The sequence below is a fragment of the Equus caballus genome, chromosome 5 (genome assembly GCF_041296265.1).
Source record: "Equus caballus isolate H_3958 breed thoroughbred chromosome 5, TB-T2T, whole genome shotgun sequence".
NCBI lineage: Eukaryota > Metazoa > Chordata > Mammalia > Perissodactyla > Equidae > Equus > Equus caballus.
Genome location: NC_091688.1, coordinates 42,988,466 through 43,059,506, shown reverse-complemented (window position 1 = coordinate 43,059,506; position 71,041 = coordinate 42,988,466). Strand labels below are relative to the sequence as shown.

Genomic DNA, 71,041 nt, shown 5'->3' with positions numbered 1-71,041 from the left:
CCAATTCTGAGGCACCTGAGAAGTCCCCAGGTCTTAGCCCTAGGCCCCCAAATTTCACCAGTCATTGGCCATCCCACAAGTCTGATTCCCTATCCTAAATTCTACCTGTAAGTCCCCAGACTCCCCATGGCCATCAGAGTAACTTTCCCCAGGCCACTTCCTAAGTCTCAAACTCCAAATCCACTCCCACCATCACCATAAAATGAGATCCCAGATGCTGAGGTTACCACATCCAGACCCACCCCATCAACCACCAGACCTGCCATGACATAGACTCAGCTCCAATGTATGCTCCCGTGCTTCCAGATTTCAGCCCTAGCCCTTGCAATCCCACTGCTCAGCTCCCATATTCTAGGCCTCAGCTTTCAGACTTTCAAAATCCTGAGCCCCATCCAGGTCCATACCCTCAAATACAAATCTTCATAGGGAGGCACCTTCCCTTTCCTATCTTGGTCTTCATAATTTCCAATGGACCCTAAAATTGTTGTTTATTGCTACTCTCCTCTACAACCCTCGTTCCCTCCTCCAAGAGCCTTCACATTTCAGACCCATTACCGTGACTCCCAGGCCATGATTCTTCCATCTCTTCCTTTGTCTCCAAGCCTCTTCACCCCGACTACTGCAAGCCAGCAAGTCCTTCTTGCTTTACCACCCCACTGATGCCTCCACCCCCACTATGGGACACTCCCCCCACACATCTTTGGCCTGAAGGACACCATGGAGAAGGCAGAAGGGTCCCCAGGGCAGAGAGAACACAAGGATACCAAGTGGCTTCTAAGAGTCTCCAAGCCCTCTTCAAAAATAACCTGGAGTAGTTCTTCTGTCCTTACCTGCCCCTCCTCATCTAAGAAGATTGCCAGTGTAGGCTGGTGGCTTTGTGGAAAGCAAGTACTTTCTAGCCCTCCCCCTGCCAGTGGAATCTCCCTGAATAGACTCATTCAGGTGGCCATGGAAAGGGGCTATACCACCCAGAAGAAGATGTTCTCAGTGGCTGACATTGGCATGCTGGCCCAGGAGTTGCTGGGCTGCCAGGATGAGATCCTCCGCAGAGTCCTGCATGGCCCCAACAGAGATCATGTATTCAGCACCTCATCACTGGCCACTCCAGCACAAGAATTGTTGGGTCATAGTATATGCATATGTATTCATTTTCTAGGGTTGCTATAACAAAGTACCACAAACAGGGTGGCTTAAAACAACATAAAATTATTTTCTCACAATTCTAGAGACTAGAAGTCCAAAATCAAGGTGTTAGCAGGGCCATGCTCTCTCAGAAGTCCTTGAAAGTGAATCTTTCCCTGCTTCTCCCAGCTTCTGGTAGCACAGCTCCAATCTCTGTCTTCATCCTCACATGGCTGACTTCCCTCTCTGTGTCTCTATCTTCTCTTCTTATCAGGACACCAGTCATATTGGATGCCAGCCCACCCTAATGACCTCGTGTTAACTTGATTACATCTGCAAAGACCCTGCTTCCAAATAAGGTCACATTCACAGGAACCAGAGTTTAGGACTTCAACATACCTTTTTGGGGGACACAATTCAACAGATAATAGCATATTAGCATACCAACTTTAGTAGAAGCTGTCAAACAGTTTTCCAAAGTGGTTCTACACTGTCACTAACGTTACAAAATTTTTAGTTTCTCCACATTTTTGCCAACATCCCTGACAAAAATTGGCTTTTTTCTTTTTTTTTGAGTTTTAGCCATTCTGATTATGGTGTAGCAATATTTCACTGTAGTTTTAATTTACATCTCTCTGATGAAAAATGAAGTTAAGCATATTCTCATATATGTATTCTATATCTAGATGTCCTTCTTTGTGATATGTCTGTTTTAATCTTTTGCCCATTCTTCTATTGAATTGTCTTTTTCCTATTGATTTGGAAGAGTTTTTAAACTTATTTTAACATAAATAAGCATTGTCGTTTTTTATTGCATGTCTGACAATTTTAGTATCTGATATCTTTGTGGATCTGATTCTCCTGTCTCTGGTTTCTCCTCTTATTCGTTGAATCTTGGATCTTTCTGTGCCTTATGATTTTTTTACCGTGTCTCATTCAATTTACCAGGAGCTTTAATCTGTGGGAATTCTTTGAGACCTAGGGTGAAGTTGAGTTCCTCTAGAAAGAATTTTTGCTTAGTTCTTCCAGTAGCCTCAGGGGTACCAACATGCAATCATTTTAGATTTTTCGCATCATATTAGTAGCATGCATTCAGATCACAAACTCACATGAATTCTAGCTGGACTTACAAATTCTGAAGGGCCTTTTTTCCTGACACCTACTGCTGATTTTCAATAAACAGATTCTTATTCTGTCCTCTTCTGCAGGATGGATTTAGTTCTCATTCACCCTTACACTGAGGGAGTAGCCTTTTGGGATCTGCGATGGTTAGTTTGATGTGTGTCCTTGGCCAGGCTAGAGTACCCAATTATTTAATCAAACACTAATCCATGTATTGTTGTAAAGGTATATTGTAGATGCGGTCATCAGCTACAATCAGTTGACTTAAAGTACAGGAGATGACCCTCAATAATATGGATGGGCGTCATCTAATCAGTTGAAAGCCTTAATTGCAAAAACTGAGGTTTCCTGGGGAAGAAGGAATTCTGCCTTAAGATTGTAACATAGAAATCCTGCCTGAATTTCCAGCCAGCTGACCTGCCCTACAGATTTCAGATTCAAGATTGCAACTTCAACTTTTGCCTGAGTTGCCAGCCAGCCAGGCTGCCCTGTGGATTTCGTACTTTCCAGCCCTGACAATCATGTGAACCAATCCTTAAAATAAATACTCTTCTCCCTCCCCTTACCCCACCCACCTCCCACTCCCCACCCACCCCCAGTCCTCTTTCTCTGGAGAACTCTAACTGGTACATCCATGCTGTTGGCAAAGCAGATGCTCTGGGCCTCTAGGGTTGAGCAGAAAGCCTTAGGGCAAGAGCTAGCCTTGGCACTTAACTTTCTTCCAGTTCCTGCTTTCACTTGCTTTTTAATATCCCGCAGGTTTCTTGGTTTTATACCAGTTCACTAATGCATTTCAATTTTTTTTAAATTGTAACAAGCATCTTAGTTGGTTCAATCAGAAGGGCCACTCAGAATATACAGTCTGATATACTGACAGATATGGAAGTCTATTGGATGCTGTTATAGGTGTGTCAGGGAATCTGAGACTTAAAAGACTAATCTCCCTAAATATACACCCAGAGCCTGCATATTTAACCACTAAGTATGTTTGTCTGGTTGAGAAATTAACAATCACAAAAAAAGTATGAGATGACTTCTATCAGGATGAGTAAAAAGAAAGAGGAGCACTAGGTCTGTGGTTGGAGCAGGTGGTTCCAAATGGAGCTCTGCCACCTAGTCTCAACATCCTCATTGATGATGAGTTGCTGCAGAGAGACCACGGCTGATACTATTTAATGTTTGTTAATGAGGACCTCAGGGGCTCCTGTGTATATCCAGCTTATTTTGAGAGAGTGGTAATGTTTATTGGAGAGGAAGAGTCCTATAAAGTCAACATTCAAAACATTTTATTCTTCTGGCCTTTCAAGGCAATGCTAATTCTCATTTAGAAGTTCAGTCCTCCCATTATTTAGTTAAAACAGCTTCTTTTTTTGAACCAGTTAGTTTCCTCTTTTAAAGACCCTCTGATCTCTCTCACTTCATTGGCTGTTGGAGTCAGATCAGAGCTAAAGACTTTCAGAAAAACTTACGCAGGAACTTGGTTCTTAGATAACATGGCTGCTGGAGTTTTCCAACTCAGGAGAGAGGCTCACTTAGACATTCTTTCCGAATTGTGCCAATTCTACTCCACACATCTCTTCTGAAGCAATGGCCTCTGACTCCATCTGTTTTGCCCCCACTCTCTGCTGAAAGGAAAATCAAATTCACTGACTATGGATAAAAGAGAGGTCATACACACTCACACATGCACACACACGTACACACACATACATACGCACATTCACACAGCTGAAATGTAGCTCTGTAGTCATTTTCTTTTCTTTCCTGTTTATCCATTCAAACGCTTTTATACTTTTGGCTACTCTTCTCTTGGTCTCTTCCCAGGTCCAGAGTTCTGATTTCAGATACATAACAATGTAGTAACAATAATGACACAATTTTCAAAACACCGTCATAGCTGCATTCTATTTGACTCTTCACTCCTGTGATGCAGGCAGAGTGGAAATTATTGCCATTTTATAAATGAAGAAACTGAGGCCCAGAGTGGCTAAACTTGTCTATCTAAAGTCACTCCCTAGGGCTGGAGTCAGACCCAAAGCTCAACCCTCTCTAATCACAAGCTTGATTCTCCTGGCAACCAGCCTCCACCCTAAGGAGCTTTCCAAAAGTCACCTCATTAACATAACAAAAGACGTCTCTATAGCTCTCATCAGAGGAAATTCCAAGGATTTGAGGAGCTCTGTGCCAGGAACAGGAACAAATATATATTTTTTTATAAATCACAATATCACAGAATATAACTTTACACTAACTGGCATCTGGACTGCTATGGACTGAATTGTATGCCCCCCAAATTCATATGCTGAAGCCCTAACCCCCACGGTGATGGTTTTTGGAGAGGGGGCCTTTGGGAGATAATTACATTTAGATGAGATTGTGAGAATGTCCTTATAATAAGAGATATGCTCCCTCTCTCTGTCTCTCTCTCTGTGTCTCTGTGTGTGTGTGTGTGTGTGTGTGTCTCTCTCTCACAACAAGACAGCAACTGTCTGCAAACCAGGAAGAGGTCTCTCACCAGAACCCAGCCCTGCTGGCACCCTGGTAGACTTTCAGCCTCTAGAACTGTGAGAAATAAACACCCGTGGTTTAAGTCACCCAATCTACAGTGTTTGTTATGGTAACCCCAAAGACATGATCTTTGTGGCTACTTAATAGATAATTAGCATATATTTCATAAACGAATAAATAAAAACCTTCCCTAAATTCTGCAGCCAGACCCAGGAGAAGTAGCACCAGACTATTCCCTACAAAGCTGCTCCCTCTGCTCCTGAAAAAAGCGTTTGGAAATGGTGAGTTCCTTGTTGCCAGGAATTTTAGAAGAGGCCAGATGGTCCTTTGGTGGGCTGGCAGTTAAATAGGAGGTAGAGTTAAGTATGTGGAAATGTCGTGTATATTTATATATATTTGTAGAATTGTCAGCCCTACCAAAGAGCCAGTGTGATGTGACAGAAAGAGCCCAAGATGTGCAGTCAAATAACTAGACTTGGGGACCTAGGGTTTGCAAGGCTATGTGACCTTGGACAGACTACTCACCCTGTCCCAGCCTCTGTAAAATGGGAACAGTAAAGTCCAGCTCACTGGGCCGCTGTGGAGTTCACAGCTATAGAGCCTCGTCCAGTTGGAAGAAGTCATTGTTGGTGCTTTGCAATCTCACCCTGCTTGAAGCTCTGACTCAGAGTGTCCCAGGGCCACCTATAGCCCACACCCGGTGAGCACGCGTGGACTCGCCTGCCCCCTGCTGGTAAGCAGCAGCACTGCACCCTATCCGTGTCATTTGGAGCGTCAACAAATGAGGTATAAACTGCAAGAGAAGCAAAAAGTTCATTTGGGGTCTCAAGAAATGCAATTCAGGAGACACAGATTCAAATAGAAACTTCACCATGCTCTGATTACAGGAGAGGGGCTTAGGGTTTTTACAGAAAAAAGGCAGGAAGATGAGGTGAGTTGTATGAGGGAAGAGTTTGTTGGTGCTAGATGAGGTGAGGCTAGGTTTGTACTTCATAGAATGGCTTGAAATTCAGTCATCAGGCAGAAACCTAGACTTGTCCTTCATTGATTGGTTAGCAATTCAGGCACCAACAAAGTCCAGTTTCATCAGTCTTTACAAACAGGATATTCTTGTCCTTACTGACTTCTTGGAATGTTGGCAGTTTGATCCAGTTTGGAAGATAAAGAAAACAAACGTGCAAGGCAATTCCTCTGAAATGACTGCTCCGGCTCTATTTTAATATGGCTCCACTCATGTCATCTTTCACAGGAGCCTCTCCAACCCAAAGGTTTAAGATTTCCTTCCCACTCTAGCAAGCATTTGCCTCACTCAGTCTCAGAGCTGTACAGGTAGTCTTCTGGGACAAGAACTCACTGGCTCAATCACAGTTTCCAGGAAAGAGGGGTGAAGTGTCCCTGTGTCCCTTATGGACATTAGACTAGAGGAAAGTGCACTGGCTGTGAAGTCGGACAGGCTTGAGTTTGCAGACCCTACTCTGTGCCCTGACCAGCTAGGCCACCTTGGGTTCCTAACTGGCATTTATCAAGAACCACTTGGTTCTCACCTTTCTGAAGCCACTTAATCATTTAAGAAAATATAAATATTAAGAGAAATAAAATATGTTAGCTGAGACCAACAAACAATGTCATATTACTAAAGAGATTGTCACTCCATCACTGTGGGAAACAGAACAAATTTTTCATAGCAATCTGATAGGTAGAGGTGAAGAAATTGAGGTTCAGAGAGATTAGTTAATTTATCCAGAGGCACCAGGTTTACTTTTATTTCTAATGCTATTGTTGTTTATTTTAATGGTGGTCATCACCTTAAACTAAAGGAAAAACCCATTATGCTAGAGGAAAACTGGATAGGTTCAGGGATAGGAGTGGAGGGAGAAACTAGGAATTTCCCATGGAAGAAGGTAACTCTGCTTCAAGGAACCCCCAGCAGAGACTTCTTGATCCCTTGCGGGGGTCTAACTCAACCTAAGCGCCACCGCCCAAAGGATCATCCCAGCGATTTTAACCTGAGGGCATCCTTCTGACGTTATTCGTGGTGAAATTCATCTCTCACAAAACTGTTAAGCAACTATCACACTCAGGAATCAGGCTAGACACCAAGACACAAAGACGAACAGCACACAGGTCCTAGCCCTCCCGGAGCTCAAAGTTCTAGTAGGAGAGATAAACCAACAACACCATTAGTTCATTAGCCAGGCCACAAATGTTTATTGATTCCCTGGGAGTTGGGAGTACCTCTCAAAATAAGACAGAATGTCAGCCTCCCCAAAGCTCACAACCTCACGGGTGACATAGAGAAACAAGCCAACATTCCAACACAGCGAGAAAAGCAAATCAAAAATCCCAGTGAGAAAAGCAAGAATTCTTGGGGTCTCAAATTAGGACCTCTGTCTTGGAGGATTAAAGAGGGATAAACAGAAGATGTGATGTTTGTGCTGAGTTTTTAAGAACCATTAGGTTGTCAGGCTGAGGAGCAAGGGAAGGAACGCCCAAGGAGATGGACAGGCACGTTCAAAGGCTGATCTGAGAACAGGTCTGGTGTGTGCAGGGAACAGGTGTATTGGCTGAGTCAGGAGAGAATCGCGGGAATGACGAAGGGAGTGGATGCAGCCTAGGGGTCCGAGCACGGTGAGTAAAGGGCCTGGTGTGCCAAGGCAAGAAGCTTCCATTGTATCCTATGGGTAACAAGAAACCAGCAAGGACCTAACAGGTCAGGCATGTTTTTTGTTTGTTTGATTGTTTTCTTTTGTTTTAAGATTACACCATCAGCAGTATGGAAAATGAAGAGCCAATCATGTGACTAATGAAGTACTTGGGTGAGAAATGGTGATGACATTAACTCAGGCCAAGGCGTGGGAAAGGAAGGAAGAGATTAGTCAGGAGACATTTCTGAGCTCAAAACCATAAAACTTGCAGCCAATTGCTTGTAAATAAGAGTGAATATTTATTGAAGTCTACTATGCTCTTGGTTATGTTAGGCACTTCATCTGCATTATCTCATTCAGTCCTCACAATGACCTGATAAGTTAGGTACTTGTATATCCCAATTTGCAGACCTGGAAACAGAGGCTTAGATTTGGTCCCAGTTCTGTTCAGCTCCAAACTATAAACACTGAGCCAGTAACAATACTGCCACCCACATTGGATGTGGATGAAGAAGAGCACGGAAGAGTGACATGGAGTTTTCCAGTTTGGAAAAGGCTTTTGGGGAAAGGAGGTACATTTACTGCTGGGCTTGCGAGAGCTGAGATGGCCATCGGACAGCCCGTTGCACGAGTGGATCTGAAGCTCAGAGAAGGATCTTGGCTGGATCTGTAGACTTAAGCATTTGCAATAGATGGGAGGTTAAAAGTATGGCAGTGGATGAGATAATCTGTGGAAGAGTAGAGGGAAAAGAGAAGAAGGACAAGGACAGAGCTCTGGGGAATTCTGATATTCCAAGCGGCTGGAGGAAAAGAACTTAGGGAGGAGAGTGATAAGAGGCAGCCAAAGCGGGAAGAAGAAAACCAAGAGTAACATGTGCCCCCAGGAGCTTCTGCTGGTTTGAGTTTTCTCTGCCAAGGAAAGCTTGGCGTAACCTGGATCTCAAGAGCTGCAAACCTGGGTTTCAGAATGCAACTCCAACTATCAATCAAACAAACAAAAACCACATTTGACCCGTCAGCCCCTTGATGCTTCTCTGTTACCCCCAAGATAAAATTTCAATGAAAACAGTGAAATTACACCAGTCTAGTGCTGATGTCTCAGAAATGCTACTTTTTACACTTTTATTTGTGTTCTTAGGACAGACCCCTGCAAAAGACAAGACAGTCTCCCTCAGTGCCACATTAAGTCACTGGTGTAGAATGCTGTCAAAATGTGTTTCAAAGTCCAAACAGGCTTGCATATTCACCCCTTCAGAATGCTCTGATAAGTGAGACAAGCTGGTTTCCCCTCACAGACGCCATTTTGCACTTTCCCCAGCCCTGTCGATCACCAATCACATATCTCAGCTATGGGATGGTCTAGATCAGTCATGTCCACTAGAAATACAATGTGAGCCACAAATGAGAGCCACAGAAATACAGGAGTATGCAGCTTGGTGATGAAGAAATACAACTGTCTGTGTTCACAAATGGCAGGATTGTCTATGTAAACAATCCCAAAGAATTGACAAAAAAACTCCTGGAACCAATAAGCATAGCAAAGTTGCAGGATACCAGGTTAATATGCAAAAGTCAATTGCATTCTTATATACCAGAAATGAACAATTGGAGTGTAAAATTTAAAATAATATAATTTACAATGCACCAAAATCAATAAAATTATTTAGGTATAAACTGAAATATGTGTGTATAGGATGTATATGCAGAAAACTACAAAACTCTGATGAAATAAATCAAAGGAGATCTAAATAAATGGAGAGATATTCATAGGTATCTGTTCACAGATTGGAAGACTCAACATTGTTAAAATGTCAATTCTTTTCAATTTGACCTATAGATTTAATGCAATTCCAATCAAAATTCCAGCGAGCTGTTTCATAAAGATTGCCAAACTGATTTTAAAGTTTATGCAGAAAACAAAAGACCTAGAAGAGCCAACACTATGCCAAAAGAAATGAAGGAAGTTGGAAGATTTACACTACCTGACTTCAAGACTTGTTACAAAACTACAGTGCTCAAGACTCTGTAGTATTGGCAAAAGAGTAGACACATAAATCAATAGAACAGAATAGAGAGCCCAGAAGTAGACTCACACAGATTTAGTCAACTTATCTTTAACAAGAGAATAAAGGCATCACAATGAAGAAAAGATAGTCTTTTTAGGAAATTGTGCTAGAACCATTGGACAGTTTCTATGCAAAAAAAAAAAAAGAGAGAGAGAGAGAAATGAGGGGCCAGCCCCATGGCCTAATGGTCAAGCTTGGTGCACTCCACTTTGGTGGCCCAGATTCAGTTCCTGGGCACAGACCTACACCACTCATCAGCGGTCATGCTGTTATGGTGACCCACATACAAAATGGAGGAAGATTGGCACAGATGTTAGCTCAGGGCGAATCTTCCTCAGCAAAAAACAGAAAAAGAAATGAACCTAGACACAGACCTTACATCTTTCACAAAAACAACTCAAAATGGATCATAGATGTAAATGCAAAATGCAAAACTATAAAGCTTCTAGAAGAAAACATAGGAGAAAATCTATGTGACCTTGGGTTTGGTGGTGAGTTTTTAGACAAACATCAGAAGCACAATTCATGAAAGAAAAATTGATACATTGAACTTCATTAAAATTAAAAACTTCTGCTCTGTGAACGACAATGACAAGAGAATGAAAAGACAAGCCACACACTGGGAGATAATATTTGCAAAACACATATCTAATAAAGGACCCATATCCAAAATATGCAAAGAACTCTTAAAACTCAACAATAAAACAACAACCCAATTGAAAATGGGCAAAATATCTGAACAGCTATCTCACCAAAAAAGACATACAGATGGCAAATATGCACATGAAAAGATGCTCAACAGCATTTGTCTTTAGGGAATTACGAACTAAAACCATACTGAGATACCACTGCACATGCATTGGAATGCCTAAAAGCCAAACGAGCTGAGCTGGTGAAGAGGCGGCACAGCAGAAACTTTCATTCATTGCTAAACAGATTGGGAGCACAACGTGATGCAGCTCTTTTGGAAGACAGTTTGGCAGTTTCCTACAAAGTTAAACATAGTCTTACCATATTACCTAGCAATCATGCTTGCTTCAGATCCAACTGATCTGAAATGTATGTCCACACAAAAACTTGCATGCAAATGTTTATAGCAGGTTTATTCATAATCACCAAAAACTGGAAGGAACTAAGATGCCCCTCGATAGGTGAATCAATAAACAAACTGTGGCACATCCATACAGTGGAATATTATTCAGCAATTAGAAAGAAATGAACTATCATTCAGGAAAAAACGTGAGTGGCCTATAAGTGAATACTGATAATGGAAAGAAGCCAGTTGGAAAGAGCTACTGTGTATGATTCCAATTGTATCACCTTCTGAAAAAGCTAAAACTCTAGAGACAGTAAAAAGATCAGTGGTTGCCATGGGTTCAGGGTGTGGGGTGAGCGTTGAATAGGAAGACGACAGAGGAGTTTTTAGGGAAGTGAAACTATCCTGTATGACATTGCAGTTGTGAAACATGACTGTGCGTTTGTCAAAACCCGTTGAACCGTACAGCACCAAGAATGATCCTAAATGTATGCAATATGAAAAAATTCATTTAAGAGGTAGGAAGAATTCCAAGATAGAATGCAGAATGCTTTTTTGTTTTTTCCAGAATGCATTTTTTTTAATCTAGCTGTATTACAAATATATGAAATGATCTCACTGAAGGGAGTGGAGGGGGAGGGGCCAGTGAAGCTGGAGTGCCGTGAGAGAGGGGAGGAATAGACTCACAGGCTGGGAGACAGCAGAATTAGTGAGACTAATTAGGAGGCCATTACAGCACTTCAAGTGATGGATCATGGTAGCAAGGGAGGTGCTGAGAAGTGGCTGAATTCTGAGTATATCTTGAAGATAGAGCCAGCGGAGGAGGAGAATGACAGAAGGAAAGGAGCTCAGTGATGGCCCCAAGGTCTTTGGCCTAAGCAGCTGGAAACACGGTGGCATTGCCATCTACTGAGCTGGGGAAGACTGCAGTGGGAGCAGTTTTAGAGGAAAGATCAGGAGCTCAGCGTTGGACATGAACATTTTAGATGCCTACTAGACATCCAAGTGGAGACAAGCACACACTTAGAATTTGAACCTAGTGTTAAGAAAAGGTGTTTTAGCTGTAAACATACATTTGGGAAGTAAAAGTGATGAGTTAGAAAGAGAGATCCCAAAAGAGTGTGAACAGGAGCAGATGAGGAGACGGAGTAGGAAGTTGGACGTTTACAGAGGGAGGACTCCTCACCCTCTGAGGCTGATGCGAGGAAAGCTTTGGGGATGTGGCTGAAGGAACATTTGCAAGGTCACGGGAAGCTGAGAGAGGTCCTCCTGGATGGGCCTCCATTTTCTCTGCTCAGAGTAAGAGGGTTGGGACAGAAGCCTGGGGAAGAAAGTGAAATGTGGGGATATTTGTGAGGACAGTGGGAGCAGGAGCTGACCAAGGGCAAGTGGAGACTTGTCCCAAGGCAGCGCTGGTGACCCTTGTGAAAGGCGGGGCAGGACTCCTCACTGACCTCCAATCTTAGGACTCTGGATCCTGACGTGCCAAGAGCAGTTTTGTGGCCAGAACTACCAGGACGCCAACACCCGACACACCCCTGCAGGAAGTGCCCCAGCAGGTTTGCATCTCCAACCATTCCCCTTTCCTTCCTGTGCCTACACCAGCTGGGTGCCCCACCTCCTCACTCAGCATGTCCAGGCAGTCACCCCTGGCCAGGTGCTCAAACTCCACACCCACCAGGGCTTGCCCAGCCCCCAGGCCCTGGCTAGGAAGCCAGTTCATCTGCACCACCTACTGGGCAAGGCAGAGCAGGACTCAGCTCCCTTCTGTGACAGTTCCCTAACTACCTTCCACCCCAACAGCTGCTGGAGTCAGAGCCCACCTTTGAACCCTTGGTTCCCAGAGCATCTCAAACCTGGAAAATGCCCAGGTCATCTGTTTCCACCACACTGTTGCAGATACTGAGGACATTTGTTCATTCCACAAATATTTATTGGGCTACCATTATGCGCTAGTGTACCTGACGCCATCTCAGCAGCTAAGGATACACAGGGGAGATTCCTGCCCTCTTAAAGCTAACAGTCTAGTAAGGAAAACAGACATAAAATAAATAACCACAGAATTAAGGATACATTTCCAAATCTCTCAGTGTTGGAAAGGGGCAAGTTTCTGAATGGGGGGAGGGAGAGAGTTCCTCTCTGAACACATAGCAGTTAGACTGGGAACCGAAGGATGACTAGAAATTGACCAAGCAAAGAAACGGAGGGAGTAGGGAGAACATTCCAGACAGAGAAGCCCTGAGGTCCACAGTCCTTGACCAGTGGGGCTTGGTCTCACTCATGTTGGCTCCCCGGTGGGTGCCCTCCCTTTCTTCGTTCCCACTCATCTCCAGATGAAAACCTCATTAAGAGAAGGCAATATTGATTGTCTTTAGTTTACTCAGTGTAAGAATGTGGGTATTTTATACTTCAACTTATTTGTAATATTGCAAGTTCTTCCTCTCTTTTTCCTTTAAATACCAACCCAGAGAATTTCATTATAACTTAAATTTGGCAAAATAACAAACCAAGAGGGTTGAAGAGGTATCCTTGGTTTTACTGAAACAAGAATCGAAACCAAGATTCTCTGTGATTTTAAGCAGAAACACAGCTTCAACCTCTTCAAACACTAGGTCTATGGATCATGAAGCTCCATCCACACTCCACAAGCCACGCATCAATCAGAAAAGTCCCTACACTTGTCATATTTGGTATACTGTATAAATACAATACCACCCTTTATGTACCTGGTTCAGTAACAGGCTAGTGTGTCCAAAGTTACCTTGAAGAGTCAAGGGGCCATGTCCAGGTCAGTTGCCGCAATACCAGAAGATGCACACGTGAAACGTACACCTCATTACATGTATGCAAAAAGAGAGAGAGTAAGTAAGACAGGAGTTAAGGGATATGTTCGTCTTTCAGTGAAAAGCAAGAAGAAAAATTCCAGATTTGGGATTCATAAGAAGATTGGTGATAAATGAAACGATGACTGTGGGTGTTCAATAATGAAAATGGACTAACCGATACTAATGAAGAGTGCTGTTGGTACACCACACACACACACACACGTGTCTTGCCACAATTCCTCTCTCCCTCCAGCAGTCACAGAATTACAAGGATTGAATAATACATAGGACCTGTCAGCTTGGTTGGTGCAAGGAACAGCAGAGACTTGTGGCAAATGGATTACTGTCATTCTAGAGTTAGATTTCTGGAAAAAGCACACAGGGCAATGAAGGTGCAGGGAAATGGGTACTCAGTCTAAGTTCTCAGTTATTCGTCTGTGAAATGGGCATCACAATGCCCTCCTCATGGGGTCTTGTGAAGATCAAATGGGATGATCTATATAGGAGTGCCTGGTGCTCAGTGCGCAATACATGTGGATGTTTAGGGGATGATAAGGAACGATATGAATAAAAATGCTGAAGATGAAGAAGTGAGTGATGGCTCATAGAGGATGACAAAATCAAAATTCAAAAAGATTTCAATAGTTCTTAACTATGAGGAAACACTCCTAACACGACCCTAAATCAAGATAAACCGGAGTCCTTCACTTGGGTTGAAAAACAGTCCTGGTGAGGGCATGATGTGCAGATAGGTGGTTCAATAGCAGTTGTCGTGGAAAAACCCACTGGGCCAGCAGGGCTGACGGTGTGACCAAAAGGTAAGGCAATCTTGGATTGCATTGCTGTTATGATTGTTACAACATGAATTCAGAGCTAGACCATTTACACAGGGTTTGTACACGTACCCCCTTATAAGTGAAGCATATAATTGGATTAAGGGAAGTAATTACTCCAGTGAACTCTGAGTCAGGAGACCCCTGGGTATCTTGTCCACATCTGGTCACCGATTGTAAAAGGACTGTGAGCGATCTGGAGGACAGCCTGATGTTGTGTAGACAAAGGAACAGAAACCCAGCTCAGCAGCAGCATGCACCAGCTGTGTGACCTTAAGAAAAGGACTTCACCTCTCCAAGTGGAGCCTCAGTTTCCTCAGCTATGAGATAGGAATGACAGCTCCTGCCCTACAGAGCGGTCTTGAGGATTAAATGAAATCACATACATCCTGTGCCCAGCACAGGTCTGCACAGAGGGAAGACCTCTGAAGGTTATTAGGCAGTCAGCCTTCTCAGTTATCCACGTATGGGCGTCCATGCTGTGGGTCAGCTGTAACCTGGTTTGATCCCAGGTCAGTTTCCTTTTTATCCCTCCATCTTCACACCCTGGGCCCCTTCCCTCTCCTCCTCCACCAACCCCATATGATGAGCCAGTGGGAGCCCAGCAGGGACAGACTAGACAAACCAACCATACTTGCCACCTGCTCCAAGACAAGTCAATAGACAACCACAGTACCTGTTTCCCAGACTTCGGGATTCCATGTCTAAAATGTTTACTGAGCACCTGCTGTGTACCAGAAGCAGGTGCAGACAGGAATGGGTCAGCGTGCTCCCCACTCTCATGGCCCTTATATTCTAGTGGGAAAGTTAGACAATAAAACATGTATACACATACACACACACACACACACACAGAAACACATAAATAATAATTACACATGAACAGAGCACCAAAGAAGAACAGAATAGAGGAATGCTAATTTGTGGGCCTCAAGACATGGACTCTTAGAAGAAGGGACATGTGAGCTGAGCACCAGAGGATGAGTAAGAAGTTCCCCAGCTCCCCTCCCATGCAGGCAGCTGCATCACTCGTGGGGACCAAAGGGCTCTTGTCCACCCTGAGAGGGAACCCCCAGCTCCCTACTCATGGAGAAGCACTTCTTACTCCAGCCCACTGCAGAAAATCCCCCAAAGCTCCCTGCCACACTTCCCAGGAGCTCCCACCCCCGCCCCCCCCCCCCCACCACTCCTCCCAACTAATAACACCTTCCCGCTTCAGAGCCGGCTCTTCTAATTAAGGCCCTGTTCTTAGTCAGCCCTGCCTGGTAGAACCTGCTGGGCCAGAAACACACCTGTCTCGCTTCTGGATGGCTCTAAGCTTCTGGAACACGTATACCTTCCCCATGGCCACCCCACCCTTGGCTTTCTGCCCCCTCCTCCCAGTCCCTGGCATTCCTGGCAGCCCTAGGGCAGAGTAGGGCTCGGTCAGGGCGCCCACTGGTGGGAGTCTGCAGTGCTGAGGCTCAGACGCCCTTTTCTCAATAATTCTGCACACTGACATGTTCTTGATGTTGGTGAAAGCTAAAGAGAAATAGCAAAGGCAGGGACAGACACAGAAGCAGAAGGACAGAAGGAGAGAAAAGCAGCAGCATTGAGGACTAGACAGGGAGGCAATGTGAGAGAAAGAATGAAAGGGAGGGAAACAGGCAAAGAGGTGAGAGGGAGACAGAGACAGAGACAAAGAGACGCTAGAGAAAAAGAAACAATGTGTGGGAAGAAAGAAGCCAGAGAGACAGAGGAAGAGCCAGGGAGCACAGGGAGAGGGTGGGCAGGGACCTTGGGGAGAAACCTTTTCCTGATGGGCAAGCTAGGAGGGAGCAGCCACAGGAGCCCACAACACGGTTCCCCCCAGACTGCAGCCACCAGCAAGAAGGTCACAGAAGCCTCCAAGGATAGTGGGGGACCCTTGGTGCTGGAGAATGTCTTCCTCCAAATCTCGCACTGATGGGGAGGCCACCAGAGGACTGGATAAATGTGTGGCCTGGAATTAAGATGGAATTAACCTGTGAGAAATCTGACATGCTATGATAGCGGGAGGGTTTCAGGCAGCATGAAGACACTGGGACTTTCCACTCTATGACAAACGTCCCAAGACCAGCCAGGGGAAGAGCTGCCACCCTCCCAGGCTGGGAACGCTGCCTCTACTCAACTGCCCTGCCCGGGCGTGGCTGTTACCCTTCCCTTCCACAGACATGAGGTGGCCCCTCAGTGTGCCAGGCCTCGCGCTGGACCCTGGAGATACAGAGACTAGGGAGATGCAGGTGCAGCCTCTGGAGTCCAGGTTTGGTGGGGGGAGGGCAGCAATGATGAACCACCGAGAAGCCCAGGTGAAATCCACAGGCACATGGCGGAGGGAGATGTCCTTTGCTGGTATGGAGAAGCAGGAAGCCTTCTAAAAGCTAGCTTTCATACGTATCTTAAAACCTGGTGGAACTGGAGAGATCAAGAGGAGAGCGGGACAGTGTGGGCAAAGGCTCCAAGCCCAGGAGGTGAGCCTGTATATTGCCCATGTGGGCTCATTCTGTGGAAAAAAGTAGGTTGGAATGACGTTCTGGAAAGCCCTAATTGCCGTGCTAAGGTGTTTTACTTTACTCTGTCAGAAAGGAGGGGACATAAAATGATTTTGACCTGAGGGGTGATAGTGACAAATAAACGGCAAGCAATAGGATATATTGGAGTATATGAGGAAGCCATTTGGTGTAAACCTAATTCGGCCTGACCTTGTTTTTCCAAAAGGGGCTGACCTGGCCGTAGAGCATGCCTTGTATATCTGCTTAAGCATTTGCTATGTCCCAAGGACTGGAACAAATGGCCTTCAGATAAAGATGCAACTTCCCCCCACATTGGCATTTCCTTAAGGATAAGCATCTCTCCTATGCTGGGAACTGATTGGTGTGCTCATCTGTGACCACCCAGGTCAAGACAGCAGACCTGCCACCCTGCTGTGTCCTCCAAGACAGCAAACCTGCTACCTGCTGTGTCCATCAATCACTGTGCCGACAGAGCGGTCTCGTGACTATTGTAAAAGCAACATTTCAATCACATGTGAGACATGCTCTTTGAGGGTATATAACCACTCTGTACACCCCACTTCTTTGGTGCCCTTCCTTCCTCCAGGAAGAAAGGCCCTGGGCTATATGGTCTTCACATTTGGCTCATCATAAACTCACCCAAATTTTCATTTATAGATTGGTTGTGGATTATTTTCATCGACAATAGGAACAGCGCCTTGCTCAACATCTCTGTTTCTTCCTTTATTTAACTCACTGGGGGAACTTGAACAGGTCATCTGTCCCCTTTGAGTTGAGTTTTCTGTAAAATAGGGGGTTTTAACCAGATTGGTATTCTATTCTGGAACCAAAGAAAAGTTCATTTGGTGGCTTTTTTTTTTCTGTCCAGCTTACAATTGTGGAAAATAACTGACAAGATGAGCTCTCAAGTCCCTCCCACTCACCAGTCCAGGGGGCCATGAAAGACGTGTCCCTCCTTCACCGTGGGCTCTTTCAGACCTGCCCAACCTGCGGCACATCTGGCTCCTCCCTGCTCGTCACAAGGTCTGGGCTCTGCCTGCGCTCACCAGCCTGTGCCAAACACCCCCGGGGCAGCTGAGGCTGGTGCCCACAAAGGCACAGCCTGCCTGCCCTAGTCAAACCGGAGTAATAGATAGCAACAATCACAATAATAGCAACAACAATAACAATACCTCCCCTAACTTTAATGGAACCATTATTTATGCCAGCCATGAGATCTAAAGACTCTAACACGTTTAATTCACTTAATCCTCACAACACCCCTCTGAGGGGGGTGTTAGCATGAACCCCACTTTAAATGATCAAGGGGGAGCTGGGAAGAATTTCTCTATACTCAGGACTCAGAAGAGGCGAACTGCATGGAATGGGCTGCCTCAGCATTAGCCTTAAAAAAGCATTTGCCAGCTGAGTGCTCTGATTTTACTTAGATTGTATCATTAAGATGAATAAAAGTAAACAATTTTGAGAAGACAATAATCCAGACCATGCAATCATGTTGATTTGAGGAAACGTGGATGAGTGCTGACGTAGGTGAAGGAGTCCACAGGACTTGGCCGGAGAGGGGAGCATGGAAGGAGACCCTGAAGCCTGGAAATATGGTTTGAATCAGGGCAAGGAGACCCTCTGCTTCGCAGGATTATAAGGAAGGCCAAGAAATCTGAAGGACGTCTTTTTTCATTAGACTATTTCTCAGCATCTCACGTCCACCTCTTTAGCTACTTCCTGCGTGAGGGGCTATTAAGCTCACTTGGGTGTTGTAAGAGAAGGGGAAATACATGAGCAAGTTGGGACGGTTCCTCTGGGAAGAATGTGCCCAGCCCCCATCCCACAGAAAGGACCAGGTTCATCCTCCCACAGAGTGACATCCATCCCAGGTGGCTGTCCTCTCAGAGCCGCCTCCCCCTCGCTGTGTAGTCAGGAAGGGCTGCTGAGTCCCCCTGGGCCTACTTGACCCTCTGGGAAAACCATTCCTTCCCCTGCTCACATTCCAGGTAGCTTGAGGGTAAGTGATATATGGACAGAGTGAATCCAATCAGATCAGAGACAGTCTTTGAAAAGCACAAAGGGTATAAAAATGTGAGGCTGTTAAAATCTGCCTTGTTGTAAAAGATGTAAAACACTCTAAAAGCAAAGATACAAGATGAACACCAAAGGTATAGGGGAAAAAAGTCATTGTGTCTGGCTCCTTCTATGTCGTCTTCCCCTTCCTCCTCCTCCTTTTGTTTCCAGATCAGGAAAACAAGAGACAGCTCGTGTGCTTCCAGTCAACAGCAGTATGTTGTCTCCCCATCTGAAAGGGTGGGCTTCCCTCTAGGCACAGGAGCCAGGCGGGGAGGGCTGCAGAGCTCCACGCTCTGGGTCCATGCTCAGCCCTGCACAGGGAGCAGGCACCGGGCAGCTTGTGTGGACAGTCCCTGCCCTCCAGGAGCTCTGGAAGGACAGGGACATGGACCCTAGAGACGCAGCAGCCATTACAGACAAGCAAGAAGAGCCAGCTCTGACCCCAGACTGGAAGGAGACAGGAACAGAGAAAATGCTGGTGGGATGGGGAACTGTCCAGGAAGGCATCGCAGAGAAGGGGTGACGGAGCAAACTGCTAAGGGACTTGATTTACTTATTCATTTATTCATCCATTTTTTCAACAAACATCTGTCGCATCTACAGGCTTCCAGACACTGCTGAGGAACTGAGGACACCGAGAGGAGTAAAACTGGACAATCTCACACCCAGCGGAGAGAACAGACATGTCTATAAAAAACTGAGCCCTGAACTCAGGGCTGCGTCAAATTATGACAAGTCAACATGTGGGCAGAGAGGAGGGGCTGGGCATTGACCTGGCTCATGGGTGAGGTTGGGGGCTGCCGGGCAGACAGCAGGGGAAGGCACACCAGGCAGAGGGGCTTGTGCAAAGGAAATGAGAAGTCAAACAAGGACCAGCCTGGAGTCTCACCGGGCTGAGGAGGTGGGTGCCCAGGGGAGAGGAAGATGAGGAGAGAGGAAGGCTGGGCCCAGACTCAGAGGGCTGGGAATGCCCAGCTATGGGGTTTGGAGGATGCTGGAGGATGCCAGCAGGAGAGGATCATACTAACCCAAGACAGGAGGAACTTGATGGGGCTGGCAGGGAGAGGACACAGGGTGTTGAGCCAGAATGGAGGGTGAGGACAGGGGTGGCGGGGGGAGTAGCCTCGGAAGGAGCAAGGGTTCCCTCAGTGTTTGAAATGAGGCCATGTCTTAATGATGTTGTACAAAGCCTTCCCAGGAGACAGAGTATTGGTAACATCACTGTGCCCCACCAGCAGGTAGTTGGGACTCAGGTACCCCTTGACCACGGCACACTGGATCAGATTCTGGGCTGCCTCCAGAGCTGCAGCATTTGGTGGCTTTTCTGCAAAACACATTTACTCCATCAATCATTAGGGTTTCAAGGATACTTTCTTAGGGTAGGGACAAGCACCTAGTCCAGTCTCCCTCTGCCCGCCCCCACCACCACCACCACTACCATAGCCAACAAATTCACATAAATGATGGCACCCACCCACAAAGAGAAAACAATCATTGTGTTCCCTGATTCCTCCTTGCAAAGCTTCTTCCAGAAAATTCAAAACTGCTCTGGAAGAGAACTGCAGCACAACGCACCACTTCTCAGTGGGCACCACAAGGCAGACGTGGCACCACTGGGCCATCCAACTGCCTTGCCATTACAGGTAGCGATGCTCCCCCATATTGTTGCCGTGGCTACCAAGGAAGAGGATGCATTTGCCATAAAAGCACCAATGTTTGCAAAAGATTTTGTTCTGTCTTGCTCCATGCTTGCCTTAGGTATGGCTAGAAAGAGAGTTGGAGGTGGGGATGGGGATGGGTGGATTTGGGGAAATGTTCTGCCAAGGAGGGACTCCTGGTGACCTGCATCCTGTACTGAGAGTCCACTTTAAAGCTAAAATGTTTCCCTGACACTGCCAGGCACCACAGCATTGCCTTTTCTCCCATGCTTCCCAGACATTCCGCAGGATACTTCATCATGCAGAACCCTCTGCCCCATGCTCACCCCTTACCTACAAAGTTGCCTATGAAGGCAATTCCTAGGGCAATATCATTGTATCCATAGGTGTGAGAGCCTTGGATATGCCAGCCGACTCCTTCATACACACCACCATCCTGGCCCACCAGGAAGCTAGGATTGGAAAATGGAGAAAGTCACTCCTGGAAAGGGAATTGGCTTCATCCACTCCTTGGATCATTAATCTATTCTTTCATGCATTTATTAGATATTGACTGAACATTTCTGTATGTCAATGTGTGCACAGACAAAAAACATAACAAGAGCAATTCCTGAACCTAAGAAATGAAGACTTACAGTGACAAACAATATCAGCAACTTCAACCCATTGCAACACAGCCTTTGTCCCCACAACTCCACTGAATCTGACCCCTCCAAGGTGACCAGGGACTGCCTTGATGCTGGAACAGTGGAAACATTTTTCTTCTGGGTTACAGTGATTCTGTTGCCCACTCTCTTCTTGACATGTTCTCTTCCCTGGGCATCCTCCTGATTTTGCTCAACTCTACAGCTCTTCCGCAGGTCCCTCTGCCTTCCAACCTTCCTTTCCTCAAATGTGGTGCTCCTTGGGACTCTGGTCTAGGCCCTTCTCTCTTCTTATTCAACATATTCTCCCTGGACAACCATCCAGTCCCACAGTTTTCATTCACTAGCTATAAAAACCAACATGGCTTAAAAACCCCATCTTCTTCTGTAATTTCCTCAGCCAGAAAATTGGGCATCATCCTGAATGCCTCCCTCTCGCTCTCCAGTCCCATCCAACCCTTAGTCATGGTTAATGTACATGTATTTCCTATTTTAAATTCCTCCACATCTCTCCATGCTGACTGCCACTGTGCTACTCCAGGTCACCATCCCCTCCTGTCTGGATTACTGCAATAGCCCCCAGCCCGAGTTTTGCCTCCTTCCAATCCATTCTTAAAATAGCACCCAGAGTGGTTTTGCTAAAATACAAACCCTGCCATAAGGCATGACCTTCCATTTGCCTTTCAGATAGAGTCAATCTGTAAGGACCAACCCCATGGTCCTCCATGATGCGGCTCCTGTCAGCCTCTCCTGCCTTACCTCTTACCATGTCCCTCTTTGAAATCTATTTTTGGATCTGAGTTAAACTTCTTCCAGTTCCTCAAAGATATGTACTTTGTCTGGATCCTGGGGCCTCGTGTATGCTGCTCTCTTACCTGGAACACTCCTTGTCCTTCTTTGCCTGACTAACCCCCGCTCCTTATCCATGTCCCAGTTGGATGCCCCTCCCTCCGGAAGCCCTTCCCTGACGCATTCACTCCCCCAAAGTCTGTTAGAGGCTCATCCTGTGCATATCCTGTTCTTCACCTGTCACAGTACCTAACATTCTGAATTGTCACTGCTTGTTTACTATCTTCTCTCTCTACTCCACAAGGGAAGGAACCGTAACTATCTTACCAAGCACCAGGCACATAGCAGATACCCAATAAATATTGGTTAAAAAGTTAGAAAATGGTGAGTGAGTGGGTGCTGTGCTCTGACTAGAGTCCATATGGGAGTTAGAGATAATGCATCATGAGGCTAGAGTGGCAGGGGACGCCATAACAGGTTTCAAAAGCCAAGGAATAGGGATCGAGCTCCTGAAGAGTGAACGAAAAGGAAAACTAACACTGCCTCAGCTTCTGGAATTTTCCATTCGGAATTTCCAAATTTATAGTCAATTCTCTATTATCTGTGTTAAATAATCATGGCGAGACTGTAAAAATCCTGCAAAGTGCAGCGACAGTTGTCTCCTTTTTGCAAACGTTGCTTTTAAAGTGGTTATTAAGAGAAGAGAGGCAGCCAGCCCAGAAGGAGACATATGCCAAAGCAAATCCACCTGAGACTTTGTGAAATTTGTTGTGATTAAGTCACCGATGAATAATTGAAATTTATAGTGATCTAACCCTAAATCTCTTCTAAGAAAATTCCAAGGCATCTTCTAAGTAGCTTCTGCTCTTCCATTAGCTTAATGTGCTTCTTTATTATAGACCTGGCATTAAAGGAACATTTTTATTTCATTCTCTATCTTCAGATAGACAAGGTATTATTATCCAAATTGCAGGGATGAGGCAAAAGAGCCCAGAGAGGTTAAAACTTCCTGTGTCTGTAAAATGGAGTAAGCAATACCAGAGGTATCACAAGATTCTAGCGTCAGAGAGAGCAAGTTTGGGATGGAGCCAGACTGCAGTGGTGGGTGAGCAGGGCCTGTGTCTCTGAGTGGTTGGAAGGGATTGCATAAAAAAGGCACAGTCCTTTGATGTCCTTCCATGAGGGTCTCATAGTCTTGCTTTTATTACTGTTGCTTTCAATGTTGTTTTTTCAGAGTCTTCCCAACAACTTGCAGAGAATGTGCCCAGGAAAGATAACTGACGCTTAGCTGTGCTCTGAATGATACTCAGTGCATAAAATATGATGTCTTATGTCAAGCACCGGGCACAAAGGAAGGGCTCAGTAAATATTGGTTCCCTCCCACAGCCATCCTTCCTACAGCCCTGAGGAAAAGGAGGGTCATGTTTCCACCGATCCCACTTACTGATACCCGATGTCACAGAAGTTCCGTGTGTCCATGTGGAAGGATTGTATGTCTCGGACTCGAATCTGGCAGTCCATGGAAACACTGCAGGTTGTCCCAGAGGTGTGGATGATGATGACATATTTGGCTGGGAGATTCATTTTAGGGCAGTGTGTCTCTCTGGCTTCCCAAGCTGACCGCGTGATGATGTTGGGGCAAGCTGTGGTGAGGGGAAGAACCAAGGACATGGGAATGTGCCTGTGCCCACATGTGGAGAATCTCACACCTGCAAGCTGGACTACTCTTCAGTCTCCCCAACCTCTGCACCCTTGGCACATCCGAACATGAATTGGGCTGTGGGATTCTGGGAAAGTCTAGATAGGGATTGTCTGGGTCATGCGACTGGAACCAAGGGACAGAGGCAACAATCTACAAGTTCTGATAACAACTATGGAAACAGTGTGTGAGCAGAAGGGAAAGGACTGTTCATCCTACAGAGCATCATTATTTTATTCAAAAAACAAAGTATACCTACATACTTGAATATTCACTGCCCATACATGCAGACATGTCTACTTATGGAACAGGGCCAATATGCAGAAATCAGCTGACTCTCTGAACTCATTGCATGTACATGGAGATAATCTGAAATCTACAAAAACTCTAAAAATGTTAAAGAATTATCGTTATTGAAGATAGCACCTGTCCGAAAGCAAGAAAAGCTTCATTTAAAGATTTGCAGTTTTGAAAAGCTTAATAAAAAATATCCTTGAGTCCAAGGAAAGGTCAACTCTAGAAGAAAGTGTTAAGCTACTGAAAGTGCTTGTTAATTGTACTGGTTTTAGGTTGCTGCTTGTTCACTCCAAAATAGTGTACATTTTTTTATTATCGAACTTCTTGGAATATTCACTCCTATGACAGTATAACCTGTGAACTCAAGTTTGTCTCAGTCTTGTGATCATGTTGCAGGTTGGCTGGTTTTTGCATTTAGAAATGAATGTGTGTGTGTGTGTGTGTGTGTGTGTACTCATGTAGTATACGTAAATATGCATATATGTTTACTCAACCCCATTTCCATGCTTATTTTTCTCCATAGCCTTCATGCCATCTGACATCATATATATTTCATTTATTGATTTCTTCATTTTCTTTCTTCACTGAAACATGCAGTTTTGTCTGTTTTATTTGTAGCTGTATCCTCAGTACTGAGAAGAGTTCCTAGTATTCAGTAAATATATGTTAATTGGGTGAAAATGTGTGTACGTATATGTTTATGTCAAGAATGGTTCCATGGCTATAGCATTCTAGTGGGAAGGAGAGGAGGTCAGGAAGCTATCTTCTCAGAATTTTCCAGATCACATAGTTGTGATAGGCAGGAGATATATGTTCTTGGTCCAAGAAGCCAATGGACACCAACATGAAAGAACACCTTCTCGTGTGGTTGGTGGTAACTGGGAGGAGGGTGAGGTGGGATCGAGGGTCTCACCTTTCCTGGGCATCACTGGCTGTTGAGTGGCCAGGCAGCTCTCCTCTTTCAAGAGAAGTGGCTGAATATACCTGGGTGACAGGTAGCCCCTCTGGATGGCGTAGGAGATCAGGCCCTCTGCAGCTGATAAGGCAGCAAGGCTAGGACTGCTGCCTGAAAGACGATGACACGGAACACAGAACTGTCAGCAAGAAACTCCAATCAGGTCTAGATGTGAAGGGAGGATGAGAAGAATACCTGAGCCTGAATAACTGATGGATGGCAAGAGAGGAAACGGGCCCAGTAGCCAGAACAGAGGGCCTACGAGGCAAGGAACAACTTGGACAGAGCTCTCGGAAGCCAAGGTTGGGCACCCCTTCTGAGTACCAAACTAAGACTTTATTTATCTGTTCCATCTCTAGGTGGAAGAGCTTGGAAGTAGTAAAAGCTACATGCAAAGGAGGCCCACCTGACCAAGTCACGTATGCCCTAGCATGGAGAAAAGGGTAACAGTATTTACTTAGTAGCTCCCACAATCAGGCATGTGGCAAGTGCTCTTTACATTCATTAACTCATATAATTCTCACAGAAAACCTCTGAGATAAATGCTATCACCAACTCCATTGGTAAATAAGGATCCTTGCAGGTTCCAGTTATTAATCTATTAGCTCTCAATGCTGTGCCTGCTCTGTGCTCTCCTTTTTTTCCCTTGGGACTAGAAATCTGGAAACTACATTTCCCAGACTTCCTTGCCTGCTGGTTTCTGGTTGGGCTCTACCAATGGGACATGTTGGAGGAAGAGAGAAGCCACGCTTTTCTGCCTCTGCCAGCCACAACCTCAGAGTCACACAACTTCAGACTCCAGAAGTGATGACAACAACTGTGAGCTCAGTGTCAGTCGTGGCTTCAGCAGTCTCACAGGAGTGCAGACCAGAAAGGAGGAAGAGGACAAAGAGAATGCCATGTCCTAGAATCCAAGGGAGAAAAGAACTTCAAGAGAGGGACAATTGCAAGAGAGGACAAGTATGATGTAGGCTGAAAAGATGAGTGTTGAGATGAGGGAGTGGAAGAAGAGAGTGTAGACAACTCTCTGGCAGAGGGGCAGAGGGGATGACTGTTACCTAACTTATTCCCAAAGAAGGCAAGGCCCAGGGAGATGTTGTTGTAGCCTGGGGTGTGCACGCCTTGGACGTTCCAGCCGACACCTTCATACACTCTGCCATCATCCCCAACCAGGAAGCTATGGGACAGGGAAATATGGACTCAATGGCAAATCCCTGTAACAAAAGCTCTCACCCTCCTCAGAAGGGAAACGGTTCTAGAGGCTCATAAACATGTACTATGCTTCAATGATGTAACAGTTGGAGGGAGGGGGAATAACTCATTTTGGACTTTCAAGAGATGTGGGAATATACTTTAAATTTTCTTGTGACTTAGCTTACATGTGTTTCCCAGAACCTCACTTTAAAAATACTCATTTGGTTCAAAGTGGGATTTGAATGCGTGACTCTCAAGGGCCTGAGGACAGTAATTCATCATTTTTCAAGGGCATGAGTATTCATTCATCATTTTTAAATTATGGGACCAAGCACGTGAACATTTAAAACAATCAATCTGAATTCAGGAATTCCTCTTATTGATTTTTCTTCAGTTTCTCCTTAGGAATTCCCATAAGTCCTTCTTTATCACAGAAATTTGTTTAGAATGTTCCTTTTTCCATTTTATTTTTTAAAACAAATGTATCTATTCTTTTGTTCTACCTCCTCCTTTCTTTCTGCCTCTTTATTTTCTTTCTCATCCTCCACTTTCTAATCAGTCTTCAGAATTGATGTTTTCACAACTCTTGCCGTATTCAGCTTTTATTAGACTATGAGTTTCTACAGCAAACTGAACACAGGAAGAACATTTCCCTGAGGTCGCCCAAATCCCCTGAATTGAGTCACGTCAACTTTGCCCAGTGTGCCCACATTGGCCTGAGGATGAAGTGGGGGCCTCAGCATGTCCACCATGTTCCTGGCTCCACTGCCATTACTTTCAGCAGGTTCCTTTGTCACTCTGCAGTCACCTTTGGTTAGTCCAATGTGAATAGTCCCTTGGCTACAGTCAGCTGCGTTGTACAAACTAGAGACTGTTAAATTGTCACTGCAGAAACCTGATTTAGAGACACAGTGGCTAAAATCCCTTAGAAATACTGTGGCTGAAGTAGGCAACACAGCAGTGACAGCAGCGGGACAATAGAGGCACAAGTGGCAGGGACAACAACTGAGCTGTGGCGAGTACAGACCGCTTCCACACAGTGTGGACGGTCAGCAGCTGAGCTGTGGCGAGTACAGACCGCATCCACACAGTGTGGACGGACAGCAGCTGAGCTGTGGTGAGTACAGACCGCATCCACACAGTGTGGACAGACAGCAGCTGAGCTGTGGTGAGTGCAGACCGCATCCAGAGTGTGGACAGAAAGGCCCCTGACCCCGGCCCCCGGGGCTCTGGTGGCTACAATGGAAACCTAGAGCTGTTCTTACTTATTTGCAGCTAATAAATAAATAAGAAGACATGGGTTATCCTTTCCAAAATGCATAAATCAGAAATCATTTATATTTGTCTTTAGAATTCAGGGAAGAAAGCCTCATTCCCACTCTCTTTCTCTCTCCATATGTATATATCTCCTTATTCTTGAGGGGAAAAGAAGAGGTTCTGGGCCTCCACTGGTAATCCTCAAAGTGGATACTCAGCACTCAATATAAGGATCCCCATGCCTCACACTGTGTTAACACGGGCACTCCTCCCTCCAAACCCAATGTCACTGCTCCTGTAGGATCGGGGTCTCACTCCTGGTGGCCCTTCAGGGTAGCCGGTGGGAGACCGCTCCTCAGGGAGAAAGGCCTGCCTGTGTGAGAAGTGGAACAAGTGCTGGGCTAGCTGGCAGTCTGGGAACAGTTCTGGATCCACAATCCCTAGACGTGTGACTTTGAGCAAATTCTCTAACCTCCCCAGACCGTGGCCTTCTCACCTGAGAATCAGTGGTGGTACCAGTTCTCCTGCGCATCTCTCAGAGCGGCCAGGAGGGCCTACTTGGGCAATACCTGTAAAGACCTTTGTAAACCGTAAAGTTCTGCAAACTCCAAGGCGGCAGCTCCCTTTACATTATTACGCGACTTCCCCTGCTTCTTCCCAGGAGCTCCCAGCATCCAAGACCACATATGAATAAATGCTCTGAGCCGTCACTCCTAATGACCCCTGGAGGATTTTGGATTTTGCTTGTTTGTTTCAATATTTTTATTCATTATAAAGCAACGTGAATGGGAAAGTGGGAAAAACAGAGAAGGGGAAGTGGAGGCCCCCTCAGAGGGGTACCTTGAATGTGGGCTCTGGGAACCTGTCCAACCTCTTACTTGTAGGCCACGTCGCACCAGCCTTTGGTGTAGACAGAATGGGACTGAAGGCCCCGCAGTCTCTGGCTGCAGACATTCTGCTCCTGGCACTCCATCCCCATGAGCTGGTCCGTGATGACGAAGGCCACAGGCAGGGTCAGCTGGGCCCTGCAGGTCAGAGATCTCGCGCTCCACTCCTTGCGGGAGACGATGGTTGGAGCACCTGCAGGGTGCACCACAGGATGGTGTGCTCCAGGGCCTACCCATTTCCTCCAGCAGGCGGCAGGCGGCAGGCGGCCAGCGGTCCACCCTGCCCTGAGTCCTCTCACTCCAGGGCCCCGCCTGCTTCACTGTGATGGGAGAGGTACCTGGAGGAGGCCTTGACCCCGACAGCCTCCCCTTTGCATCTCCACATCCCATTTAGGCCAAAACAATCCCCACATAGATTCTGCATTCAGCCTCAGAAGTCAAGTTGCCTTGTTCTCCAAACACTTCCTCTTCATATTCCCTAGAGGACAAATCCCACCCACAACCCTCTCTGGCCTGCTTTATGCTCCCCACCTCCAGAAAGCAGCCCCAGCAACACCCACACCCAACCCTGGTGGTTCTGATATGACTTCCCTTGAAGTAGCTCAGCATGGATGCCTCAAGATGCATTTTCTTCACAGGCATTTGCCCCAGGTCTCTGACTGTGTCTTTCGTCTGTCCCGTCCCTCAGAACAGTGACTCTGAGAAAACGTCTGCTACTCTCCTCAAATCAGGGGCTCCCTGGTTCCAGAGACCATGGGAAGTTCCATGAAGGTTGGGTACATATATCTCTCTTTCAGATGAAAACTCACCGTGGGCAGGGCTGTGAAAGCCCCACACAGAACCCCAGGACCCCAGAGGGCTCCCTCACTATCCTTATCTTGGGAGCTCCCAGGAGCCCCCTGAGGGATTAGAGTGTCTCCACCCTCCTACAGAGAACTGGGGACTGGGGGCCTTGTCTTTTCTCCCTGGATTTTCCCTCCTTCCCAGAACCCACCTTTGCCTAAGGACTCAGGACAATCCATGGAAGTAGTATGCAGAGGCCTTCTTGGGATTCTACCCAACCCCACCCACCCAGTCCAGTCATAAAGAAGTCCTGAGAAAAACCTGGCCACCTAGGAAGCCCCAGCCAATCCCTAAACTGCCTCACTACCGCGGCCCTTGAGAATGAGCTGTGAGATGCCAACAAACAGGTCCAGAAGCCCGTCTGGTAGTCCTTTGGCCTGAGTTTCATTCCAGCAGAACTGGGGGGAATCCTCTACAGACGAACACTGCACTTGGGGCTGGTCCTCAGAGAATACCTGGACCAGCTCAGAGGAACGGGCTCAACATCCCCACTGCACAGACCACAGCCTCTTGGGCTCTCCAAGGCCCCAGACTTTCTCTAGGAAACAATGCAGAGGAGAACCACACATGTTTCTGGCCTCACTCTGCCTCTCTGCCTCTCCCGTCTGCCCCAGTGAGGCTCCGTGCTCGCCCACCTCCTCCAGTCCTCCCTCCATGCCAGGTACACTGCAGTCTCTCCTGCCTCCTTATCTGAGCAGCTCTGCCTTTCCAGGTTCATCTGCATGCCTATTAATAGATCAGAGTGCCACATACCAAGACGGTCATCATCATTTTGAGCTAACATGTATAGATTAAGCACCTATCGATGCAAAAGAGGCTCTTGAAATATAGAAACTTGTAGACTATTGTGACTGCCTTCACAAAGTAGATTTTCTAGACAGGATTAATTGAGGATTATTCGCCACGAGCATGCCTAACCCCCTCTGCCTGCTCAACACCAGAGGTCATGGGAGCAATAACCACTAGAATGAGCAAAGTCACCAATGTCACCTCCCACAGGCCAGCTCTGTAGTTTATAAAACATTTTCAAGGGCATTAACAATTGTGGCTTAAAACAAGGTTATGAGATAAACAAAGCAAATTAACTACTCCTTCTAAACAGATGAGAAACTGAGGCCCAGGGAAGTTAAGTTACTCGTCTAAGATAATACAGGTTTTAAGCAGTGGACTTGAGTTCCAACCCAGGCTGTCTGACCCCAGAGCCATGTTCATAGCCACTATACACTGTGGCCTCTCCAAAGCTGTCAGATGACCTTGGACAAGTCACTGCCACATATGGCTTATTTCTCATTCTGTAAGACCAGGTCATTTAGGGTCTCCACCATGGTTATGAGATTCTACTCTTAAGTGAAATCATCAGGAGCAGACACGTGACCACAACAGTGAGGCCAAGATATGCTGGGCAGGCTGGAGAGACTGGAGAGGATGGCAGCCCATCTCATCAGGGGAGAGGGGACCTGAGCTGGGCTCTGAAGTGGGACATAGGACTGGCAGGGAGGAGCGATGAGCCTGGAGAGAATGATTTACAAATGAAACCAGGCTAGGGATAATGCCAAAAGCATTTCTGACCAATGCAGGAAAACTCACCGCAGGCCCCAAGACCCAGAGTGGAGAAGACAAGAAGCCACCGCAGCATCCTCTTGTGGTCCCAGGACACCGACAGGGAAAGTGTGAACCTCAGCCCTGGGAGAGACACTGACAGTTAACCAGACGGTGCCCACTCTTCAAAGGGCACCTACCCGACTGAATGCTGCTGCTATCTGCCTCCCCACCAAACTGTGGAGCTCCTTAGGGCCAGCACCTTGTGAGCCTTCTCAGGGTCCCCAGCACAGGGCCTGACACTTGGCAGGTGCTCAATAAAGGTGAGGGTGCCAACACCTCTGTCTAGCCACCACCCTCCCAAACTCCTGCTACCCTGAGAGCTCCTGGTCCCTCACAAGAGCCCAGTGCCTCACCTTAGGCCTTCCAATGTAGATAATGTTGACAATGCTTAAAATCCTTGAGTAGCTGTTATGAATAAGCTCTATGTAGATATTTTCACACCTAGTGCTGCAATTTTATATTTAATCCTTAGAAAATTCCTATAACCCCTTAGATATTCGTAACCCCAAATTTATAGGTGAGAACACTGAGGCTCAGAAGGAGTGAACTACAAATATAGGCAGGAGTGGGCTTCATCCCCACCACTGTTTGAGAGTCAGAGATGTATTAAGTATCCAGTTTGACCATACACCCTGAAAAGATGCCTGACAGATGCTCAACTACCTTCTTCTTGAGTGAGAATAATAGCAACATCAGCAGTTACCACTTACTGATTTTATCCTACGTTCCAAGTATTTGCTGAGGACTCCACAGATACGTCGTTAAGAATCCTCACAATGACCTAGGAGACCCACAAATATCATCAGGAAACTGGGTTTCACAAACTTTAAGTTACTCAACCAGGAGGGGCAGATGAGGATTCATACTCAGGTCTGTCTGACTCCAGGGCCTCTGCCTGGAACTTCTCCACCAGCTGCTTGAGTTTCTGATGGAGGAGATTCTCAAGGTGGGCCCAAGAGGTTAGGCTCCAGGGTCAATGGTCCTTTCCAGCTGCAGGGACCTCTTCTGCTCTCTCAGGCAGAAATGAATTGCTTGCTCGTACTCAATCAAAATGAAATATCAACTCCCTGAGATGTCAATCAAAACAACAACTTTTCTCCCAATAATCCTACTGAGAAACTATAGGAGGTTTGAGATACAATGGGGGAAATCATGGCCCTCCAGAGTTTTTGTATTATAATCAGTAGTCCCTAGATGGAAAATGTTTAGAACCACAATTTGAGATTTGAGCATGTAGGAGGTTCCTGGATCAGGACAAGCAATTTCTTAGCAAATAACACCCAGGATTCCATTCATTTGGGGAAACTGTGCAGTGAAGATGAAATGAGCCCATCACAGAGGAGAGCAGGCACCTAATAAGCATGTGGGAATGTGTTCAGCCTCCCTTATTGGCCAAATGAAAGGCAAGGATTAACATATCCAAGATGGAAGCCCTGTAGGCTGGCCTCCCAGGAAAAGAGGTGGCCTTCTGCAAAGCTACCTAGAAACCAGCAATCAGTTCTGGTCAACAGAAAGTTTGGACGTTGGTCGTTTGATCACAGTGCTTCCTCAAACAGGAATGTGTATGTGGTGAAAGCAATCCTGAGCTTGTCACATCATACAGCTGAAATTACAAGGCTTGAACCCAGCCTCCGATCATGCCAGGGCAGGGACTGGTGGTGTCTCCCACCCCACCTCCAATGCAAAACACTGAGCTGGCAGGATAGGCTGGAGCCAAGAATCAGCCTCCTTGGCTCACATTACTATGCATTCTGTATAGTTAAAGATGAAATACCAAAACAGGAGACAAGGGAGACATAGTAGATAGGGGTCCAGGGCTAGACAGAAAGGGAAGAAATTGGGTAGAATTAACCCTAGGACCTTGACCTTGGCAAGGAAGACTCAAGAGTGGTAGAACCAAAGTCATTTAGGAGAATTTAGAACAGAGAAATTTTCTTATTCGGTAGAAGAAGAGAACCATGTTAACATTTTAACCTGATAGAGTCCTGTCCGTTCCATGGGAGAGGGCTTCTCAAGAAGAAAAACTCACACTCACCCTCAGAAGTACCTGTGGGTCCCATGTTGTCCCAGACCCAAAAGTCAGGGTGCAGGAGGCTCACCCCTCATTAGCTGGCAGTTCCTCCCTTCCAGACTTGGCCCTGGCCCTGCCCTTCTCCAGCTGCAGCCTCCTCTGGCCTTCACTCTCCCACGCACTGGAGGCCGCTCCCTCCTTGGGAAGGAGCTCTGGGGCTCTGGTTTTCCAGAGAGAAGGGGAAAGCCCAGGATCCCTAACGAAAGGTGGAGAGGAGGAGGAGGAGGATAGAGTTCTGAGTCTCTGAGCCGGCTCTATCCACAGCGCCAAGAGGAACTTGGTGAGACCAGACTTAGGCTGAGAGCAAGGGACTCGCCCTGTGAATAAGCCCAGGTACCTCCTCCCTGGGAAAGGACGAGATTGCCCAATGCTCCCTGAGCTCCTTCCTCGTCCCCAGCCCTCTGGAAGCCCGGCCAACCTGGAGGTGCCTGAGGCACCTGGGGTAGTGTCCCAACATCTGGAGACTTGCTCCCTGTGGAGACAGATCTGCTCTAGGAGTGCGAAGACTGTGGGTGGAGGTCACTCACCAACGCCCTGCCCCACACGTCCCCTTCCACCTGGGTCACCAGCAGGGGCAGGATGGAGGCAGAGCAAGAGAAAGGGACATTCCAGGAGGCAGCACACAGTGTGTCGTCATCACTAGAACTTATTCTGACCCTGTAGCCAGCTGGCCCATTCATCCACCACCCCCAGCTCAGCGTCAAACTGTCTGAAACAAACACCACAAGAAGCATTCTGCAAACCAAGGCTCTCCACCTCTTCACCCACTCCTGACAGTGGCCTCAGTCTTCAGCTCTGGTCTACCGAAATCCCTATACCTTTTCTGAGGGGGTTAATATAAAGACTTTCCAGTCATGGTCTGCCAAGGGTACCTGAGTTGCAGCCCCATGAAATGGGCACGTGCACACCAGAGGTCCTGAAAAGCATGCTGCCTGCATGAGAGGCTACTTGAATACTGCTGTGTTCTACACACTGACAGGCCCCAACCACACTTCAGGGACGAGATCTGGGAGGAGCCCTCTTGGAACCTAGAGTTTCATATGCCTGTTGGCATCTGAAGGAGACATGTTTAATGAGCTCCATCCTCCATAAAGGTGGGGGATCTTGGGTGAAGGCCTCAGAGAGAGACATCTAGCAAAAGGACCAGGAATTACAGCTGGTGACAATGACAGAAACTACCTTACAAGTTTTCCTAAATCTTGGCAACATCCTCATGTCTGAAATTTTTGTTTATGACTCCAGATGTTTCCCCATTGTGACTAGTAGAAAAATCCTTAAAATGAGAATGGTTTGTGAGCTCATCTTTGGAACAGTCAGTTAGGGAGAGCTGAGGAGACTTCTCACTCTGACGCCCAGACTTGTAAAAGAAGAAATCCAAGTGATAAAGGGAGTGGTGGCAACCCCAAAGGGGAAAGGAAACTAGGTGAAGCCCTGTGGTCCCTGACTAGAGATTAAAGGACACCTGGGAATTAACTGATGGAAAGTCTGAGGCAAGGCCACTGATAGTCCATTTGGTATTGTTGTGAGAATCAGAAAAGGTCCTCCTTCCATAGTTAAGAATTGTAGTTAATATGTTATTTATTTCTTAATAAAAACAATCATGATAGGTAGTCACCTCGTATAAATCATGTAAATAAAATTATTAGACATAAAATAGCACTTTAAACTTTTAACTACAAAAATTAAGAACTCAAAGTCATTGAGGTAATAATTTGTTATGTAGTTTACTTTCATAGAAACAACCTTTATGCTAATTTTGACGCTTATTTGATCCAGTATCTCATTTTCTTAAAGATGAGAGACTGATTACCATCTAGTCTTTCTTGGGCCATTTTAAACACATTTTAATTTGGGAAGTGATATTCTCCACTAGTGAGTGATATACAAGTTAAATACATCTTGAAAGCTACAAAAGTATTCATAAAGATGTCTAGTATATTTTTGCTGCAAATATGCTTCAACTTCAACAGGATTCAAACTAGACAGAAAAGAACAGTCTCCTCTCTCTAACACAAGGATGTCTAATCAATTTCACTTTCCTTACTATGTTCATCAATTTATTTCAATTGTAAAATTTTACCTGGTTGTAATAGTGCAAGTTCATCATAGTTTTTCAAACTTTATATGAAATCTACATACCAAAAAGGCAATAATTTTCTATCCATATTGTAGAATGTTCTTGTAAAAAGGACACTGCATATCCATTTTATTAAAAAGTTTGAAATATTAGGTTGACTCATAGATGGGTTGATGTGAGTCTCACAAGTGAAGTGGGCCTTCTTCCTTTTTTCTAATATTTGCTACACTGGAGAAGTTATTGTCAAAGTCAAGGGATTCCTAATTTGTTGGCATCATTAATACATTTCATAAACATTTTTGCCTCCTTTTAAAATAATTTCTTTAAGTTCTCTACTTTCGAGGACATTAAAAACACTGAATTGTGATTCCTACGTAATTTTGCTCATAAAAATAATTTTATTAAATACATTATGCCAAGTTAGTATTGAGCAAATGAATTTAAAAATGGTTATTATAAAATATCTAACTTATGTTGAGGTCTGGAATGTATCTTTATTAAGGGCATTAATTTGACTTTTCCATCAAAAATAGATGATGGTTTTAAGCTAATTTTTGTTAAATCTCATTTCAATATACTTCAATATTTTATTGACACTGAAAGATAGGTATTAAGCTCTTGGGCAACATAAAAAATATTAGGGCAGTCAAAAAAACTTTCAGCTCCTTCATTTACTACCACGTTTAAAGGTTTCAGGGCAAAAGGACCACAGAATTTTTTTAGAAATTTTTTTAGTATCTTTTGAGGAGAACTTGTAAGTGTTCTATACGTATTTGCAGCATTATCCTGGCCACACCAATCCTTCAAATCAAAACCATCTTATTCATTCAATTACTCTGCACACAATTATTAGGGTATACTCTATGTGAAGCTCATTATCCAAGGATAAGTAAAACAAGAATTAATTCACTTTCAAGGAGTTAATAATACAGCGTGGGACACAGCAACAATTGTTGTGACAATGAGGTGTAATGTGGAAATCCGTGTTGTTTGTAAAGTGAAATACTGTAAATGGAATTATAAGGAGGAATGGGGAGGCCAGGAATGGATTATTAAGTCAAGAATTGAGGCTATTAAATAGGCTATTAAGCCATAATTCCCTGGCTTCATGCTTGAGCTCAGCAAGGGAGTGAAATGGTGGGAGCAATGTCAGAAGTATAAGAGACTGGGACTATAAAAGGGATTTCCAGGGTTCTCAGTTTGGGAGGTGAGGTATTCCCCAGAGATGATGACTTCTGTGATCAGGGACAACTGAGATGAAGTCAAGGGAAAGCATTTGGAATTGAGAGGGTTGAAGGAACCAAGATAATGGAAGTGTTCTCAACACGAATGTCGAAGCAGCCCAGAGGCCAAAGGGGTGGTCAAGTCTTGGTCTTGACTGAGCCAAAGCACAGGACCATGGTCTGAAGACACTTCGGGGACAGGAAGTGTATGCTGAAACCTTCTAATGCACAAAAAAATGCAGGGGAGTGAGTAGACTGTGAATGTATTAGACAGTGTCAGGAAGTTAGCAGACAATACTGCCAGATAATACTATGGCTGCACAAAGCACCTTGGAAGGAGACTTGGGATGAAGGGAGAGAATGGGGAGGCAAAGGATTGGAATTCATTCTGGAAGGTGCTAGGCTCAAGGCCCACTTCTGAGAGTCTGAGACTCTCTCCAGACCTCAGATCCCTCTGAGGAGGAGAGGTCAGTGTACACAGATAGGACAGGGGTGTCTTCTGCTGGTGGGGCAGCAGGAAAACCTGGATTCTGAAGAGGGACCTGTAGCCTTGAGGCTCAAGATAACACAGAATCTGGAAACTCTACTCAGCTCTAGAAGTGGTCCAAACTCCTCATTTTATGTAAAAGAATACTAAAGCCCAGAGACGGAAATACTTTTGTAAGACCACAGAAGAAGTCAGGCAAAGCAAGATCTAGAACCCAGCTCTCATCTTCACCATCTAGTGGGCACGGGGAATTCTGATCCTTCAGAGCGGGAGGAAGAGAACTTGGAACTGTCATTCTGTATATCAGATGGAACAACCTGCACCATATCTTAGTGATGGGAGAGGGCAAAATCAAGTTACAATGACCTTGACTGCTCTCTAGAAGGAGAAAAGCTCCAAAGGCATCAGCAGGATGTGAGGACAGAGCCTCTCTGTCCTGGGGATGGGGAAAGAGTGCTGGTTTGATTGGGTGTGAATACACCTCTGTTCTACTTTGTTTTGTTTCATGTTTGAATAGCCATCTGAAGAAACTGCCATGGCTCCCTCCCAGTGACTAAAAACACAGTCAGGACAGTTGCCTCTATTCAGGCACCAGCAGAATTGCCTCCCTCTTTGATGAGTAGTACCCTTGAGGAGAAGAACCTACACTTTGTGTCCCCTCACTCTTAACTGGGGACGTTGGTTTAGCTAGGAGCCTGTCGGGGGCAGGCGCTCCTGTGTGTCAGGCTAAGGGTGAGAACTTTGAGTCCCTCAGCCCTGCAGAGGTTGGAATAACCATCTGCCTGCCACGGGCTTAGAAACAAGGGACCCACCAATGACGGGGGATTCCACAGTGAGGACTCCTCTCTGTGGATGGCACACAGTAAATGTGGAGTCCCTGGCTTCAGTCTACCTCCTCTTTCCAGGCTTCTCCTGATCCTTCTTCCCTTCCCTCTCCTCCCTCTATTTTATTTTCCACCTGAATCAAATACGTCATATATAACATACGTAATGTATAATGATATGTATGATGTGATTACATGTAATTATATAATATATATCATGTGATTATATGTAATCACAGTCAGTGGCTCTGAGCAAAATCATAGGGCAATGGTGAACAGACCTGATGTTCATTCATTTGTTCATTCACTCATTCATGCCTTTATTTATTCAGCATTTATTCACTGAGCATCAACTGTGGGCCAGGCACTGCCCAGCACCATGCTAAGCACTGAGGGTAGAGCCATGAATAAGGCCCTGGCCTCAAGGAGATCATAATCTGGAGGAGATGCAGAGACATCAACTATCATAAAGCAGGTGCTAGGCAGTCTGGCTTAATAGAAGGAGGTGCACAGTGTTAAGGGAAGCTGGAGGCGTCCTCTGCCAAGGATGCAGGTCCAGGGGTCGGGTAGGTGGACGCGAAGGGAAGTCTTCTCCAAGAGGGTTATATTTGAAATGGACTCCAAAAATCACAAAACTTACTAAGCCACCTAGTGCCTAGCTCTGGCTAGGTGCTTGGAATACAGAGATGAACTAGACAAGCTCTCCGCCCTAAGAAGCTCAGGGCCAGAAGGGGGACACTGGACCAGCACCCCAACAGCTACCCTCAGAGCAGAGGTTGCACCTGACTTCTTGGAGACACGTTTCACAGGGCCTGCACATGATTTTTAGTTTTGTACTTCCACTAAATCAGCCACGATTATTTAAATATCTGGAGTTTTAAAAATAAAAATTAAGATATATTGATGTCTTAGCTCGGGCTGCCTTAACAGAATACCATAGACTGAGCAACTTAAACAACAGAAATGTATTTTCTCACCATTCTGGAGGCTAGAAGTCTAAGATCAAGGTGCCAGCAAGGTCAGTTTCTGATGAAAGCTCCCTTCTTGGCTGGTAGACAATTGCCTCCTCAGTGTGTCCTCACACAGCGGGGAAAGAGAGAGAGCAAGAGATCTGGTGTCTCTTCTTCTAAGGGCACAAATCCCAGCATGAGGGCCCCACCCTCATGACCTCCTCTATGCCTGACTCTCTTTTTGTCTTATAATAACTTGATATGAGGTTGGACCTCAATTCTTTTCTTTTGCTTATTTTAATTAGTTTTAATTAGGAAAAATTAGTTTTCCTGAGCTTTTAAAGGGGATGTATGGTTTGGGATAGTTTTCCTAATCTCATCGCTCCAGAGCTCCCTCTTTGTCATTCTTGTCAAGCAAGTCTTCGAGCATGTGGCGGCTTCTGTTCAGAGAGCTCTGAGTTTGACTCTCCCAGCCTTTTATCTGAATCTTCCTCTTTTCTTCTGTATCTCTTATCCATGACCTGTATTAGATTCTCTCCCAGGTGTTCTCCCCTGTGGGACTTGGTTCTAGAAGGGAGCCTTGGCTGGCTGGTGTCGAGGGTCATAGGAACCAACTGCTCCAGGTCCCGCAGATGCACCACAGAACCCTTGTTGGCACACACCGCTGGAGTGTGTAAACCCATCCTGATCTCAGCCGCTGAGCTGTCTAACCCGTTGGGCAAGTACCTCTTGGTTATTTGAGGTTCTCAGATCCATCGGGCCCCCTGCTGTTTCCTCTGTTTCCTCCTACACAGGTGCCGGTACCATATAGATCTTATGGCTCTTGGTGGTTTGTCCCCACCTGCTTGTATTTGCGGTTTGTGAAGAGACTTTGTCACTCTGCTGAGTTTATTTTGCCTGTGGGTTTTCATTTGTTTTGCTATCCTAGTTGCTTTATGTCTTTTTATGGGAGGGCTTGGGGACATTCAAAATTTATTCTAGGGCTACCATCTTCGACCATGCCTTTTTTGCTGTCACGCGTTTATCTTTGCCAGAAACAATGGTGTGTGAGACTCCATCATTGTGAATAAGGTGTTCAAGAAGTCCACAGGTGGTGGTGCTGCCAGAAGCATTGCGTGCAAGGTGGCACATCCATATCAAGTATCTGTCCTGGCCGCTAAACCTACCACAAGGTAATCAGCCTATTGCCAGGCGGTAGCTGGACCTCCCAGGTAACAGCCTCAATTGGGAACTCATCATTGGCCTCTGCCACTGGCGGGTTTGACATTCAACAGAAGTGGTAGCCAGATGAGTTTAGCGAATAGATATTCATTGTTGTTGAGCCCAGGTATAGCCTTCATCTCTGCCACATGAGTCCCTTGAGCAAGTACCCAGGTGTTTAGTGAAATAGACTAAAATCATCTTATTCACCTGATTTTTAAGACTCTGCTCTGCAACAAATACCTTTTGATGAGCATTCACGTGGGACACCGATTGTCCAATCTTACTCTTTCCAGTCCTTGGTCATCAGGCCAAACCATTAGCCACTGCCCATAGGAGACATCTTATCATGCAGGCAAAGCAAGAAATACATATACTGCTTGAAATTCTGCTCATTTAGAGGGGAGCATGTGGACAGGAAGAAATAGATGGAGGAGCAGTGTTCAGGGAACATGTGAGTAAATCCCTTCAATAGGGAATCACAGCATGACTGGAGAATAGAAACACAGATCTTCCACAGTGTGGTCAAAATCTATGGCTCTTTATACACAATTTTTTTCCTTTTATTTATCCTATCAGTTTTCCTCTGTCTCTCCTACCCCTTTTTCCAGACCAAGACCCAGAAAAAACAAAGAACACATCTTCTGCTTCCAATAAGAGATTGAAGAGCCTGGGCAGGGAGGGCTGCAGAATCCCACGACTCTGGGTCCTCGCTCAGCCCAACGTCCAGAGGGCTTGGCAGGCAAGAGAAGGCAGCAGGCACTGGATTGACTTGTGTGAACACAGCCCGGACGTGGGCCTGGAGGAGTGCAACGTCCCTGCCCTCAGAAGCTCAGAGAGGACAGGGACACAGAACTCTAGAGACACAGCAAACATTCCAGAAAAGGAACCAAAGCCAGCTCTGGCCCAGGACTGGGAGGGAACAGGAACAGAGAAAATGTTGGTGGGATGGGGGACTGTCCAGGAAGGCATCCCCAGAGAGGGGACGACAGAGGAAACTGGCAAGGGACTTGATCCACTTATTCATTTCGTCATCCATTTCTTCAACAAACATCTGTCACACTTACTGGCTTCTAGATACTGCTGAAAAACTGAAGACACAGAGAGGAATAAAACCGGATGACCTCACAATCCAGTGGCGAGAACAGACACGTCTATAAAAAATTGAGCCCTGAACTCAGGGCTGCATCCAAATATGACAAGTCAGCATGTGGGCAGAGAGGAGGGGCTGGGCATTGACCTGGCTCATGGGTGAGGTTGGGGGCTGCCAGGCAGACAGCAGGGGAAGGCACACCAGGCAGAGGGGTGTGAGCAAAGGGAATGAGAAGTCAAACGTGGACCAGCCTAGATTCTCACCTGGCTGAGGAGGTGGGTGCCCAGGGGAGAGGAAGATGAGGAGAGAGGAAGGCTGGGCCCAGACTCAGAGGGCTGGGAATGCCCAGCTATGGGGTTTGGAGGATGCTGGAGGATGCCAGCAGGAGAGGACCGTACTAACCCAAGACAGGAAGGGTAGTGGCAGGGAGGGGACACGAGGAGTTGAGCTAGGATGGAGGGTGAAAGCATGGGCGGCTAGAAGCCGGGTGGCAGAGGGAGCAGCCTCAGAAGGAGCAGGGGCTCCCTCAGTGTTTGAAATGAGGCCAGGAGCTGATGATGTTGTACAAAGCCTGCCCAGGAGACAAGGTTTTGATAAGATCACTCTGTGCCACCAGCAGGTAGTTGGGATCCAAATATCCCTCATCCACTGCACACTGGATCAGGTTCTGGGCTGCCTCCAGGGCTGCAGCATTGGGCGGGGTACCTGCAAAACACAGCTGGCCAGTCAGTTATAGGATTCCAGAGCACCCTGCCCGGGACAAGACACACTCCTAGATCCCTCCCCGACCCACCCAAACCACCAAGATAGCATATCTACTGTTGCCAGCTACTCTATAGGGACAGACAGAAAACCAAGTCAAGATTTCAGATTCCTCTGCACCAAAGTTCTTCCTGAATCAGAAGAGCAGAGCCTGAGATAATATACACAATTATTACATCAAATTTTAAGCTGGGAAAATCCAGCATTTGCAAGCACTAAAATGATGCCTGAGTCTGATATCGTTGTCTTCCGTGTCAGATATTCTCCCTCAAACACCATATGGTCGTGAGCCACATAATGACATTTCGGTCAACAATGGACCACATATACGACAGTGACCCCATAAATTAGTACCATATAACCCAGGTGTGCAGTAGGCTATATCATCTAGGTTTGTGTAAGTACACTCTATGCTGTCCACACAAGGACAAAATTGCCTAAGGATGCATTTCTCAGAACGTATCCCTGAGGTTAAATGATGTGTGACTGTACAATGACCACTACCGCCCAAAGCATCCACTTACCTGAGAAGGTGCCCATGAAGGCGATGCCCAGGGCAATGTCATTGTAGCCAGCAGTGTGGGAGCCTTGGACATTCCAGCCCACTCCTTCATAAAGGACACCATCCTGGCCCACGAGGAAGCTAGAGGACAGCAAGGGGAGATGGAGATCAGCATGAAAGAAAGATACTCTGGGATTGTTTCCTTCACTCATTCATGCCTTTACTCATCAAACGTTGATTAGCTATTGAATTCTAAGCACTGGATTGTAAAAAAGACAGAGTCCTTGCCAGTAGTGTGCTAGCAAACCAGCTCACACGGGGGAGATGGAAGAGCAAGAAGCCCAGATTTGTAGCCTTTGCTGATTTCTCTGGTGTAAAACTCCCAGCATGGCTGATTACGGGCTACCAATGATTTAACAACTGGTTCTCGAAATTCCTGAATCTCCGCCAATCCACTCTCATGAGCCCATCTGGCTCCAACACCACTGCTGCCCCCAGTAGCTCTCAGTCTATGAAGAAAAAAGGATGACAGTGTGCCACCTGGCCTTTCACACTTCACCTATGGAACTGCTTCCCCCAAGGTGACCTGTGACCTCCATACGACTAAGTATAAAACACATTTCTCTGATGGTACCTTACCTTATCCCTCTACATGTGCCCTGCAGACCCCTCCCTTGCAGCTTCTCAAGCATTCTCTCCCCTCAGCTCCCATCCACTGCACTTTCCCAGCTGTCTTCTTCTCTGGCTTCTGCACCTCAGACTTCGCTGCACCTCGTCTTCCTGTGCCCTTTCCTGTACATGTGGGGTTCCTCAGGATGCTGCCCTAAGCCCTCTCCTCTTCTCACTCGACACGATCTCCCAGGACTAACCCATCCGCTACCTTTGCTTCAGTTGCCACTCAGGAAAGTCCACTTGTCCATATCTGGACCCACCTTCTTCCCCACCTGTTCTGCCTTCTGGGACCCCCATCTTGGTGAAAGGCACCACCACCCATCCTCTAATCAGCCCCAGCCAGAAATACAGGCATCAACCACCGGCTTCACCCACTGCTTCTCCCAACCACTCTCCCTCATTGACCCCTGCACCCTCTTCATGAACCACCAACATTCATTGACCTCTTAGATTCCTCCGCTCCTCTCCATGGCAGCTGCCAGCCCCCAGCCGTATCACCACCTGTCTTGCTTGGATTGCTGCACAGTCCTCGGATTGATCTCCCCACCACCAGTTTTGCCCTTTTCCTCTCCATTCCTGAAGTTGTGAGTGGCCTTCTAATACAAATCTTATATCAAACCCTGCTGCTTTCAGCCCTTGTAACAGAGTCCAAACCCCCCAGCTTAAGTGACAGGATCTTTCATGATAAGGCCCCTGTTTTCCTCCCTAGCCTCACTTCTCACCATACCCCTCTTTGGCATCTATTTTTATCATGATAAAATTCTCTCAGCTCCTCAAAGCCACCATGCTCAGTTCTGCATCCAGGCCTTTCCACAGAGGTCCTTTCCCTCTGCCTGAAACACTCCTCTGTCCTCTGACCAGCTCCCACTCATCCCTAAGGTCCCAGCTGATACGTTACTCCCTGCCCTAGCGCTTCCTTCACATCCATTCCCTCAGAAACCTAATGAGTGTTTCAAACGCTTCCTGTTTACACCCTGTGCATCCTCTATCATAACCCCTAATGGACTCTATTAGGATTTATTTGTGTAATTATCTTTCTCTTTCACCAGACTATTAGCCCAGAAGGTAAGGACCATATCTGAGCAACACCTGATGGCGTCCCCAGACCAGAGCCTAATGTCCACACAGAGCAGGCACTCAATCATGTTCTCAGTGGGTTAATTTATACCAAGTGGGTGTTTTCTCCTGACTGCAGACCATCTCAAGGTAAGCAAACAGCATGGTCACTGAGTTATGATACAGGGGACACAACAAAAGGCCAAAGCCAAGGGACAGGAAACTGCCCTCTGAAACCTGAATGGGAAAAGGGAAAGGACCTCCCTCAGCCTATATCATTTTCCAGTGTTGGATTTCCAAATTTATAGTCAATTCTCAGGTATCCACTCTAATTGAAGAGAGCAATTCTGCAAAAATTCTGCATAGCAGGATCTAGCAAAGCATGTGGTAGGCTCCAATAGATGATAGATCCTGGAGAAAAAGTTTTCTCCTATCTTCAAAGGGTTGTTACTAAAATGGGAACAGAGAGAGGAGAGGCAGTCAGCCCAGAAGCATATGCCAAGTAATGGTAAATCCATCTAAGGCAGGGTCTCTGCGCACAGGTTGGTGGTTGCACCCTGCACAGAGGAGCCTGGCTTTGGGGCAAGTAGGGACTAAAGTCCAGCTGCACCAGCTAAGCCGTGAAGAGCCCTAGGAAAGGGCTTCTTTGATTGTTGTGCACCATTATGCCATCTGGGCCAGTGGTGGCCCATCCTAACACTTAAAATTCAGTGTGACTGTTTCTGTACATTAGATGGCATCCAATCCCAGACATCTTATCCACAAGCTCTGAGAGCATCTTTCAAGAAGTTTCTACTCTCCCATTAGGTTAGTGCCTTCTCTATTAAAGAATTACAGGCCTTCGCATTAGAGAAATAAAAAGGTATTATCTGGTCTCTCCCCTGCCTTGAAACAGGAAAGATATTCTCCCAAGAAGGTTGAGAGCTCCCAGATGCAGAGGAACAGTCTAGCACCAAGGAGACACACTTCAGGTTGTGGCCAAACTGAGGGGCAGAGCCTGAGCCACTGAGTAGTGGGAAGCTATTACAGGAAAAAGGCACAACCTTTAGATTATCCTTTCTACAGGTTTAACAGTCTTGCATGCATACAACTTCCTCTAATATCTTTTCAGCAGAGCCTTGGCCTCCATCATGTCAATATATGACCTTTAAAAAGGACACACGATTGGAGAACATGCTCGAGGGGAATGACCACTCCTTTAGCTATATCCTAACTAGGACCCACCCAGGGTTGTGTGAGAAATCAACGTGGTTATACATGGAGCACCTCTCGTATGGTGAGCACTCAGTAAATGTTAGTTCCCTTTCCCCTCCTTTTCAGAGGTTCAGGGTCTGCCCGCAATGGAAAAGAAGCCCTCATGTCCTCAGGTTGACTTACTTATACCCAATGTCGCAGGAGTTGAATCTGTCCATCAAGAGGGACTGGATATCTTGGACCAGCAGGCGGCACTCATCAGACATGTTGCAGACTCTCCCAGAGGTGTGGATGATGATGACGTACTTAGCCGGGAGGTTCATCTTGGGGCAGTGGGTCTCCCTGGCCTCCCAATCAGACCGAGGGACAATGTAGGGGCAAGCTGTGGTGGGGCAGGAAAACATGGACGTGAGGATTCATTTTGCCCACCCTTGTCACCACCTTACTACTGAACATCCTCACCACCCTCTGGGCATCCTGACCTGACCCTGACTGTGGAATTCGAGAGATCCCAGCAGCTCTCAGAACAGCCCACCTGGGAACAGCGTAAGTCTGCATAGAGGGATTGGACTCAAGAGGCAGGAACCATAAACCTGTGGGTTATAACCCAAAAAATAGAACCCAGAGGACAGTGGGAATGTTGATCCTGAGGGGACATGGATGCTTTATTCCAAGAGCATGGTGTGCTTATTTATCTGCAGGATTGTCTCGTGTGTGTGTGTGTGTGTGTGCATGTGTACAAGTGGAACAGAGCCTTTTGGAGAAATCAGCTGAATTTTCATCTGAAGACATGTCTTTGAAAGTTACTTATAGTCCACAAAATTCTCTTTCAAAGTAAGCAGTTATTAATATTGAAAGATGGCACCAATCCAAAGGCAGAGATCAAGTTTACTCAGAGCTTTAATATAATAGAGTTAATTTTCTTTACAACTTTATTAAGCCCCAGAAAAGGCTGTAAGTGCTCATTAATTATACTGATTTTGATGTTCCTGCGTGTTAAACCCAAAATCTACCTTTTATCTGCTTTTTATTACCTAAATTATGTTAAAATCTTCCTCTGAATTCAGTGTAAGCAGTGACTTAAGCACTTCAGTCTATCAGCATTGTTCTAGTTTTTGTGTTCAGAAAGATGTGCGTTTGTGCTTGTGTGTTCATATATCCCATCCCTCTCCATGGTTCTTTTTTCCTCCACAGCACTTTTCACTATAAAACATACCAAATATTTCACTTGTTTATTTCTTTATTGTCCTTCTCTCCCTCTAGATTGAAACTCCATGGGGCCACTGTTCCCGTGTCTTTCCTTCCTTGGAATATCCTCAGTGACTAGCAGGTGCTCAGTAGATGATTGTTGAATGATTGAAGAAGTTAGTGCACATATATTACACCAGAGATAGTGCATGGCTCTATCATTCTAGGAATATGAAGGATAAAGACATGACCTGAAAGGTCCCACTCGAGGTTTGCCAGTCCTAAAGTTTCAGAGAGCTAGGTGACCATTTGCCTGTCAAAATGAATCCAATGGTAGCCTGACTGGAAGGGTCACTCCCATGGTGTTTGGAAGTTGGTGGCGGGGACTCTGGAGGGAGGCCCAGCGGGCCTGAAGGCCTTACCTTTCTTTGGACTTGCCTTCTGCAGAGGGGCCAGGCAGTCCTCACCTTTCACAAGAAGTGGCTGAACATACAGAGATGACAGGTGGCCCTTCCGGACAGCAGAGGAGATCAGGCCTTCCATGGCTGACAGGGCAGCAGGGCTGGGACTGTGGCCTGGAAAAAGGTGATCTGTGGGAAACCTTGGTCTGGCCTGAGTTTCAGGGGGCTGTGGGAAAGGATGGGATGCCTTGCCAACCCCTGCATAGCTGTTGCAGGGGAATAGGCTCATCCCCCAGGTCGGAAAGCCTGAGAGTCAAAGACCCACTTAGACAGAGACTCGGTGGCCCAAGGCGAAGACTTTTCCCAATGACCCACCAAGATCTCATTCATCCTCTTTCTCTCTGTCTCTGTGGAACAGCTGGAAGGCGGTGTCATGCTCAAGGGCACCCACCTGACCGGGTCAGGGTTTCCCATCAGTAGAGGCCCTTCCAGGCACATGCTGGTCTCTTTACCTGCATTAACTTCTTTAATCTACACCACAACCCTCTGAGGTAGATTCTATTGTTAACCCCATCGCTCACAAAGAGCAACTTGAGCCTCTAGGAAATAACATGCTCAAGGTTCCACAGCTAACAAGGTGATGCCCAGGAGGCAAAGAGTGGTCATGAAAACAAACCAAGCTGAACACAAAGAGTCTTCTGGTGTCCTGGAAACCACCCTGGAGATGGAAATGGAAGATATAGGCTCATGCTCTGATTCCTCTCCTTACAGCTGTGTCACCTGGGTCACCCACCTCTCTGAAACTCAGGCTGTACCTTTGTGTCTTAGTGACCATGAAATTTCTCTGGACCATCTCAAAGGGTATTGTCAGGGGACAATGAGAAACTAGATGTGCAAGAGCTTTGTTACCAGTCAAGGGTGCAGAAAGTCAATGGATGGTCCTGGAGTATGTATGTAGGATGAGGGTGGAGTGGGGCCACAATGAGACTAGAAGAAAGCGGAAGGGACTCAGGGATCAGAGCCCTCAAGTGGTTTTTAATAATTGCATAGAAAATCTTGGAGTGAGAAAGATGGAAGGAGAGGCTCCTAGCAGGAAATAAGAAAGCACAGCCTGGCGCTACAGAAGTGATAGAGCTAGAGAGGAATATGTGATAGTCATTGACACAAAAGTGAGAGCTGAAGTGATCCTTCCAAGATGAGAGTGGGAGGAGAATAAGGCTGTGGGGAGAAGACTGGCTAGCACCTGCACTGTGAGATGGCCAGAGGAAAAGGATTCTGCTACAGATGCCGCAGAGGGATCCCAGAGCAGTAGGAGGAGGACCACTAACGCCATTCATGGAAGTCAGGGGAGAGGAGAATTCCAGGAGAGAGTGGATCATCAGGGAAGTATGAGAAGGGTGAGGAGACAGTCTGGAGACAAAGAAGTAGATAACTCTTCCGAGAAGGGACAGCTGAGATGACCATTACCTTCCTTGGTGCCGAAGAAGGCAAAGCCCAGGGAGATGTTGTTGTAGCCCTGGGTGTGCATGCCTTGGATGTCCCAGCCAATACCTTCATACACTCTGCCATCGTCCCCAACCAGGAAGCTGTGGGGCAGGGTAATACAGGTTTAGTGGCTGGCACATGGCACATCCCTGCAAGAGGAACCCCTTACCCAGCCTCCAAAGGGAGAAGGGCTCCAGCCACATTCCCTAAAGAGAATTGGCATGGACTCATCCCAGATGACGGAAAGACCAAGTCACTTATACTCATCCTGAGAATTCAGAAGCACCCACCCCTATGCTCCCCACCTCCCTCCCTTGTTCAAATGCCAGGGTTTTATATAAGTCATCCTGCACACTCAGAAGGAGAAGAGGTCCTGGAGCCTCCACAGTAACTAACACAAACCCAACCACACAATGTAAGCTTCTTCTCAGCTTTCACATTTCCTCAAACATGGCCTCCTCCTTCCTCCAAAATGCATACTGCCCGTGTAATCTCCACGCAGCCTGTTCATGTGGTTTCTCCCTGCCAGGGTGACTGTCTTACATAGACTTCCCAGGAAGGAGAGCCTCAGACAAGGACACGGATGCCCAAAGTTTATTCAGGAAGGGATCCCTTGAAGTCAGAGTGAGGGAACAAGGAGAGTGAGTGGAACAAAGTGGGTGGAACTGAGCTGGCTTCACCATGGCCACCTGGGTCTCAGTCCCTCTGCCGACACGTGACCTTCCAAGTAACCATGTGTATGCACCTTAGAATTGCCCCTTAGAAGGACTTGGGTCTAAGGAAGTTATATACAACTCCTGCTCCCCGGGGGGCCTTAACTCCCCTTCACTCTCAGAGTCTTGAATGAAAGCCTGAAGCAGAAAAGAGAGAGATGCAGTGGGGACTTGTGGCAGAAAGCCATCACCACGCACAGGAGCTATCCACCCTAGCGGAAGTCAGAGATGGGCCAAGGGTATGTGGTCCTAGGCACCAAAATGGTCTACGAGAGTGACCTCTGGGGTATGAGATGCCTCACCCAGGTGAAAGCGCCTTCGTGCAGTGTGGTGGGACAGGCGATGGGCAAAGAACCAGTTTTGAGCTTGGTCCCATCGCCCACAGCATGGGGACAGTAACACCTGCCCTACAACCTCACACATCGTCGGTGGAGCAAACGCACTCATGCGCATGGAAGTCATTGGTAACCTGCCATGTGCTGTGTGGCAGGGGAGAGGCAAGCAGAAAGTATAGTTATTACTTAACCTTCCTTGCTTCCTTTTAGGAGATCTCAGAGTCAAGGACCTCATAAAAATTCCAAAGGATTTGGAATTTTAAAGAGTTTTTTACTGTTTTATTCACTACAAACCCCATATAACCTCAACTGGAAAATGAGGAAAACAGTGATAAGAAGGAATGAGAGAAACACCCTAAGGAGAAGCTTTGACCACGTGCTTCCACGTGCCTCCAGCCCAGCCTCTTACTTGTAGGCCACGTCACACCAGCTGTTGTTGTGCACATGATGGGCCTGCAGTTCCCGCAGCCTCTGACTACAGATAGTCTGGTTGTGACACTCCAGTCCAGGGACGTGGTGCGTGACAAGAAAATTCACTGGAGAGGTCAGGTGTGTGCCACAGCCAACAGCTTCCACCCCCCACTCCTTGCGAGAGACCACAGTGGAGATATCTGTAGCAGAATCACAGGGGAGTGCATCTTGTCCCATTGCTGCCGCATTAGGCCCCTGGGCCATACAAGCCTTCTAGACTGTGTCTGCCCCATGGTGGTGAGAGAGCCCTAGGAAGAGGTCTTCAGCCAGGGGGCAGCCCTCCTCTTCTCACTTCCACATCCTCATTTCACTTCTACTCGCCCCCAGGTTGGGGGACCTGTGAGGCAGAGGCTACCTCTCCCTTTCCTGGGTTTCGGATCCCTCCCAGCACCACCTCCAGCCCCCAAGGCCCATGGCCATCTGTGCAGGTGGTTTGCCAGTGCACCTCTCTGCATCTCAGCCCCATCTGCCCCCATCCCAGCCACAAGTGGCTGTCAGATCTGAGCAACACTTCTGATCACATGAGAAACTCCAGCCAGTCTTCAGGCCTCCTCACCATTGACACCGAGTTTGCCTTTTTCAATGAGCTGGGTGATGTTGCCAAACAGGTACCGAAGCCCCTCTGACATGCGTTTAGCTCGTGTTGCATCCCAGGGGGAATCACCTGCAAAGGAATATTCCACTCGGCATCAATCCTCAGAGAGCCCTAGAATGAGCCATCTCAGGGGCACAGGCTCAGGCCAGAAGTGGCCACCTACTCTCCACAACCCGTCTGCCTTCCCAGATCCCCAAGCCCTCTCAGGAGGCTGACCTCCAGGCTGACCAGAGGACCACCTCCAATAGCAGCACGTGGCGTGGTTTTCTCCAACACCAACCCTAAGTTATCCCCCAGGAATACAGTCAAATAGCCAAGGGTAGGGAGTCGGAAATATTGTCCTTTACTCATCAGCTGTATCTATACACACAATCGGCAAAAAAAAAAAAAACAGCCAACCTGGAAATGCATCCAGACACTTCAACCACCACATCCTCTCTCGTGTGGATTTACCTAATGGAAGCTACAGGCGAGACTATGTGCAGAAGGGATCAGAACAACTTGCGCAAACCAAGTCAGTTGTTCTGGAGGGGATAGATTTGGGGGGCACTTGCTATGCCCACGCTCCTGTGGGAGGGACCATGGGAATGACATCCTACCCCCAAGGAACTTTTTCTTAGTGACAAGCACAAACCCCAGTCATAGGCTGACTCTGGTTGACATGATAATAATACAAATAAGATCATTGTTCCCATTGCCCAAATGCAAAGTCTTTCATGTGCATTATTGCATTTAACCCTCACAACAAGCTTGGGAGATCATAACTTTGTCTGAATTGTCATGTGGGAAAATTAGGGGTGAAAGAGTTGAATAACTTGTTTGAAATCTTTGCTGGAGGAGAGGCAAGGATTTGAACCCCAGTCTATGGACTCGCAGTCCTAAGTTCTAAATGCAAAGCTATTCTTTGTCCCTGAGAGAGAGCAAGCATTTAAAGAATTCCTATTATGAGACTTTAGGATGATCCTTCTCAGTTACTCTCTGATCTAAGAAGGAAAACTTACCCCAGACCCCGAGACCCAGAACGGAAAAGACACGGAGCCACAGCAGCATCCTCACGTGGTCCCAGGACACCGACAGGGAGAGTGTAGAGACAGCCCTGGAAGAGAGGCTGACAGTTAACCCACCTGTGATCACTCTTCAAATGGGACAGCCATCTTACTGCACAGCACCCCTGTCTGGCTCCCTGCCACACTGTGGGTCTCCTGGAGGCCAGCACCTGGCCAGGCTTCTCTGGTCCCCAGCACATCTCAGGTGGTCATCGGATGGGGAAACACCCTCATCCTCTTTCCCTGGGCAACTTGATTTCATTGAGTGCCTACTATGTGCAAGGCCTGTGTGGACATTGGCACATTCAGTCTTATTTAATCCTCACACTAACCCTGCAATGTAGGATCGCTGATCCCCACTCTTAAAGAGGAGACTGCAAGATCCAGGAATACCAGGACCAAGAAATCCAAAGGCACATGGATGGGTCTAGTACAGAGAACTCCTTCCCAGGGGGGGACAGGGTGAGCTGAGGGAGTACAGGACTGGGAGTGCCCCAGGTCTGGGGCCTAGGACATTTCCTGATCTTAACACCCCACCTGGCAGAATCCTGTCCCTCTGATGGGAGAGGGCTTCTCAAGAAGAAACACACTCACACTCACCCCAGAAGTACCTGTGGGTCCCGTGCTGTCCCAGACTCAAAGGTCAGGGTGCAGGCGGCTCGCCCCTCATTGGCTGGCAGTTCCTCCCTTACAGACTTGGCCCTGGCCCTGCCCTTCTCCAGTTGCAGCCTCCTCTGGCCTTCACTCTCCCGCGCACTGGAGGGCACTCCCTCCCTGGGAAGGAACACTGGGGCTCTGGCTTTCCAGAGAGAAGGGGAAAGCCCAGGATCCCTAACGAAAGGTAGAGAAGAAGAGAAGGGCAGAGTTCTGAAGCTCCGAGCCAGTGTTGTCCACACCACCGAGAGGAACTCAGTGAGACAGACTCAGGCTGAGAGCAAGGGACTCGCCCTGTGAATAAGCCCAGGTACCTCCTCCCTGGGAAAGGACGAGATTGCCCAATGCTCCCTGAGCTCCTTCCTCGTCCCCAGCCCTCTGGAAGCCCGGCCAACCTGGAGGTGCCTGAGGCACCTGGGGTAGTGTCCCAACATCTGGAGACTTGCTCCCTGTGGAGACAGATCTGCTCTAGGAGTGCGAAGACTGTGGGTGGAGGTCACTCACCAACGCCCTGCCCCACACGTCCCCTTCCACCTGGGTCACCAGCAGGGGCAGGATGGAGGCAGAGCAAGAGAAAGGGACATTCCAGGAGGCAGCACACAATGTGTCGTCACCACTAGAACTTATTCTGACCCTGTGGCCGGCTGGCCCATTCATCCTCCACCCCCAGCTCAGCATCATTCTGTCACCCACTCAGGATGCTTCCTACAAACCAGGATCTCCAGCCCCTTGCCCACTCCCAGCTCAATGCCACATTAGCGTCATCACCCAACATGTTCCACAGTCTGCAGCTCTGGTCTCCCTGAGTCCTTGAATCTCCACAGGGGAAACTCCACATGACACTTTCCACACGTGCAGTAGGCCATGTGCCTCCACAGGGACCTGCCGGGGCTCTCACCTCCCAGCATGGGGGAGACAGCCTCCTGAGACTGCTGGATGGCCCTTTCTGAGGGAATGCCCCAAATCCACACAGGGTGCCCTGAGTGGAGCTTCAGTCTCACCCTCAGCCCCAGAGTCCCCAGAAAAGCCCCCTCGAAGGGACCCCTCGAATATGCCAGTTCAGCCTACTATTCTCTCGAGTCGATCCACCCAGGCCCAGGGCTGGAAAGAAAGGCCCAGGAGCAGTGTGAGGAGAGCAGGGAGGTTCGTGAGCTTGTCCAGGGGCAAGGGTGCAAGTGGGGCAGCCCTGGAGACAGAGATGGATGAGATGAAGAACTGAAGCCTGGGGACCAATTCTGTAGGCACATGTAGCATTCCCGAACCTTGTGACTTGCTCTGCTTTTCCATGCCTCTGCGGTCTCTCCATCCTGCCTGGTAGTAAAACTCTAACAATGAGAAGGCCTAGGGGCTCGGCTTCGGGGCATCAAGTCAGGGAGCTGAGGAGAGTGGTTCCCTTCTGCAGAGAGGCTTGGAGAATAGGAAGCGCAGGGAGAGACTGGGTGGTGGCTTTCTGAGTGAAGAGAAAGCAAGTAGAACCTGGGGCCCCATCCCGAGACCAACAAATTCTTAGGGACTAACAGGCCGAGAGGCTCCCTGAGGCAAACGCCTGTTCTGGATGAGGGCATCAGAAGGGAGGAAGAGTTCAGTGTGGCTGTCCCTCTCTGGTTCTGTGCACTTAGGACTAAAATCCTAACAGGACCTGCTAGGTTATGAATGACTAGGCCCTGCTCACCCTCCCCAGCCCTCTCTCACCTCTTTCTGCCAGAGCAGCTCCCTTCCTGAGCATCCCCACCTCACTCCTCACTCGGGCCTGAGGCTCCACAGCATGCTGGCTTCTTCCAAGAGGTCTCCTGTGGAAAAGAAGGAAAGGAAAAGAAAAGCAGGTGGGCACACATGTGTGCTTCAAGTAATGCATCGCCTAAGGCAGTGATTCTCAAAGAGTGGTCCGGGGAACCTGGGCCATTGAGGTCAACGCTATTTCCAGAACAATATACCCTGAACCACCCACCACAGGAAGCTCCCTGCAAACCAAGACTCCCCGGGTCCTCCTCTTCATCACTGCTGATACTTACACTGTGACACAAAATCAACAGTGGGTAAAACTGCGAGTGTCTTAGCAAGAGCCAAGGTGGTGACCCCAAACTGTGCAAGCCATCACTGCATTCCTCACAGTGGATTCTTCCAAAAAGAAAAAAAAGTTTTATTTGAGAATGTTCTTGATGAAGTAGTGAAAAGTGTTCATTTTATTAGACCTCAACCATGGTCGTCTCAAGGAAAAGCACTTGTGTGATGGAGTCAACAGAGCTGGACTAGCTACTTTTTTCATGGAACATACTTTTTACTTGAAGGAACAAATAATAGCCCAACTGTGGATATTCATGCTAGGGTACAGGTAGCAGACATCTTCTCAAAAATGAACAGAGTGAAACTTCACTTTAAGGAAAACAACAAATGAGATTTGTTAGCATAATAAAATTGGAGCTTTCAAGCATAGATTAGAATTTTGGAAAATTTGTGTCTACTACCATAAGTTGACAGCCTCCCAATGCTTAAAGACTTTTCTGACGTGATCAATGGTGGTGTTAATAAATGTGATTTTGTGTGTACATGTTAGATAGAGAAATGTGTCTGCATTTGGAAGATGTGGATAACTCAGTTAAACAGTGTTTTCCAAATGACCAATAGGTGAAGTTATAAAATCACGCCCGGATAAAAGATGCTTTCAAATTTCGTGATAGACCCCAAGGATTCCTTGATATGGTTTCAGATTCTATATTGCAACTAATCTTTAAAAAACTTCCACTTGCTGAGTTTTGGTGGGTTATCAAAGAAGACTACCCACAATGACTTCTAAAGACTATTAATATATTCCTCCCCTTTCCAACTACGTATCTGTATGAGGCTGGATTCTTTGCATTTCTTCAACGGAAACAACATATACAACACACTGAATGCCGAATTAGATATGAAAACCCAGCTGTCTTCTTTTAAACAGATGTGCAAAAATTTTAAAAGTTATGTCACTCTTTTCAGTAGCTTCTTTTGGGAGCATATAATTATTTTTCGTTTAAAAAATGCATTAATATATAATGGGTTTACTACTTTAAGTGAATTAATAAGTACTGTAAAATTTTAATATTTCTAATATTGTTAATGTTAAAAGATGTAACAGTTATTTTGTTTATGTATCCCACATAAACAAAAGCTCCGTGGATACTCAATAATTTTTCAAGCGTGAAAGAGTCCATAACGAAAAGATAGAGAAGGCAGTAACGCCGCAGGCTGTCCTGATGCAGGTGGCCACAAGGGGGCAGCACGCACTCTGATAATGCCAGGGATGCCTTTCACCCGCAGGAGTCTTCCTCCATCTCCCTATCACCTTCACACCTCCTCACTTCCTTTTTTACCTTCTCTGCATTCTACCTTATTGCACAACTTCTTAATTACAGGAAACAATAGTCCAGACATTGATTCCATCAAAACCAAGTCACCCACATATTATGCTGCAAGCGTTTATTAGATGTCTCTCATATCCAGGGACGAGTAAACACCAGAACCCTCGCTCTCAAAGACTTAACAACCTTGTGAGGGAGGTGGACCCAAAGGCTAGGAGTTAGAATGCCAGCATGGTAACGTATGTGAAAGCCCCTTATTTTCTTTAAGGGCCTGAATACTTCAAAGGGATTCCCGAGAGGCAGAGGAAGCCAACAGCGAGATACCGAGATACTCTCCCAGGAATTTCTGGAAGGATCTGGAACCTCGGGAACATAATGAGAACAAAAACCAGTTTCTGCAAAAGACAGAACAGGAGAAGGATTGGGAAAACAGAACCAGGGAACAGAAAATGGAACACCAGATTTTTCTGTTTGGAAGGTAAAGTCTCCCAGAAATCATGAGGGTTGTGGGAGAAGCCAGCCAAGGAGGAGGCAGGAAGAGTTGTTAGACTTGGGAACACTGTGGTCAAGGATCTAGGAAGCCAGGTTACTGGAGGGGCCTCACTGTGGATGCCAGAATAGCGCAGCAGGGGGCAGGGAACCGGCTGCTGTGAGCAGGGTGTCTCAGAGACCTCAGGACAGACGTCAGTGAAAGCCCGAGGATGCAAAGCGGTGGTCAAGGCTTGGTGTAGGCTGAGCCCAAAGGTGCAGGACAGTGGTCTGAAGTTACCCGTGAATAATTTCTCTGAGCCATTCTAATGCACCAGAGACACAGACTAGGCAGCAGGAGGACAGGGGAGGCCAGGGGGGCTGTGGTCAGGAGTCCAGTTCCAGAAACCTGCATGGAAGAGCATCTGGGAATTCTTGGCGGGGCAGAAGTAAAGAGGGCAGCAAGGAGGAAGGGAGAGAGTGGAGGAAGAGGCAGCAGGTTGTAGCTGGAAGGGGCTGGGCCCCAGGCTCCAGCTGCCCTGTGGGGAGGAGGAACCTGACTTCATCTGCGGGGGGAGTAGCAGGTAAATGGAGAGTCAGAGCCCTGGAGCCACCAGGCTGTGGTCTTTGTGGAGCTCTCCAAGGTTCCATCAAACCAGGAGTCAGCACTAGAAATAACTTAGAAGCCAGCTGATCCAAACCCCTGACTTAATGGATAAGAAAATGAAGGTCCAGATATGGAAGTGACTTTCAAAGCCCACCCAGCAAGGCTGGCAGAGCTATAACTAGAACCCAGCTCTCGGCCCCTCTCTCCGCTGTAAGCTTTCAACCGGGGTCCCATAGACTAAAGGATACAGAGACTGGGGAAGCCCCACTGTGTGCCTGGTACAATACCGGTTATAGCGCCTGACTTAATATCAACAACTTAGAAGGGGCACACTTCCCTGAAGGACAAGGGCAAGACTCCTGCAGAAAAAGGGACAGACACAGAGCCACCCTTGGTCCCGGGCCTGGGGGAGGAGCGTGGCGACAGGACTGGAGCTGTGGGAGCCTCTGCCTGCTTGCTTGTTTGCCTATTGGTTAACGCAGCTGAGGAAATCAGACCCTTTCCTTCCCATGGCAACCTGCAGGGTCACTGTCCAGAACTGGGAAAATTACCCTAATTCATGCCCTAGCAGGAGGCTCTGAGTTTCTCCAGGGAGAAGAACCCACTTCCCACCACCCCTCATCCCAACCTCTGGCCTTGGCTGGCACTAAGAAGGCTAGGAGGGGGTTGGGGCACCTATGTATCAAGACAGCAACAGTCAGCTCTGGATCAGCCTTGGCCATGCCCAGGCCTGGGCTAGCCTAGGACCATGGGGCCTGCTTTGGCCTTCTGATGGGAGGGAACCCACTGCCAGCATGGGATCCCCAAGCGCAGACTCCCATTTTTTATGAAGCCCTGTCCAGCCTCTCACTCCTGCCAACTGCGGATCCTATTCTGCTCCCCCACCCCATTTTACTTTCATCCTGAATCGAACTTTATGGTCACCATGGATGGCCCTGCAGATAACTTCTCTGTTCCTGAGCCTGGCACAGGGCTTTCCACACAGTGCTTCAGGGGAGGTGGGGTGCGTGGACAAGAGGGGGTGCATTTTCAAAAAGGCTACTCAAGAATTGACTGTATTAGGAAAAAACTAGAAGGAAAGATCAGAGTTTGATATAAGATTGTCTACACTTACCAAAAATTATGTTTTTTACAAAATAAGAGCATGTATTTTTTTATAACAAAAAAACTCTCCTCATTTTAGGGAAAAAAAATTACAATAAAGACAAAGGTTTTGAAAACAGACAAATTAGGGTTTGACACTTAGAAAAGTTACTCAACCTCTCTAAACTCATTTTCTTCATGTGCAGAATGGACGTCCTATTAGTATTCATGCCACAGGGCGTAGGATTAAATGTGGGTGTGTGTAAAGCAGTGTCTGGCATGTTGTGAGTACACAATACATGGTCACTTTTTAAACACACAGACTTTAGTTTTTAGAACAGTTTTAGATTCATGGGAAAGTTGAGAAGACAGTATAGACAGTTCCCATATAGCTGCACCCAGACTCCCATATTATTCTTTTCAATTATTTCACTGAAATCAGAAAGGTTTATAACATTGTGTAATTTCAGGTGTACATTATTATTTATCAATTTCTATGTAGACTGCATTGTGCTCACCACCAGTAGTCTAATTTTTATCCGTCACCATACATGCATGCCCCTTTACCGCTTTTGCCCACCCCTCAACCCCAGTCCCCTCCAGTAACCACTATTCTGTTCTCTTTATCCTTGTGTTTGTTTATCTTCCACATATGAGTGAAATCATGTGGTGTTTGTCTTTCTCTGTCTGGCTTATGTCGCATAACATAATTCCCTCAAGGTCCATCCATGTTGTTGCAAATGAGACAATTTTGTCCTTTTTTATGGCTGAGTAGTATTCCATTGTGTATATATACCACATCTTCTTTATGTATTCCTCAGTTGATGGGCACTTGGGTTGCTTCCATGTCTTGGCTATTGTGAATAATGCTGCAATGGACATAGGGGTGCATAAATCTCTTTGCATTGTTGACTTCAAATTCTCTGGATAAATACCCAGTAGTGGGATAGCTGCATCATATGATATTTCTATTATTAATTTTTTGAGAAATCTCTATACTGTTTTCCATGGTAGGTGCACCAGTTTGCACTCTCACCAGCAGTGCATGACAGTTCCCTTTTCTCCACATCTTCTCCAACATTTAATTTTTGTCTTGGTAACTATAGCCATTCTGACAGGTGTAAAAGGATATCTCATTGTAGTTTTGATGTGCATTTCCCTAATAATTAGTGACTTTGAATATCTTTTCATGTGTCTGTTGGCCATCTTGTTTGGAGAAATATCTGTTCATATCCTCTGCCCATTTTTTTTGATTGGGTTGTTTTCTTCTTGTTGTTGAGTTGTATGAGTTCTTTATATATTTTGGTAATTAACCACTTGTAAGATATGTGATATTTTCTCCAAGTTGGTGGGTTGTTTTTTCGTTTTGTTCATGGTTTCTTTTGCCTTGAAGAAGCTTTTTAATTTGATGTAGTCCCACTTGTTTATTTTTTATTTGTTTCCCTTGCTTGGAAGGGCATGGAGACCTAGTATTCGAAAAGATCCTTCTAAGCCTGATGTCAAAGAATATACTGCCTATATTTTCTTCCAGGAGTTTTATAGTTTCAGGTCTTACATTCAAGTCTTCAATCCATTTTGAGTTGATTTTTGTGTATGGTGTAAGATAATGGTCTACTTCCATACTTTTGCATGTGGCTGTCCAGTTTTCCCAACACCATTTGTTGAGAGAATTTCCTTTCTTCATTGTATTTTCTTGGTTCCTTTGCCAAAGATTAACTATCCATAGATGTGTGGTTTTATTTCTGGGCTTTCAATTCTGTTCCATTTATCTGTGTGTCTGTTTTTGTACCAGTACCATGCTGTTTTGACTACTATAGCTTTGTAGTATATTTTGAAGTCCAAGATTGTGATGCCTCCAGCTTTGTTCTTTTTTCTCAGGATTTCTTTGGCTATTTGAAGTCTTTTGTTTTTCCAGATAAATTTTAGGATTATTTGTTCTATTTCTTTGAAGAACATTATTGGGATTCTCATTGGGATTGCATTGAATCTGTAGATTGCTTTAGGTAATATGGACATTCTAACTATGTTTATTCTTCCAATCCATGAGCATGGAATATCTTTCTATCTCTTTATGTCATCATCTACTTCTTTCAATAATGTCTTATAGTTTTCAGTGTATAGGTCTTTCATGTTGGATAACTTTTATTTCCTTTTCTTGCCTAATTGCTCTGGCCAAAACTTCCAGTGCTATGTTGAATAAGAGAGCAAGAGTGGGAACCCTTGTCTTATTCTTGTTCTCAGGGGGATGGCTTTCAGTTTTTCCTCACTGAGTGTGATGTTGGCTGTGGGTTTGCCATATACAGCCTTTATTATGTCATGTTGAGGTACTTTCCTTTTCCCCCCTTTTTATTGAGAGTTTTAAACATAAATTGATGTTGTATCTTGTCAAATGTTTTCTCTGCATCTTTTGAGATGATCATATGATTTTTATTCCTCATTTTGTTAATGTGGTATATCATGTTGATTGATTTGCAGATGATGAACCATCCCTGTGTCCCTGGTATAAATCCCGCTTGATCATGGTGTATGATCCTTTTAATGTATTGCTGTATTTGGATTGCCAATATTTTGTTGAGGATTTTTGCATCTATGTTCATCAGAGATATTGGCCTGTAATTTTCCTTCTTTGTGCTGTCCTTGCCTGTTTTGGTATCAGGGTAATGTTGGCCCCAGAATGAGTTAGGAAGAAGACCATCTTCTTCAATTTTTGCAATAGTTTGAGAAGGATAGGTATTAAATCTTCTTTGAATTTTTGGTGGAATTTTACAGAGAAGCCACCTGGTCCTGGATTTTTGTTTTTTGGGAAGTTTTGGATTACTGTTTCGATCTCTTTTTCTATTTGTATATAGAAGAAATCTCTATTTCTTCTTGGTTAAGTTTTGGGAGGTTGTATGAGTCTAAGAATTTATCTGTTTCTTCTAGGTTATCCAATTTGGGGGCATACAGTTTTTCATAGTATTCTTTATAATCCCTTGTATTTCTGCAAAATCTGCTGTAATTTCACCTCTTTCATTTCTAATTTTATTTGAGCCTTCTCTCTTTTTTTCTTAGTGAGTCTGGCTTAAGGTTTGTCAATTTTGTTTATCTTCTCAAAGAATCAACTCTTAGTTTCATTGATCCTTTCTACTGTTTTTTTAGTCTCTATTTCATTTATTTCCATTGTAATTTTTATTATTTCCCTCCTGCTGACTTTGGGCTTCGTTCGTTCTTCTTTTTCTAGTTCTGTTAGGTGTAGTTTAAAATATTTTTTTGTTTGTAGAGATGGGCCTGTGTTGCTATGAATTGCCCTCTTATAACCACTTTTGCTGCATCCCACAGAGTTGGTATGTTGTATCTTCATTTTCACTTGTCTCTAGGTATTTTTTATTTCTCCTTTGATTTCTTTATTGATCCAATGGTTGTTCAGTAGCATGTTGTCTAGTCTCCACATATTTGTGGATTTCCCAGCTATTTCCTTGTAGTTGATTTCTAGTTTCATAGTGCTGTGGTCAGAAAAGATGCTTGATATGATTTCAATCTTCTTAAATTTATTGTTGCTTTGTTTGTTTCCCAACATATAGTTTATCTTTGAGAATATTGCATGTGCACTTGAGAAGAATGTGTATTATGCTCTTTTTGGATGGAATGCTCTCTCTATATATATCTATTAAGTCCACCTGATTAATTGTTTCATTTAAATCTGCTATTTCCTTATGACTTTCTGTCTGGATAATCTATCCATTGATGTAAATAGGATGTTGAGGTCTTCTATCATTATTGTGTTGCTGTTAATTTCTCCCCTTAGGTCTGTTAATAGTTGCTTTATATACTTTGGTGCTCCTGTGTTAGGTGCACCTGTATCTATGTGTTATATCCTCTTAGTGGAAAGTCCCTTTTATCATTATATATTTCCCCTCTTTGTCCCTCATGGTCATTTTTATCTTGAAGTCTGCTTTGTCTGATATAAGTATGGCAACACCTGCTTTCTCTTGGTTGCCATTTGCTTGGAGTTATTATCTTCCATCCCTTCCCTCTGAGACTATTTTTTGTCTTTAGAGCTGAGATGTGTTTCATGGAGGCAGCATATTGCTGGGTCTTGTTTTCTAATCCATCCAGCTACTCTGTATCTTTTGATTGGACAATTTAATCCACTTACATTTAGAGTGATTACTGATGTATGAAGACTTAAAACTGCTATTTTAGCTCTTGTTTTCCACTTGTTCTATATTTCCTTTGTTTCTCTTCCTCTGTATTTCTGACTGTCCATTCATTTTGGTGTTTTTTGTGTGTGTGTGGAGATTTTCTCACTTTTCACTTTTTTTATGAATTGTGGCTCTGCTCTGATTTTTTGTTTAGTGGTTACTGTGAGGTTTGTATAAAACATCTCTTAGATGAGATAATCCATTTTCTGATAGCCTCTTCTCTCCATTAGCCTAAGCAGATTCCATCCCTTTCCTCTTCCTCTTCTGAGTTATTACTGTCACAAATTATTCTGTTTTGTGTTGTGAGTTTGTGACTCAGTCGAAGTGTTTACAGTTACTTTTGATGTTTTCCTTCCTTTATCTTTTAAGTTATAAATAAGTTTTTGCTACCCTGTTCTGAAAGATAGCTGTAGTTTTCTGATTCTTTCTATTTATCTCCTTACTCAAAGCTTTGTAGACCTTTGCCTTTTTGTTTCAGGTGTGAGGGCATCCCTAATCATTTCTTGTAGGGGACATCTCGTGGTGATGAACTCCCTCAGCTTTTGTTTACCTGGGAAAGCTTTTATTTCTCCATCATATCTGAAGGATAGTTTCACTGGATAGAGTATTCTTGGCTGAAAGTTTTTGTCTTTCAGTATTCTGAACATATCATTCCATTCTCTTTAGCCTGTAAGGTTTTTGGCCAAGAAATCCACTAAAAGCCTGATCGATGTTCCTTTGTAGGCTGTTTTACTCTGCCTTGCCACCCTTAATATTTATTTTTTCTTTGTCATTGACTTTTGCCAGTTTTAATATTAAATGCATTGGAGAAGGCCTTTTAGCATTGATATAATTAGAAGTTATATTGGCTTCATATGTTTGTAAGTCCAGTACCTTCCCCAGGTTTGGGAAGTTCTCAGCTATTATTTCTTTGAACAAACTCTCTGCTCCTTTCTCATACTCTTCTCTCTATGGAATACTTATAATCATTATGTTGTTTTTCCTAATTGAGCTAGATATTTCTCAAAGAATTCCTTCATTTTTTCTCCCTCCTCCTCCACCTAAAGCGCGTCTATATTTCTATCATCTAAATTACTAATTCTTTCCTCCACAACACCTGCTGTATTTTTTAAGGATTCTAGATTATTTTTTATGTCATTAGTTGTGTCCCTCAGCTCCAGAATTTCTGCTTGGTATTTTTTTATAGTTTCAGTCTCTTTGGTGAAGTATTTATTCTTCTCATTTTTATTCCTGAGCTCATCTGACTGTCTTTCTGAGTTTTCTTGTAACTTGTTGAGTTTCTTTATGACAGCTATTTTGAATTCTCTGTCATTTTGATTGTAAGTTTCTGTGACTTCCAGGTTGGTTTCTGGAGATTTCTCATTTTCCTTCTGCTCTGAATTGTTTCCGTAGTTTCTCATGGCGTTTGATGAACTAATCTTTTGCTGGCATGTTTATGGTAGTATCAGGTCACAGTTTCCACCTACTACCTCTGGAGGGAAGCAGGAGCTCTGTTTCTGGCCCCAACCCATCTGCTGGAAGTTGTGCAGATAAGGTGGGTGTTCCCACCAGCTGGGAAAGCATTCTCATGTGGCATCAGGGCAGCCACTGTGCTTAGGCAATTCCCACTTGTTGGGCTGCAGCACTACTATGGGCACTCATTCCAGCCAGGAAAGTATTCGCATGCACATGTATATCAGCTGCCACATCTTCTTATGGTTGCACCATCTGTTGTGCTTGGTGGGCAGGGCTTCTTCATGGGGTCCAAGTCCAGGCCACTCATTGGGAGTGCATCAGCAGGGTGGGCTCTCCCTCTGGCTAGGTAAGCTTTCGTGCATGGGCCCAGGCCTGCCACAGCCACTTCCCACATTTGCATCAAGGCACACCCCTGCTTTCAGGGCCACAAAGATACTATGGGCACTTGCACCAGCCAGGAAAGTGTTCATGTGCATGCATATATCAGCCACCGCCTCTTCTTGCAGTTTTGCCAGCTGCTGTGCTTGGTGGGTAGGGCTTCTTCACAAGGTCTGAGCCTAGGCCACTTGTTGGGACCCCAGTGACATGGTGGGCTCCCCCACCATGCAGGAAATCATTCACAAGTGAGTCCATGGTTGCCACAGCCCCTTCCCACAGTTGCAACAGGCGTGTTCCCACTTTGGGGGCTGCAGCAGTACTATGGGGACTTGCTTCAGCTGTGGAAGTGTTCAAGCATGTGCACAGGGCTGCCAGGGAAGGATAGAGTAGTGGAACCCATCTCCACAACTCAGTGTCTTAAGGAAAAACCTTTGGAATAATACTTTATTTCTCATTTCCCACCTTCAGATGTATCCATAGCCTGACTGCCCATCACCACCATCATGATGACCACCCTAACACAGCCCAAAAAGATGCCCTTTACTTCATCTTAATACTAAAAATCTCCACCCTAGGAGGAGCCTAGGCCTTATAAGCATAACATGGGATGAATACCAGAGCATGTTTTCAGACTGTGCCTGCACCAGCTAATATCCATCTCTACATGTAATGACAAAACTTCCCTTTTAAATATTCATTCCCCATCAAAAATAAAAGGTACCTGCTTCCCTTTATTTGGAGAGCTACAACTTTGGAAGTCATTCCGCATGATCTCCTACTTGGTGCAAATAAACTCTACTTTGTGTGACAACTACTTCTGGTGGAGAATCTAATTTTAACTCGCCAAGAAGTGAACACACTTTGATTCAGTAACGAATCTGGTGAACACGAAGGGACTTCTGTCCCTCTGAGGTTCCAGTCCTCTGGCCACCAGATTCCCAATGGATAGGATGATAGGCTGCTGCAGCTGTCCTGGGCTAGCCCTTTCACACTATGGAGAGTTGAGGATTGGACCTCAGGAGGAGGGCTCTCTTCCTAGCACTTGTGCTGCTCAGCATCATTACCCAGCAGCCACACTGAGCTCTTTTGCTCCAAGGTTCCCCTGACAGAAGTAAGCAGTACCAACCCCACAACATGGCTATGAGTTATTTCTTTGGGTTGTCTCACAAAGTATGTTTAAGCCTGGCTTCTGTAAACAGGAAAAAGTATTGCATGACCCAGGAAATGGGAGCAATTCATCTGTTAACTTGTCAGGTCTGAGCTGATAAGCTATGTGTTCGAGTCCTCTTTTGTGTTTGTGTTGTGTCTGTGACAAGATGAGGGGTCCCCATAGGTGGGGTTGAATTCTCTCTGAAGTCACTGAGTCTTTTCCCTGCCTTCTTTATCAGCCTTCCCCAGGCAGAATCCCATATCCTCCAGTTTTATTTTCCCTTTCTCTCTGTTGAAAAATTTCTCTCCAGCCAAGTTTCTCCCAATTGACAGTAGTGGTGAGGGTGGCAGGGGGGTTGGCCAGAGGGTGGTTGGGCAGCCAAGTGAGAGGGCTCTGTGCTCAGCCCTGCCCAGACCATCCCAGCCCAGCTTAGTCCCAGTGACATTGACACTGGGCTAGAGCCAGACAAACTGTTGCACTATGCCAGTACACACAGGTTTCTAAACAAGATCAGGAATCATGTACTACCTCTTTAAGAGAAAATAATTCCAGATTGGAAGGCGTCAGCTGTGCCAGCAACCATCTTAGTGAAGCAAAACCAAACCTACTCTCCTCTCCTCTCTCTCTGAGCTCCCCTACTTCAACTCCCCCAAAATTCCTGATCTAAATTAAACAGTAAAAATAAGCAAACTTTTGAGAGATTTAAAATTGTAATGATCGTTCTGGGAAACCTCTGTTTCAGATAAGTCTACCTAAAGAGTCACTCTTAAAAGAGTGGATTCAAACCCTCTCTCAATGAAATGCATTCTTTGATTAATATACAGAAGCTTCTAAAAAGTAAAATGACTTTAAAAACAGCTATAAAAAAGGATCCTTACAGCAAAAAGAATCTTTAGTAAAAATCTTAGGCATCTGAACAGGTCCATATCCAACATTCTTTTCAGTTTTGTACCTAAAACATGGCTAAGATTCTAAAAATCTCTGTTTGTGTCTGTCTATACGTCTATGTATGTGTGTCTGGATAACATCATTTCTAAAGAGAGCTCTATTTAATTGGCTTGAAATAAGCACTTGTGTAAATTATTCCTATATGTGATAGAAACTAGCCCATATGTCTTTCAACGTAACATGATATAAAGTACTCTTTGGTAAATAAAAACTTGTTTAAATTTGTTGGTTTGATTAAAGTTAACATGTCCTTATAGTTATCACCATTGGATATGATGGAAACATGTAGCATTATTAGTCAAACAAACTCATGTTATCTCTGTTACAAAATTTGTTTTTAAAAAAGTCAAAAGCATTTGAGAAACTTTTTAACAATACTTATGTGCTATGACGTATGTGCTTAAAAGAACTTAAGATAATGACTGACTGCTCTAGTGTCACATGAAGTTTTCATGAGTAATCTAAACAGGATTGTTGAAAACAAATTGTCCAGATATAAGTGAGATAAGATTTTACGGATAAACTTTTAGCAATGATTATATTTTATAGTGTGTGTATTTAAAGTAACTTCCAAAATCCCTTTGGTAATTTGAAACTTTAAAGTTTTGCTTGATTAAATTAAATGATAAAGGGGCTGGCCCAGTGGTACAGTGGTTAAGTTCATGACAGAAATTCTGTGTTTTGTCAAAATAGTTTCCTATGTTCTAAAAGGCTAAAATCTAACTCTGTATGTGCCGTTGCTGTCATCTTGTTGTCACTTTGGTTAAATGGATAACTAAGCATTGTTTCATAGTGACACAAGGTAAACAAACACTTGATCTTGTTTGACCAAGTGTTTTAAAACCTTTCAATATTTTTATTAGCTTCCCCAAAATTCATATCCTAAATAAAGTCTTTCTTTTAACTTGAAAATTTTTCTGAGAATTTGCCAAGGGCCTCTGAAACTTCTCAAAAAATTCATTCTCTCTTCCTATATAAAGGGAGATAGTAAACTACTTAGGCTTGTCTTGTATATTATAGTAAACTAATTAGGCTTATCTTGTATATTAAACTACATGGGAAACATTGTCAAATAAATGATGATAAACTCTCTAAGGTTATATTGCATGGGTGTTATTAATATAAGTGGTTTTTTTGAATTATATAACATTTCTAAACTTCTGATCTGTCCTAGTTCTCAGCCATAATTTTGTTATTATCTTAAAGTGTTGTATGTCACAGAAATAGCCAAGTTTCTTTGCCAATTGTCCTTGTTGAGTCTTCTGTCATTTGCAGATAGTTGTTGTTTTACTCTGATGTTTTTGCAGATGTCTTTCATCTTCAAAAAGATTCGTGAAAAGGACTCTAACATTTGCTCTAAAATCCAGATTTCTGATAAATTTTCAGACTATAAAACTGAGCTGGGTAAAAAATCACAGAACTTTAATGGAGAAACTGATGGCTTCATAAAGCTGCTAACAAACGATCAACCATTGGTTACATAATACTGGATGAAGTGATGAGGATAATTATCATTTTTATGATTTTTCTTTTGAGATATTGCTGAGTTATGATGTTTTGTTTATCCAGATTTAAGGAAACCTCTTTCTTCTTTCTCTTAAGCCAACTTAGAGAAATTTGCAAACAGAATTGAAACGTTTATTTCTCTCTATCAGACCCCTCCAGAATTTGGAAACTCTTGATGAGTGAGTGTCCTTATTTTCATCGCAATATAGTTATTTGCATAAATCAATAAGAATCTGGTCTCCTTATACCAGAACGCAAAAGCATTGGTCATATTACCAAGGCTTTAATTGGAATGCTATATTTGAGAGAAACATACAGACTAGGATATGACCAGACAGGTAAGAAACAAAGATTGTATTTTATAAAATAAATCCACTTGGATCTATTGGCCGGGTACCTTGCTTACAGAGTTCCCAGCAACCTTACCAGGTGAATAAAGAAGGTCACTTCCCAAGCAGGTGCAAAAACGTCAGGATATTTTGAAAACCTCAAAAAGAGAGGTTCACTCAAATCAATAGATATTACAGGTGGAGTCTGATGACAAGTCCTTGGCTTGGCCTGGCCTCAAGAGGCCTTTAAAATTCAATCTGAATTTTACGAAAAGTTCCAGCAAAACAGATTTGAAAGAGCCTATACGATCAATTGATATTCTTGCTGTACTTATATAAGTAATTAGGACAAGTTTATTAAAACTAGACATTTTGCAAACCAGTGAGTCTTAATTTGGCTATCTTTGGTTAAAATGAGGATGATTTTAGAGAAAAAATGATGTTTCAATAAAAACTGTAATGTACGTTTCTGGATAATAAATTCTAGTTCTATTAATTGTCTTTGAGGTTTTTGTTTTCTGTCTGTAAACTGGACTAGATCCTGAACACTTCTAGCTTCCTCAAATGTCTGGTCTAAAGCTCCAAACTAATATTTTCCTTTTTTTTCCATCCTTTTCACTTGAAATCATTGAGAAGTGAAACCACCCCACTTCCCAGTTCCCTCTGGGAAATCAGTGTCTGCCCAAATATGAAAAATAATTTAAAAGGCTATACCTAGTCTTACCTAATTTATGCCCCTGTTGAGACCTATAGCAATGATCTTCTTGTTATTACTATTTGTAACCTGAATATTTAATTGCCTGGTGTAGTTTGTGATAAAGTACATGAAAGCAATTAAGTACAAATAGTGGTTACACATGTATACAACAGCTTGGGGAAATGCCTGGTGACCCACAAACATAGCTTAGATTAGCTGGGGAAAAATTCTGCTCCTCTCTTGGTCCTTATGATGACAAGACCCGTACCCAGCAGGAAGTAATTACGGAAGATGGATCTTCAACCCATGACCCTCAAGAATGAGGAGAAGGATAGAAAACTACAGGAGGGATTTTGTCACCATTGTATGCCCTAAGCAGCTTGAAGGAAGTTTAAAGGTTCTTAACACTTCCTCAAGGTTCTTTATCAGAGCTATGTTAGGAAGAGACACCAGCATCAACTGGTCTGAACCAGATCAAGCCCCACTGCAAGGGTAGTGCTTGCACAGACAGCCCAGAGATGGACAAAAGATGTGGTTTACTGCATCTTAATAATAAAATCTCTGCCCTACAAGGAACCTAGGCCTTATTAGCATAACATACAATGTACAAGAGAGCATGTTTTCAGACTGAACCTGTGCCAGCTAATACCCCCCTCTACATGTGATGATAAAACTTCCCTTTTAAATATTCATTCCCCCACCCAAAATAAAAGTCACCTGCTTCCCTTTGTTTGCAGAGCCATGGCTTTGGAAATGATTTCATGTGGTCTCCTATGGGCTGCAAATAAACTCTACATTGTATGACAACTACTTCTGCTGGAGAGTCTGATTTTAACACACCAGGAAGTGAACCCACTTTGGTTTAGTAATACTGGAGGAATAAACACTTCTTCATGAAATTTAGGGTAGAACTTTGACAGGGGGAGAATGGTGCAGAATTTCCACTCCATGGGTATGGGATAGTAAAGAATGCCTTTCTTAGGTTCTCTCAAGGCAGGGGCAAGGGGGCCACAAGAAGGAACTGGGAGGAACAGGGGAGACAGTAGGAGGGAGGAGAGTGCTAGCTCTGTGCAACACAGGTAAGGGGAGGGAAGACTTCTCTGGCCAGACCTCCTCCCAACTCTGGTCTAGGCCAGGCTCTTTGGAAAACATTCCCCTAGGAACATGCGGCTCTTCTTCCTTGCTCTTCTCTCCAGTTGTGAGTCTGTAGCCACTGATGTGATGTGTGTGCAATGTCTGTCTCCTCCAGTGGACTAGGGGGTTTGAGAGCAGGTGCTGTGTCACTAGCATCAGCACTGTTCCTGACACACAGTAGGTCTTTCATAAATATCTCTTACCTTAATGAATGTTTGGAAATCAGTATGGCTGTTGGTTTCAGTCCCTATAAATGGCCTCAGGGGGAAAGAGAAGGGAGCGTGGCCTCTAAGGGAAGTAATAATCTTCCTAAGGAACAGGCATTGGATCAGTGTGCCCAGGTGAGAACTGTATTCATTCTAATTCAGCAGAAGTTATTGCGGGCCTCCATGCCCTCCAACCCCTGCCTGGTGCTGAGTCAGGTCTGGGATAGATGAGGTGCCCCTTTGGGGTCAAACTCCAATTAGACAGGATGTCAGCAACTCATATGTTAAGGACTGAATGTTTGTGTTCTCTCCTCATTCATATGTTGAAGCCATAGCCCCTAATGTGATGGTTTGGAGATGAAGCCTTGGGAGATGATTATGTTTAGACTAGATCATGAGAGTGGAACCCTTGTGATGGGATTAGTGCCCTTACAAGATGAAGAAGAAGAGAAAGATTTCTCTCTCTCCATGAACACACATTGAGAGAAGGACATGTGAGCACACAGCAAGAAGGTGCCATCCACAAGTCAGGAAGACCACCCTCACCAGAACCCTGACCATGCTGGCGCCCTGATCTCACACTTCTAGCCTCTAGAACATTGAGAAATAAATGTCTGTTGTTTAAGTCACTCAATGTACAGCATTTTGTTACATCAGCCAGAGCCGACTGAGACACCATGGAAGCAGCAGCAAGGGCACAGCCTTGGGCTGGCAGACCCTCCAATGGCTGCTCCCCCTGGCTCCTGTTCAGCTGGAAGAACAGGCTAGAAGGGCACACTTGTGACAAAATTTAAGAAAGATTAAGTAACTTGCTAAAGCCCCGGTATGACAGAAATGAGGAAAACTGAGAAGGGGAGCTTTATTTTGGGGGAGGGACTGGGTTTGTGTTTTGCTTTATTGAATGCAAAGTCCTATGGAGATGATGTGTGGGAGGTTGGGATTCAGAACTGAGGCCAGGAAGTGACAAATCCTGACCACAAAGGCCTGGGGTTGGAGGTCTGCTGGATCACCCACCTGAGGAAACTACTGCATGTGTGAGATGTGGATCTGAAGCAAAGCCGAGGCAGGAGGGAAGTATGGAAAGTATGGGAGGAAGAGGAGCCTGTGGAGACCCCTCTCCTTGGGGTGAGGCCAGGTGGAAAGGCTGAAGATGTGGTGAAGTGGGATTGGCAGAAGACGAACGAATTTAGGATGCAGAGAAGGTGGTCTTGGAATTGCCTAAGCCTGGAACGCTTCCATCACCAAATGAGAATGGGGGAGCACTCAGGGAAAGCTCTCACTCACTGAGAGACCTTGGGCAATCACTTTGCCTCACTGGACCTCTGTCTTCTTCCTTTTTGAAGAATTCAGAGGAATTCAAGAAATTCAGTTTGAAGCATTTAGACTAGGAAAACACCCAGGTGTCATCAGTGTTAACATTCTGAGAAACTTCCATGGGATAGAGGAAAACATAGAGTAAGATCTAGAAAGGTAGTCAGCAGGGTACTCTTGGGCTACTAAAGGGTCCTGGCCAAGAGTATGAGGAGGAAGTTATATTTCTGGGTTCAGATCCTAGTTTTACCACCTCGTAATTGTGAGACCTTGAAAAAGCTAGTTAAATCTCCAAGCCTCAGTTTTCCCATCAATAAAATGGGGACAAGAGTAGCACCTCTCTCCCAGAGTTAATGTGAGGATGAAGTCATCTGACAGCACTTGGAAAGCAGTTAGCACAGCATCTGATGTTGAGCAAGCACTCAACAGATGTTGGCATTAAGAGATACACACTACTTTATGTAGGAGGCAATAGTGAGAGTGGGTCAGCTCTCTCTCTGCTTCAGCCACAACAGGGGAAGGGAGTTTTAGGGAAAAGCAAAGACAGCTTACTTTTAGGGCTAAGTTGGATAGTTAAAGCTGACCACTGTTACACAAGTAACTCAGGGCCATGAGCCTCTGTCGTCCTGTAAACGCCTTTAAACTGGACCCAGCTGTTTTCTGCAAACTTGGTCCTTGCT

At 45.5% G+C, this 71,041-nt stretch overlaps 2 protein-coding genes across 8 annotated transcripts; both read right to left on the bottom strand.

Annotated features, from left to right (window-relative positions):
- Positions 1-19,293: 19,293 nt before the first annotated feature.
- On the bottom strand, positions 19,294-33,121 carry PGLYRP3 (peptidoglycan recognition protein 3). 4 transcript variants are annotated; one of them, XM_014739987.3, is made up of 9 exons: positions 32,610-33,121; positions 31,285-31,355; positions 30,560-30,655; positions 28,121-28,322; positions 25,850-25,968; positions 24,750-24,902; positions 23,285-23,483; positions 20,741-20,859; positions 19,294-20,073 (listed from the first exon to the last, which is right to left on the bottom strand). In XM_014739987.3, the coding sequence occupies exons 3-9, from the start codon at positions 30,606-30,608 to the stop codon at positions 19,895-19,897; spliced, it is 1,020 nt and encodes a 339-aa protein (XP_014595473.2). In that variant the 5' UTR covers positions 30,609-30,655; positions 31,285-31,355; positions 32,610-33,121; the 3' UTR covers positions 19,294-19,894. The 4 variants fall into 4 exon arrangements, with proteins under 4 accessions (XP_014595473.2, XP_070124325.1, XP_070124326.1 ...); XM_070268224.1 differs by having other exon boundaries at positions 32,674-32,966; XM_070268225.1 differs by having other exon boundaries at positions 32,622-32,938.
- Positions 33,122-39,947: 6,826 nt separating this feature from the next.
- Positions 39,948-51,916, bottom strand: PGLYRP4 (peptidoglycan recognition protein 4). 4 transcript variants are annotated; one of them, XM_014739983.3, is made up of 9 exons: positions 51,531-51,916; positions 50,875-50,969; positions 49,835-49,942; positions 49,217-49,418; positions 47,742-47,860; positions 46,296-46,448; positions 44,869-45,067; positions 41,786-41,904; positions 39,948-41,204 (listed from the first exon to the last, which is right to left on the bottom strand). In XM_014739983.3, the coding sequence occupies exons 2-9, from the start codon at positions 50,921-50,923 to the stop codon at positions 41,026-41,028; spliced, it is 1,128 nt and encodes a 375-aa protein (XP_014595469.3). In that variant the 5' UTR covers positions 50,924-50,969; positions 51,531-51,916; the 3' UTR covers positions 39,948-41,025. The 4 variants fall into 4 exon arrangements, with proteins under 4 accessions (XP_014595469.3, XP_070123211.1, XP_014595468.3 ...); XM_070267110.1 differs by having other exon boundaries at positions 46,341-46,448; positions 51,520-51,903; XM_014739982.3 differs by having other exon boundaries at positions 51,520-51,875.
- Positions 51,917-71,041: the final 19,125 nt, after the last annotated feature.

Coding starts and splice junctions, on each gene's coding strand:
- PGLYRP4 (XM_014739983.3), bottom strand. CDS start 50,923: ATGCTGCTGTGGCTCCGTGTCTTTTCCGTTCTGGGTCTCGGGGTCTGG. Junction 46,449..47,741: donor CTTCTTCGGCACCAAGGAAG/GTAATGGTCATC, acceptor ACCTTTTTCCAG/GCCACAGTCCCAGCCCTGCT. Junction 41,205..41,785: donor CTTCATGGGCACCTTCTCAG/GTAAGTGGATGC, acceptor TGTGTTTTGCAG/GTACCCCGCCCAATGCTGCA.
- PGLYRP3 (XM_014739988.3), bottom strand. CDS start 32,634: ATGGGACCCACAGGTACTTCTGAGG. Junction 24,903..25,849: donor CTTCTTTGGGAATAAGTTAG/GTAACAGTCATC, acceptor ATCGTCTTTCAG/GCAGCAGTCCTAGCCTTGCT. Junction 23,484..24,749: donor GCCAGTGATGCCCAGGAAAG/GTGAGACCCTCG, acceptor CCCTCACCACAG/CTTGCCCCAACATCATCACG.